Source organism: Odontesthes bonariensis, chromosome 10 (assembly GCF_027942865.1).
Source record: "Odontesthes bonariensis isolate fOdoBon6 chromosome 10, fOdoBon6.hap1, whole genome shotgun sequence".
Taxonomy (NCBI): domain Eukaryota; kingdom Metazoa; phylum Chordata; class Actinopteri; order Atheriniformes; family Atherinopsidae; genus Odontesthes; species Odontesthes bonariensis.
In genome coordinates, this window is record NC_134515.1 from 17,859,029 (window position 1) to 17,927,349 (window position 68,321).

At 40.3% G+C, this 68,321-nt stretch overlaps 4 protein-coding genes across 6 annotated transcripts in view; 2 read left to right on the forward strand and 2 right to left on the reverse strand.

Moving 5' to 3' along the window:
- The first annotated feature begins 8,972 nt into the window (after positions 1-8,972).
- gnat2 (guanine nucleotide binding protein (G protein), alpha transducing activity polypeptide 2) lies at positions 8,973-14,169 on the forward strand. Its single transcript, XM_075476595.1, has 8 exons — positions 8,973-9,078; positions 10,892-10,934; positions 11,203-11,344; positions 11,472-11,629; positions 11,763-11,891; positions 11,980-12,109; positions 12,201-12,354; positions 12,741-14,169. Exons 1-8 carry the CDS (start codon positions 8,973-8,975, stop codon positions 12,929-12,931), a joined length of 1,053 nt encoding a protein of 350 aa, XP_075332710.1. The 3' UTR covers positions 12,932-14,169.
- A 1,871-nt stretch (positions 14,170-16,040) lies between these two features.
- On the reverse strand, positions 16,041-36,660 carry gnai3 (guanine nucleotide binding protein (G protein), alpha inhibiting activity polypeptide 3). The gene is made up of 9 exons (XM_075476593.1): positions 35,825-36,660; positions 27,563-27,605; positions 27,026-27,167; positions 26,781-26,938; positions 25,679-25,807; positions 24,562-24,691; positions 22,286-22,439; positions 21,326-21,535; positions 16,041-17,682 (listed from the first exon to the last, which is right to left on the reverse strand). Exons 1-8 carry the CDS (start codon positions 35,940-35,942, stop codon positions 21,345-21,347), a joined length of 1,065 nt encoding a protein of 354 aa, XP_075332708.1. The 5' UTR covers positions 35,943-36,660; the 3' UTR covers positions 16,041-17,682; positions 21,326-21,344.
- A 1,935-nt stretch (positions 36,661-38,595) lies between these two features.
- On the reverse strand, positions 38,596-44,564 carry gpr61 (G protein-coupled receptor 61). 2 transcript variants are annotated; one of them, XM_075476596.1, is made up of 3 exons: positions 44,164-44,564; positions 43,208-43,351; positions 38,596-42,456 (listed from the first exon to the last, which is right to left on the reverse strand). In XM_075476596.1, exon 3 carries the CDS (start codon positions 42,200-42,202, stop codon positions 40,778-40,780), a length of 1,425 nt encoding a protein of 474 aa, XP_075332711.1. In that variant the 5' UTR covers positions 42,203-42,456; positions 43,208-43,351; positions 44,164-44,564; the 3' UTR covers positions 38,596-40,777. The 2 variants fall into 2 exon arrangements, with proteins under 2 accessions (XP_075332711.1, XP_075332712.1); XM_075476597.1 differs by lacking the exon at positions 43,208-43,351.
- An 18,684-nt stretch (positions 44,565-63,248) lies between these two features.
- amigo1 (adhesion molecule with Ig-like domain 1) overlaps positions 63,249-68,321 on the forward strand; it is a 6,894-nt gene continuing 1,821 nt past the window's right edge. The window contains exons 1-2 of one of the 2 annotated variants that reach the window (XM_075476598.1): positions 63,249-63,744; positions 64,625-68,321. The exon at positions 64,625-68,321 is cut by the window's right edge and continues 1,821 nt beyond it. In XM_075476598.1, coding sequence (XP_075332713.1) covers positions 64,730-66,274 — 1,545 coding nt within the window. In that variant the 5' untranslated portion in view covers positions 63,249-63,744; positions 64,625-64,729 and the 3' untranslated portion in view covers positions 66,275-68,321. Of the gene's footprint in view, positions 63,745-63,809; positions 64,157-64,624 lie in introns of those variants that run through there. The other variant, XM_075476599.1, reaches the window with a different exon arrangement.

Consider the following 68,321-nt stretch of genomic DNA (forward strand, 5'->3'; position numbering starts at 1 on the left):
GTGATATTCATAGAAACTATGAATTTATGGTGTAAATGAAATGGATTAGAATGAAGAAATTTAACAGAGATAACAGTTTTCTTTAGTTTCTAAAATGGATTGATAAATACTTACTTAACTCAGATGACAATCAGACTATGATTTGTGAGTAAAATAAACACAAATCCATGATAATTCCAACAGTTGTACAAACATGCAGTTGTGTTTCACCATCTGTGGTCAAATTTAGAACAGGCATGAAGAGCAGCGAATCCTCCCTTCTCTGACATTATGATGCTGATATTTGCGACTTTGGTTGAAATGCAGGCAAATATCAGATGGACTGCATTGAAATATTAGACATTAATATAATTTACCAGCTGGTAATCCTTTTATTTTCCATGAAAATTTCAACCAAAGGCTTTCCAATAATCCATAACTTGTTTTCCATCCATCCATTTTCTATACCCAGTTAATCCAATTTAGGGTTGCAGGAGGGCTGGAGCTTATCCCAGTTTTCATTGGGTGAGAGGCAGGGTACACCCTGTGATCTGTCAAGGGTGAATATCACAGGGCCACAAAGAGACAAACAACCATGCATGCAATTTAGAGTCACCAATTATCCTGACATGCATATTTTTGGATGGTGGGAGGAAGTCAGAGTACCCAGAGAGAACCCACCCATGCACGGGGAGAACATGCAAACTCCACACAGAAAAGGCCCCAGGTGGGAATTGAACCTGGCACCCTGTTGCTGTGAGGTGATGGTGTTAATCCCCACACAACGTGCCCTATAACTTGCTTTGCTATTTAGAGTTAATTTCCATTTTGCCATGCAGTGAATATGGCAAACATAATATTTTATAAAATGGACACTGCAAGCAGCGTTCATGCTGGTGTTAACATTTATGCTTCACCTAAAACATAGTTATATAGCACATGTTGAGTAAAGACAAATGAAAAAGTCTTTGACTCAATTCAAAGTGTCTTAATAAGAATCTAATTTATCTGATTAATTTTTTTTTTTCACTTCATTAGAAGATTACCAAACTTGTGGTTCCACTACTCCTTTAATTTCAGGTCCAGCTATTCTAAATATGCAATAGAAGCACTCTTGGACCCACATTAGTGATGACTCTTGTGTGAAATGCACAAACATTATAATCTTTTGATGATTATGCTCTCTGTCTCTCATAATCCTGAGAGGCAGCATGATTTGATTCCGTATTGCATAACTGCAGCACCAGATGAGCAAATTCATACAATTCCAGAGAGGCCGTCAGCAAATGAAATAAACCTCTGTCTTGTCTTCAGGGTTTATGATGTTGTGCATATGAAACAGCTCTTTAAATTCAGAACAGAATTTGACTAAGATACATGCTGGAACAATGCAGAACCTTAAATCTGTTTAGCCCAGACATAAGATCCATACCAGTCTACCCACTGGAACAAAATAAACATTTCTTGTTCACAGCTGTTTAATTTTTAATGTTTAAAAGGTCCAACCTTGGCTACAAGACTAAAACCTGATATAAACATTGTACCAGTGTGGAGCCAGCTCCCTCTTGTGGTGTAAGGAGGCATTAGAACTGAGTGAAGCCCTGCACCATATGCAATCTGTGGAGTACAGATAATTAGAATTGTTGAAATAGATACTTACTTCTGCAACATAAAATCCAAACCACTGAATGTTTTTTTTCCATCTTAACTTACAGATTTTTGTCCTTTAAAATCGATTGACATCACTTGAAGCTCTGTAGGTAATTGACATAATAAAAAATAGAAAACAAGGGCTGGAAACATGCTAAATCTCCTGAATGCTGCCCACTAGTCTATTTGTGTCTGTGCAAAACTTTCAAACTCAGATTGAGAAATATTTGCCCAGTTTTTGTGCAGAACTGCTATTGTGGAGTCAAATTTAGCTCTCTTTAAGTCCCTGCACAGATTTTCAATTGGATTAAAGTCAAGGTTCTGACGTGGCCACAGAAGGTTATTGACCTTCTTGTGTATAGGATAAATACTGAGGTGAAACACCTTCATCTGTCTAATAAAAGGCTGCATACTTTTCCATATCAATTTAATCAACCCATGCCTGACTCTAGTGCATGCTGATGAAAAACACCCCACAACATAATTTTACAACCATCATGCAACAACAACAGGGATGATATGCTTTGGATGAAGTTCTGCGTTTTTCTTATGTCTGTTCTCTTGATTCTTTTTTTTCTACCTTTCAGACACGTTTATGTAAAATTGGCCTCTTCTTAGCAGATGGATGTAAAGCCTTTCGTATTAATCCTGACCAGAATGAGGGTTATATTGAGTAAATACATCTATTAATTTCAATGAGTTCATTGTGACAAAGAAGCATTCTTACAGTGTATGATGATTTTATTCTAATGGCATCATAAGCTTCTCAGTGACTTTAGATGAATACAATCTACAGCCGATGCTTCATTTTCATGGAAAGACTGATGTTTAACTCTGTGTCTCAAGTGTAATGGTTATGTCGAGTCTTATGTTTATCAAAATTAAAAGAATGGTCAAAGATTTAAAAAAAGGATTTATTTGTATTTATGTGTGTGTCAGCACCCTCTTCCTTGAGGACATTGTCAGAGCAGATGGATGTGATGTGTGAGAGAACAGACTCAGTGCTCTCATGCAGCCTCTTGATGGAGAGCTGCAGACAGCTAAAGACAGAAAAAAGTGGGTCAGTGTCAGTTTTTTACAGAGATATTAACGTTTGAATGGGAATAAGGTATCTGATGTTTACATGGATAAATTCACAGATCCACTGTCCGAATTTGCGTCTGTTCCAAAGCTGACGTGTCTTAATCCTTCTTCAGCTGCTGGAAAATATGGACTGACCTTGGACACATACTCCAGCAAAGACACATCTATATGCATCATCAGACTTTAACAAACAAACAAAATAGGGAATAGTGATTATAAAACACTCGACATTTCTGAATATCGTAAACCGTGCAAATGTATTACTATAGTACACAATTAAGCTGAATTAAATGCTCTAAGTTATCAGTTGTATATATGTTGTGTTTTTTATCAGTACAATCTGATGACAATCTTTTGGATTTTGTTTAAACTGTAATTCAGAAAGGCGTGTTGCTGTTCACACACAGTTACCACTTACTACTTTAATTAAATAAAAGTTAGGTTGGTGTTGAAAAAGCAGCAAAAAAAAATGTATACATGATGAATACACATGTACATTTGGTTTGCTCATTCAGTCTCGCATCTAAGGCCTGCAACACCTTCCAAAAAGATTTTACCACTTGGAAGTGCTGCCATTCTTTCTCACAACATTTAAAAGACGTTCTGGCATTTAGGATACCAAAGAGTGGAGCGGCTCAGGCGTAATTTGGGCTCATTCTTCTTTTCAAACATGTCTAAAGGTTTGCGGCAGTATGGGGTCATCTTTATTTTGGACGGTCCTGCAGGCAGGCCAGTCCAGGATCCTCCACTTCCTCAGCCATGCCTTTGTAAAGTGTGCAGAATGTGGTTTTGCATTGTCCTTATAAAAAATGCATGGAAGCCCCAGGAAAGGATGTGGTCTTGAAGGCAGCATCTAAAATCTTAATAAACTTTCCTGCATTAATGCTGCCATCACAGAAGTGGAAATGAGCTTTGCCAAGAACACTGATAGAACCTCATATCGTCCCAGAGCCTGACTTTTGAACTTCTTTTTCGTCTTCAGTCTTAAGCACATGGTGTTCACTTCTTCTAATAAAAATCTTAAATACTGATTCATCAGAAATATCCACTGCTGATTTTCCATTCTAGATTCCTCAAAGCCCAAAGAAGTCCATATTACCTTTCGACAAAGTTAATTAAAGGCTTCTTTTCAAAACAGTGAATTTACAAGTGGCATTTGTAAGTCTGTATTTTATTGCTTTGCAAAGATTTACTTTAATAACTCTTTGCCCATTTGATTATGTCAGCTGTTGACGAATGACATTTCTTAATGATGTGACATCTGAGGGGATCAGAGTTCACAGTGTCTGGCTTAGGTTTGCACCCTTGTCCTTTATGCCCTGAAATGACTGAAGATTCATTGGATCTCTTAATGATATTATGGACTGTTGAGGGAGAAATGTGCAAATATCCTCTAATCTTTCTTTGAGCAACATTATTTCTAACACATAGAATAGAATAGAATAGAATAGAATAGAAATTGAATAGAAAAACATATGACATGCATCAAAATATGTGTTGAATTTCTAGCCTGTAATAATATTCACAGTGCAGTAACATTTTCAAGACACAAATAATATAAATTTTAAAGAATATTTATTCAGAAGAAACAGAAACATCATATTTTTATCTAATGCAGACTGGTGCTTAACCACTAAATATCATTTTCATTCAATCCTCTACAGTCCATAACTGCTTGTTAGTTCACAGCGTCCTGTTTAGGTGTTGCTGATGGTTTATGTTTGGCTTTTTTTTTACCCATTTGAGTCTACCCATCTATTTCATTATTTCCACTAACATCTCTTTTGTTGGGGCCATGATGCCAGTCAGCCAGATACAACAGCTCATTCAGTCATTTTTTCCTTTTTTTCTGTGTTTTACAAAGCCAGAATGTTCCACTTTTAAGTGAGTTTTGAGTGATTTTTAAATATTGTTCCATAGAAAGGAATAACTGAATGTACATCCTCCAAGGGTGGGGATTCCATCATCTTTGCCAGGAGTTACAGTATGTGTTATAGAAAACTCTCAGTTTCAGGAGGCTGTTTTTTTTTAATGGTTAAAAGAGTTGATTTTCTCATGCATTTGTGGACTTATTGGAGTTTCTCTGCCATTTTTACTGCTCAAAGACTCCTGTCCGCTACTTTTATACCAAATCACGATCTCAATCACCTGTTGACATCACCTGTTTGAAACAACACCATTATTATCATATGTATATATAGATTTGTTTTTATTTTTTATCTCAGAGCAGCTCTAAGTTGACCTCGTCCCAGCTCATTTGGAATGTGTTAACATAAAATGTGTGAAAACATAATACATATTGGGTTTAGACTATCTGCTATGATATATAAGTCGAAGCAAAGCGAATTCAAGAATCACTGCTTTTTTTAATTAAAAAAAAGAATCTTCTTTTTTTTACGTGGAATTTCCATTTTCCGTGTCATTTTTTCTGATAATGTGGTTGGAGTCCAAGGCACTTATAGTAAGTTTAGTTTGTTTCATAAACTAAATGACTGTAATCAGTCCATTTATCAAAGATAATCCTTGTGAAAATGATCATTCATACTAGCACAGCATTTAGGGTGGTTGTATAACTGGCTTATTTAGTCTCAGTATTAACATGGGCATTGCAGAGTATGTTGTCACAAATGTCACACCTCTATGTGTCATCAGTGGCCTGTGCAACAGTTTCACAAAATGCAGCAGCATTTCACAAAACACAACAACATTTGATAAAAAACAAAAAAAACAACTTGCACTTCAAAAAATGCAATCTTTTACAAAGTGTAACATTTCCAAAAAAAATAGTTTTTCTCAAATGTTTCTGCATTTTTTTGTTTTGCACTTAAGGTAAAGACTAGTCTACAGTCCAACCTTATTGAAATGGTAGTAGAATCAGCATTTTCTGCCTCATTGACTAAACATTGGTAATCCTCTACCCTGAACGGCTCGGAGAAATGAATGAGGTAAAGCTGTATTTTCCTCATCCTTTCTGTAACATGATGTAACACACTGCATCCCTGTCACTCGGGTTTATCTGGGGCTCTGTGAGTAATCTCGTCAACAGATCAGAGATGCAGGGGCTGAGCACAAAGCGGGGCTACACCGACCACAGCCTAATGAGATTGGCTGCCATCACTTGATATGCTACAGTGATTAGCTTGCTTGGAAGTGTTCAGGGAATTAGGTTGCACTAGCTCCCGTACAATTAGTACAACATGAGGTTTGTAGAGTGATGTGACTGCAGTACTCAGTATTTGAGGACACAACTGATTAGGCCTAAGTCAGAACAGACTCAAGAAAAGGCTACTTGTTTTTTCACTGATTGCAGACATAGTATGTCCGACTAATAAGCAAAGTTTCTGATTAAAGTTGGTGTTTTGTGAGCTGTAAGCTTGTAAACTGGATTTTACTTTATGGTCATGCAATGTTTTCACTTTTAGAAACAGAATCAACATATATTACACCTACACTTTTCTTGTTAAAGTGTAACCTCTTGGGACAGTTTTGAATCATTGTTCACGTGTCACACTTATTCTCTCTCAGATGCTCCACTCTGCCAATCCTTTAGCTGCCTGCTTAGCCTATTTGACCCTGACGTCACTAAACTAGATCTCAGGCTGTCTGCCTGGATGAAGAAAAGATCCAAGTTGTGTTCAACCTGTTCCACCGACAATAAACCCATAGAGAAGGCTATTTGTATATGCAAACAGTACGACAAGCTTACAAAAAGCTTATCGGGTATCCAATTTTTCACGCCTGGTTTATTGGGTGATGAAGATACCGGGTGGTGAGTGGTGTTGAGGTGTTGAGGTGTTGACTGTAGCTGTAACGCTGAACAATCACAGCTGATAAACTCTTGAAGCTGAACACAACCAAACACATATGAAATCACCCCATTTGACAGCTGTGTAATGTTTTACCATACCCACTTAAACACATTAAAGATATTCACAAAGAACGGTATCAATCAAACTACATGTCATTCATAGACCAAAACAGGACATCTCAATGGTAACATTCTGGTCACCACTTGACACACAGGCAGTTGGAATTGATATTAACTTCAAAAGTTGAAGGCGTAAAGACTTCCTGGTGAGATGAACATACTGTATGTAAATACTGAGTATTTCAACATTTATACCACTTTATGCACACACATAAGTGCATCGTTGACTAATCTCACGGCGCAAAAAAACATTTCCCCTGAAGACTTAAACTTTTCTTAAACCACCCAGAAAGCCTGATACTTCCATAGACAACATGTGGAACACATACAAATGGAAAATGTGTTATTTCAGTATCTTATCCATTATATCCACTTGTGTTATGAGGAATGTTACATATGCATGTGGAGCTAAACTTCCATTAGATTTTTATTACCAAAGAAGAAAAACTCTAGAACTGCTTTAAAATGTACTTTTGTTGAATATCACTTAGTATGTTCACGAACCCAAAGATTCCTTATTCTTTTCCATCTTAAATGCAATAATGGAAAGAAAAGAAAATTCACAAGCCCAATAATTACTTCACACAAAAGCTTTCTGAAACAGATGCTCTAATTGCTGAATGTGTGAATCAGCATTTCCGCTTTTGAAGAGTTCAGAACTTCCTCGTGATATTTTTAGTTTTATGGTAATATTTTAGTTTTCACGAGTCTGGACTGGTCAGACGCCTCATTTACGCCTCAACGGTTAGCCAGACGACACAACAGTTTCCCGCCTACGTATATCTTAAAAGAGCTCAGAGAAGGTGGCACTGTTTCTGGATGCTGATCAAATATTTTTACCTTTGCATGGCAGAGTTTTAACTTGCCTTTGTGGATGCAGGGACAAACAGCATTCACTGACAAAGGTTTTCAAAGTGTTCCTGACAAATTAAGTGACGTCCACTGTTTTTAGTGCAGTACTTAATGATGTCTTGACAGTCATAGTCATTAATAATTAGTTTTCTGCCTCATCCATTACATGCAGATTCCTTTAAAATCTCTCAATTTTAACATTTTATTTAATATATACTAAGTATTGTTATTGATCATCAAAAACCTTTTACACTGAGCAATGTTATCGTTAAATGGTGTCTTGTAAATGTCTTTTGCAGAGATGTAAACCACTCCTGATTTTATTATTTCTTATATCAAATCGTGTTACTAATCTGTTGCCCGTTAACCTAATTACGAGGAGGTTTTCAACTCAATGTTTTGGTTTTTTTCCAAGCATGTGCAGTTTCACAGTTTAAGTTCTCCAACATGCAGGGCAGGGCCTAATAGTCTTGAAGACAATACCCACTGACCTCTACCCATCAATTCCACAAGGCTGCTCAGAGATCAGCAGCTCCAATCAGATCAGGAACAACATGAGGACTGTCTTACACAACAGCCCCTCCTCAAAATTTCTACTGGCTTGAATATAATTTGATTTCAATTATGTCAGATCCCATTGAAACTTATGAAGATTACGTAATGTGAGACATGCACTGAGCTCATGTTATCACTGAGACCCCACTAAACAGCAAAGTGCAGTGACAGTTGCTTTATTTAGCAGGTACCACATCACCTGGGATTAAAACGTCTTAGCTGTAAGAAGTTTACAAGACCTTAATGCCTCCCTCCTGCTTTGTCCATGTGACTGATGCTGAAGTCAAGAGTTCAGTAAGTAGGAAATTCAGTTCCGACTTCAAGAACACATATTCATCGAATTGGGGACTCTAAAAAATCATGTATAGATCACCCCTGCTCTATAATGACAGGAAATACACAGAAGAACATACTGTCTTTCCTGTGCATGCCCTATAGTTACAGAAGCAGAGGAAATATAGTGTCTTTTAAACACATATCATATACTGTATACTGTTTGTACATATATATCCACACCAAATCACATCAAGACTCAACAACTGCTGATAGCAATGACTTTCACTGCATCCAAGTATGCGAGAGCATTATTTTCTCCTGTCTTTACATCATTCACAACTGCCCTCATTAGACTAAATGGATTGACTAGCCAATCAGGAAGAGGCCCCTCCTAAGTCATGGTTTAAGCACAAGGAATTAAGGGATGGATCTCTGCCGGCAAGAGCTTGTGAATTCATTAGATCCTTGAAGGCACCCCATCTAATCAAAACAGGTTAGAAAAGGCTCATTCCCCTCCTCCTCAGTTCCCTTCCGCTCGGAAATCTCCTTTCGGCACGATTAGTGCTGTTACTGAATTCTCATCAGGTGCTCCCAGATAACCGTCAAAATTTCCATCCTTGAGGATCTTGAGTTTGCGGAGAACGAAATCATGGGTGCAGGAGCCAGTGCTGAGGACAAAAAGTCCAAGGAGCTGGAAAAACAACTCCAGGAAGATGCTGATAAGGAGTCTAAAACTGTAAAGCTATTACTGCTTGGTAAGTGTCTTCGTGGGTTGTCTTGTTGAACCGAGTCTTCTTTCACCTCAGGCTGCAGGTCATAGAAAATGCTCAGATTGACAGATTTTAGTTTAAAAAGACAAAAAAAAAGAGCACAAACTTCTTTTTAACTTTCCTGTAAATCTGACTTAACAAACATTTCTGTAGAGCATGCAGAGAAGATCAGATGTCTTGACATAACAGTCAACAGGTTTGACAACTAGTTGTATTGAGCTTGAAGGTGAAAGGTACTTTGTGTTACATTTCATTACCAAAACGTCATACGTTGAGGTGGTATTAAACTGCTCTGCACATCTGTTCACAAATTACATAGATGTGAGATAACAATATGCTCATCAGATTTGCAGGCTGTGCAGATGATCTGGATAAAATCTGGATAAAACCCTACATTCGTTTATTAGAAGGATAAGCAGGCTATGTAGGATTTTTAGTGAGAGGAAAACATTTCACAGAGACAATTAGGATGTAAAGAATATATCCGAGATGAAGCTCAAAGAAAAGAATTGGTAAGAATTTAGATAATAGATTTACATTAAAGAACAACTTCTGAAACGAAACTTTGGTCCTACATTCTCAATTTTATTGTACAAATCAGAAATAACACAATTTTTTACTTAGTTCAGAGAGAAGAGTTTTTACAGTTCAGACGAGTTATTCAAAACAGGTAAAAGTCACAGTTGTTTGATGGCTGCTGACTTTTCAATTCTAACAGAAGGACGTAGGTTCTTAAAGGATCATTGCCTTTAGTCTAAATGAATCACAGCCTGGCAGTGATATGTAAATCCGATTAGCTAACAGGTTTACTGCAGATCTACTTGAAAAGGTCTTTGTTGACCCTCAGCTCACACATTATGTATAAAAAGGGTTTTGTTAGTGCTAATATTAGAATGATGTTGCTGTTTCATTCATTTGTGAAGAAAATCAAGTAGTTGATGCATAAAAGTTTATAAATAAGTACAAACAAATTCAAAACTGGTAAGAACTATCTCATTAATGAGGTAATGGATTTTTTATTTTAATTACATGATACTATTTTGGCGGTGATGGATTGGTGGCCTGTGAGATTACCTTTCTGCAAGGAGAAGAGCTTGTAGGGTTCTCTACCAATCGCCACAAAGTTCCACATAACGCTGAGAACCAGAACACTTCAGGGAACTTTATAATACACATAATTTTATGGATCAGCTGAGGCTGTGGTTTATTAGAAGATGAAGATGGGCACATTGAAATCAACCGACACACAACTCTAGTTGATCTTGGCTTCAATCTCATATTCTTTCTTCAGCTAAATCTTTATTGATGATATATTAGTGTCTATCTTTGATGTTCAGTGTAATATTCAATTTGTTTTCTGATTTTTTACTGCCCAGTGCATGCAATAGCATGATGTGGTATAATTTAATTTTGCAAATCTTTGCTTGCATGTCTCTTGGATCTTTGACATATGCAAGGGGACAAAAAAAATCTAATGCAATACTCTTGTGTTTAAAGATGTTGGCCAGCCATGCCTTAAGTTAGTCAGTTTAAAGTAAATCAGTATATTGTTATTTGGTACTGAACAGATTCAACTAAACTGACCTAAAAACAAATTAATGAAGGGAGGCATCTCATGAAGTCCAAATGAATCAAGAGAAAACAAAGCATACCCATCCTCATCTTTTAGCCCAGATTGTTCCTTTAAAGCGGCTGCATCATTCGAACACATACTTTGTTTAAAGCCTTAATCTGCTTGTTGGCGTGTCAGACAGAAAAGCTAAGATGTTTCATTACTGACTTTTGTCTTCTCTTCCAGGTGCTGGTGAATCAGGGAAAAGCACGATTGTAAAACAAATGAAGTAAGTATTAAACAGTTAATAAACACTTTTTTTCTTTTTGGAGGGGGTATATTGGTCAGAGTTACATCCACCGACTGCTTTGGAGAAATGTCCACAGGGTGGCACTGTGAGCATTAGATCAACAAGATATACACACTGTAGGAACTCCAAAACTGGGGAAAGAGCTTTCGTTCTATTCTTAATGTCAAAGCCAAAGAGTTGCCAATTTTTTTTTAATTTTTTTTTTTAAATCAAATAACTCTTCCCCCATTCTTCAACTTCCACACAGGATTCTGCATCAAGGTGGTTACACAAAAGAGGAGCAATTGGAGTTCAGAGCAGTCATCTATGGCAACATCCTGCAGTCTGCTCTGGCTATCATTAGAGGCATGGAGATGCTTACCATTGATTTTGCCTCATCCACTGGACAGGTCTCATATTGCACTTAAAAGATGAACACTAGATGTGTTGAGTTCATTCTCACTAACTCTAAACCATATTAGAAATAGTACTATGTAAGCGCTGATGGATCTTTGTTTGGTGTGCATAAAACCACAGGAGGATGCACAGAAGCTGCAGAACTTGTCAGACTCCATTGAGGAAGGCACAATGCCCCCTGAGCTGGCCGACGTCATTCTGAAACTGTGGAAAGATTCTGGTGTGCAGGCTGCCTTTGAGAGAGCTGCTGAATTCCAGCTCAACGACTCTGCTGGCTAGTGAGTCCATATCCGCCACTGGTACTGATACAGTACTGGGTTTACATAAAAAAGCTCACTGAGTATCAATTAATAAAGAGGATTCACATGTGAAGCTTGATTAATAAACTGTTTTTTTTTCTCATATAATCAGCTACCTTTCTGAAATGGACAGAATCTGCAAGCCAGAGTACCTCCCCACCGAGCAGGACGTGCTGCGATCTCGAGTCAAAACAACTGGTATCATTGAAGAACAGTTCTCCTGCAAAGAGTTGTACTTCAGGTGAGCCACAGGTGAAATTATTTACCATTCCAGCACTGTGGCGTACAGACGCTTACCGAGATTCTTCTGTACCTTCTACGGAGAACAGGATGTTTGATGTGGGCGGCCAGAGGTCAGAGAGAAAGAAGTGGATCCATTGTTTTGAGGGTGTGACCTGCATCATCTTCTGCGGAGCTCTCAGTGCATACGACATGGTGCTCGTAGAGGACGACGAAGTGGTGAGTCAGGACAGCTGCTATGTGCTGATGAAGCATGAAAAATACAATGCGGCAGTGAGTGACTCTCAGTGTTCATCTCTGAACTTTTCAGAACCGCATGCACGAGTCCCTCCATCTATTCAACAGTATCTGCAACCACAGATTCTTTGCACTGACTTCCATCGTGCTTTTCCTCAACAAGAAGGATCTCTTCGAAGAGAAGATCAAGAAAGTCCATCTGAGTATTTGCTTCCCAGACTATGATGGTAAGACCCACTGACAGTCCCTTTATGCTTCAGGGTTATATCTGTTGCACGCTGAGCTCTGGAAAGTTTGTTGGAGTGTGAGAATAGAGCAGTAGGTCACTCTGTCGGGCGTACAGTGAGAGTGGATCGCATATTTTGACAACGCAAGGCCAGGCCAAGATTAAATTTCAAATCAGACTTAACCGGTTAATAGCGCAAAGAATACAAATAGAGCGAAAGGTTGATATTTGTTCCTTACCAAAACTATTCAAACAAAATGAAACATTGTGACTTGATGACACAAATAAAGACTCTTGTGGGTATGAGAGAAAACAGGATGAGTATTAGTGTTATTGTAACAGTATTCCAACAATATTTTGTCACGTCTGCTGTTTCTGTTCTCAAAGGGCCCAACACATACGATGACGCCTGCAACTACATCAAGGCACAGTTTGAGGACCTGAACATGAAGAAGGGCCAGAAAGAAATCTATTCCCACATGACCTGTGCCACAGACACAAAGAACGTTGAGATTGTGTTCAACGCCGTGACAGACATCATCATCAAAGAAAACCTTAAAGACTGTGGTCTTTTCTAAACGGCTCCAGAGTGAAGAGAGGTGCGTGGTGACCACACCACATCACTTCCAGGGACTGTGTTGATACAGAGTAATAGGGCCCAGATGAGGCAGACCCCTGCCAATTCAATTTAACTCTCCTACAGCAACTCATTTCTGGCCATCCTGTGTTGCCAAGCAACAACATCTGGCCATAATATGAGCAAATACAAAGTAACGCAGTTTAGACCCTTTGGGACGGTTGAGGATGACAAAAGATAACAAGAAGATTGACGCAATTCTCGCAGAGACTTGTGATAAAAATCAGTTCCTCTAAAACGTGCAGAACAGTTGAACTTTTTTCAATTTTAATTTAGAAATAGACAGAACCCACAAGCGAAGGAGACTTACAAGTAGCACCATGTTTACCCTTAATGACAGTAAGAATAGATTTTACTCATGATTTCTGAATATTTTTTCACTCATGTGTTACCTTCTCCACTTTGCAGAATGTCCTTTCCGACCTTAACCCCTCACATATTGGCATTAACTAAGAAGTGTACTGATGGAGCACAGAAAATCCTCAAACTATTGTGCTTATGCCATCGCCTCCATGCCAACTCCTGGTCCTTGAATGCTCCCATAGCACCTCACCATCTAAAACAGTACATCCCTGCAACATGTCCAGCTGGGTTGAAACAACTATGAAGTCCCCATTACAACATTCTGGACGTAATGCTTTCTACAAGATACAGTATTTGTCTCACACCTACAGCTTTGTACGTATGACGATGCTCCTTCGATCCTCACTGTGTTCTTTTGACTACTGAGTTGTGAGTTACATTTACTATTAAAGTCAAGCTCCGTATAATGACTAAAGCGATCCAGGGAATATATAAATGTTCTGAATAGAGACATTGCAACCTTGTTTTTGTTTTTGAGTACAGTAGTCTCTGTGGTCTTGATACTTAAACTGTGAAAAGTTGCTGAGCAAATATCTCAGATATTCCCAGTGCTTGCAGTATATTCAGATTACAAACCAAATTGTGCATGTATGTAATCTAAATAGTGTTAATGTATTCAATTCACTTAACATTTGAATGTGATGTATAAATTTCACAACATCAAACTAATAGAGAGACTTTGTACATAAGAGTAGTTAACTCATTATATTTTGGAAGATAAATTAAATGGAAATATATGAGAGAGGGAAACACTAGAGGGGTTGATGCTTTATTATGAAAATGGAACGAAAATCTACAGTTTGTTCTTTCTTATGAAATGTAGAGACATGAAATAAAGATGCATTAACTTCACTTGTGTGTCTGTGTCTTTGTTGCAGAATCACACTGTCATCCACTGAACAGTGTATATTGAATTAGGGCAACAGGGCTGTCAACACAGCCTCAGTCTGTTATTTGTTGAGGACAGTGTTGATGTTATACCAGTTCCGTGCTCTATTTGGAGAGGAAATGTGCTGCGTATGGAAGTTCATTACTGAGGGAGCAAAACAAATTAAAAATTTAATTAATCAGAGGGGCTAGATTTACTGCAAGATTGTGCAGGGACAGATTCATGGCACTTCAGGGCAGCTAAGAACAAAACCGGAAGACGACAAGAGGAACTTTGTTGCTACATTTCAGTAAGCAGTATTCCTATTTTAGATATGTTCACATCTTTGGGCAAAACATAACAAAGTTCAATAGGAAATGTCCTGAATGTCCAGCTCTCTAGTTTATTCTATGTACAGTAGATTAACATTGGCTTATAAAGTTTACAACTGAAAAGATGCAGCATTGTCATTAGAGCTTCAATAAGGGCAACTGGGCCACTTCTTGGATCTTGAAGACGTTTCACCTCTCATCCAAAAGGCTTCTTCAGTTCTGAACAAGATGGTGGGGGAGTTTCAGCTTATAAGCAGAGAGGGTCGTTGCAGTCACATGCGTCACTGAACCCCCTGGCCACCGTCAGAGTCATTATCACGTATGAATTGTCTACCTGCCTGAAATAGTGAGTTTTGGTCACAGGAGAAAGAGTGAATGGTTGTCAAACTGCCTGGGGAGGACAGACAAAACTGCATTGGAGGTGCAGGGAAGGTGATACTAGACCACTTCCTCTTTTCAAAGATGTTTTTTCCAGTTGAACATTCCTTGACTCCTCTCTCAAACCATCGGTCTTCTCTGTCCAGAATGTGTACTTTACTGTCACCTTTTCCTTGAGATGTAGGTGCACTGCTGAGTCGTGACCTGAAGAGCTGGCTCTCCTGTGTTGTGCCATGCACTTGTGGAGCTGTTGTTTGATCTCTCCTATATAGGGGTCCGCACACTCCTCACTGCAATGCATTGCATACACAATGCCACTTGTGTTTGAGTGTTTTGTCCTTTGGGTGAACCAGTCTCTGTCTGAGGGTGCTCTTGGGCTTGAAGTACACTGGAATGTCATGTTTGGAGAAGATCCTTCTAAGTGTAATTACAGTATGTTCTTCTTAGTTTCTCTAAAAGTTTGGTCCAGTTGTCTTTCCTGATTTGACAAAGGCCCAGTTTGGGTATCTACAGGTCTGAAGAGCTTTCTTGGAGTGCTGATGTTCCTTTTGTTTTCCCTCAGCCTTAGTAGGTACACTCTCCACCCAGTGGTGTAGAGTTCTGATGATAGCCAGTTTGTGTTCTAGTGAATGGTGTGAGTCGAAAAGCAAGCACTGGTCAGTATGTGTGGGTTTCCTGTAAACTTCAGTGTTAAGACTTCCACCCTCTTCAATGTACACTGCGCAGTCCAAAATCGGCAGCTTGTGGTCTTTTGCATCTTCCCTCGTGAACATGATGTTGCTGAACTGAGTTGATGTGCTGGATCTCCTAGTTTAAAACTGAAGAAGCCTTTCAGATGAGAGGTGAAACATCTTCAAGATCCAAGAAGAAGTCCAGTTGTCCTTATTCAAGCTCTTATGATTACCATGACCTGGATGACTGAGAAACTTCATCAAGATACAGCATTATTTTTGCAGGTAGGCGTGGAAGTGTACTGCTGAGGCCTTCTTGACATAGAATCCCTTTTAAAAGCTTTAGATTCTGATTAAATGGTGAAACCTATAAGGACAAATCTGTGAAATTACATTTTTCCCTTATTATCAACAAAGGCAAGAAAAACAAACTTAATCTGATTTGGCATTTGGCTTCTTCCATAACTTTTAAAAGCACATCAGTAAGCAAGAACATTACAAATTACACACTCTTCTTGAAAATTCACGACTAGTTTTTAACGATCAGCAAATCAAATACAGCTGAGTGATGAAGTTAGAGAACTCTGGGAAAACCAAGTTAAAAGGAATAAAAAATAACACCTTGTTGGCTTCAGTCATCTCATAAAATCTAGCATATCACCAACCAAATTCCAACCATATAAATGTACATTTTGTGTCCGAAGATTGAAAAAAGGTGTCCCCATTTACTATCATGTTGACTTATAGTTTGAATTTATTTTGTGTTCGCACTATTTACAAGCTGTGGTGTGTGTGGAGCAGCTGGAATACATTTGCCCTCCACTCAGGCATACAGAGTTGTCGCTGAAATCTAAAAATACCAATCTGACTGACCTCATTCCCCACACTGTTTAGGTGAATTTGTGCCTGAATAGTTTTTCACGGTGGATGACATCTGATTAGCGATGCCTGTGAAAGAAGCATAGTCAGACAGCTTTGTGCCATCATTCAATAATTTTAGAATAAGCCAATATAATTGCTCTTATTTGAGACAAGCTGTACATGTAAATTCTAAACCTTTAGGAAACAAAGGTACTATGACTTTTCTGTGCAGGAAGCAAACTCTCTAACCCAGACTGTACCTTATTACAGAATATAATCGAGGCAGACTTCCTTAGTATGGCCAGAGAAATGGCCCCTGGCTTTATAAAACTATAACCCCAATTTTTATGTTTTCAAGTCTTGATGTTTCTTTACGATTATCTAGATGACTTCAACTTTACCTTGAGAGAGAACCACATTCTACATAACCCTCTTCTGATTTGATACCGTAAGCCGTACTTAAAATCTAAAATAGAAAAACAGACAAACGATATACCAAGCGCAGTTAAGTCAAAATGTCCTTTCACCGATCGATTTGCAGTGATGTGTCTTTAGAATAAACAGAGTACAGAATACAGTAAGGTCAACTTGGAATTAAAATAACTATGTTGACATTAAGAAATCATCAGACTATCAAACTAATCCTGGACCCAAATAATTACTTTCTGTTCTGTACATTAAATTGCTCACCTTAAACTCTATCAAATACACAGGTTATTGAATTCATACAGCCAAAGATGTGAAAATGATATAACTGACACTAAAAGTTAAAGTAAAACATAACAAATGCAAATAATTATTGAAAAGAATTTGATACACACATACAGCTGAGGCAAGACACCACAAAAGAAAACTGTGAACAGAATTGACATTTTAGCTGTGAAGCAACTGTGAAATGCAGTGATGGATCTTACAGGCAGGTCTGCTTTGGTTTTTCTGCAGATCACAGGGAGACTACAAATGCATGAGAGAAACTGAAGTGACTCCACCTGCCTGTGTGGTGCAAAGTTTTTACAGGAGTCACAGCGATTACTTCAACAGCGCTCCACATCTTAAAATGTGTTGAGAAACCGTAATCACTGTTGCAAATCCCCACATTTTGTGCAGTTGACGTCCTACACGCACCACGATCACATGCTTAGTCTTTAGTAAAACGTACTTTCCAATTTGCTTTCTGTTGAAAACACATCCCAAAAGTCCTGATTCCTCCAAACAAAACCTGTAAGGAAAATGAAAATGAACATAAATATGTATAGCTACAATGTATAATAAACACAATATGTGCAATGATCCTAAAATGTACATTGAAATATACTTCTTTTTTAATAAAATAATGCTGTGAATGTGTGTGTAATGTTAAATAAATGATTGGGTTTAAAAAGGCAAAAAAGGAGAAATGGAGGGACATTACGGGCAAATTTCAAAAACATTTTAAAAGTAACCTTTCCTACTTGGAAATATTTCTTCTTGTAAAATCTAAACAGCAACATTAAGCATGTTAGCATGCTAAAGTTAGCATGTGACAGTACTATGTTCAAGTTCTTTATTTAAAATTATTCATGCTACAGTTATAGAAAAATGTTTAGCATCTTAAATTTTAGCAAGTTTGTGCAACAATATCTTCACTCATTTTTATAATCTTGTTTTGAATTTTAATTAAGCTACATCAAAGCATTAATTCGTTTTTTTTTTTTTGCTTTGTTTTTAAAGATTTGTGTTTACATTAATTGCAATTAATATATGCACAATTGTAATTGCAATTGATCTATTTTTGAACCAGTGAACAATTTGTGTCATCATCAATCTGAAGCTTATTGTCACGCCCAGAGACTCATGTTTTTAGTTTTCATGTTTAGGTTATGTTTCTTTTCAGTCCATGTTTAGTTTTCCCTTCACTTCCCTCACTCAGGCCATTAGTTCATTCCCCTCACCTGTTCATTCCGCACTCAGCTGCACTCACTCCCCAATCACCCTCACTCCCTATTTAGTTTCCTGCCTCCCCTTTCAGTTTTGTCGGATCTTTGTTACTGTTATGTGATGCCACGTTTCCACGCCACATTTTCATCCAAGCTAAGTATTTATTCCATGCCATGTCCTTGTTCTTTTGTTTTGGTTATAGCTTCGTTTTTCTCCGGCTCTGCCGCGTTTTATGTTGATACTTTGTTTTTTGTTAATAAATCACCCCTTTTCTTTGAAAGTCCGCATCCGTGTCCTCCCCTTCTACACCACACCTGACAGAAAGATCCGACCAGAAATGGACGCGGCGGACTACACTGCCTTCTGGGAGCTGGCTGGGGACTTCTGTTGCCTCTCATCGAGCTGCACCTCCTGGGAGAAACTGAACTCTGCCAATGAACTAATTGACTTTTTTGTACGAAAGCAGGTTCTCAGGCACATGTCAGGAGTGACGCACATCTGGGCAGAGGTGAGGGGTGTACAGCGCGCTGCTATGCTGGATATCTTTGGCATGGAGCCACAGAAGGTAGCCGCGCTGTACACACCCTCCCTCACCACTCCAGCATCCCAGGCCCCAGCCCCAGCCGTTCCCGAGCTGGCCCCAGCCGTTCCCGAGCTGGCCCCAGCCGTTCCCGAGCTGGCCCCAGCCGTTCCCGAGCTGGCCCCAGCCGTTCCCGAGCTGGCCCCAGCCGTTCCCGAGCTGGCCCCAGCCGTTCCCGAGCTGGCCCCAGCCGTTCCCGAGCTGGCCCCAGCTATAGAGGCCTCCGGGCCTGACTCCGAACTCGACCAAGAGGCCGCAGGGCCTGACCAAGAGGCCGCAGGGCCTGACCAAGAGGCCGCAGGGCCTGACCAAGAGGCCGCAGGGCCTGACCAAGAGGCCTTAGGGCCTGACCAAGGGGCTTTAGGGCCTGACCATGACCACGAGGCCACAGGGCCTGACCACGAGGCTTTAGAGCCTGACCACGAGGCTTTAGAGCCTGACCACGAGGCTGTAGAGCCTGACCACGAGGCTTTAGAGCCTGACCAAGACCAAGAGGCCACAGGGCCTGACCACGAGGCTTTAGAGCCTGACCACGAGGCTTTAGAGCCTGACCACGACCACGAGGCCACAGGGCCTGACCACGAGGCCGCAGGGCCTGACCACGAGGCCGCAGGGCCTGACCACGAGGCCGCAGGGCCTGACCAAGAGACCTCCGGGCCTGACCATAAGGCGGCAGAGCCCGACATGGACTCACTAGTTCGAGCCCCTCCCTCCCACCCCCAGACTTTGGGGATGTCTGGGATCCATCCCTTAAAGGGGGGGCTCCCCCCCCGTCGGAGGTCCGTCCGACCGGGGGACGGTCTCCACCTCCTGCTGCCACGCCACGGGATGTCTGGCCGCCCGCCAGACCACCGCCTCCTGCTGCCACGCCACGGGATGTCTGGCCGCCCGCCAGACCACCGCTTCCTGCTGCCACGCCACGGGATGTCTGGCCGCCCGCCAGACCACCGCTTCCTGCTGCCACGCCACGGGATGTCTGGCCGCCCGCCAGACCACCGCTTCCTGCTGCCACGCCACGGGATGTCTGGCCGCCCGCCGGACCACCGCTTCCTGCTGCCACGTCATCGGGGGTCCGGGCGTCCGCCGGATCACCGCCTGCTGCCACGCCGACGGAAGTCTGGGCGTCCGCCAGACCACCGCCGTCTCCTGCCGCCACGCCGACGGAAGTCTGGGCGTCCGCCAGACCACCGCCGTCTCCTGCCGCCACGCCGACGGAAGTCTGGGCGTCCGCCAGACCACCGCCGTCTCCTGCCGCCACGCCGACGGAAGTCTGGGCGTCCGCCAGACCACTGCCTCCTGCTGCCCGAAGCCGGTACCACGCCCGTCTCTGGTTCCCCGACCGGCTTCGAGCCCCTCCCTCCCACCCTTGGACTTTTTTGGGGTGTCTGGGATCCACCCCTTGAGGGGGGGGCTCTGTCACGCCCAGAGACTCATGTTTTTAGTTTTCATGTTTAGGTTATGTTTCTTTTCAGTCCATGTTTAGTTTTCCCTTCACTTCCCTCACTCAGGCCATTAGTTCATTCCCCTCACCTGTTCATTCCGCACTCAGCTGCACTCACTCCCCAATCACCCTCACTCCCTATTTAGTTTCCTGCCTCCCCTTTCAGTTTTGTCGGATCTTTGTTACTGTTATGTGATGCCACGTTTCCACGCCACATTTTCATCCAAGCTAAGTATTTATTCCATGCCATGTCCTTGTTCTTTTGTTTTGGTTATAGCTTCGTTTTTCTCCGGCTCTGCCGCGTTTTATGTTGATACTTTGTTTTTTGTTAATAAATCACCCCTTTTCTTTGAAAGTCCGCATCCGTGTCCTCCCCTTCTACACCACACCTGACACTTATTGCTATCTGGGCATGTTTGTGAAATTATATGAAAATCAACAATGAACATATTGACTAAACTTAAAAAGCAGTCAAACATTAAGATATAAGGACAATGGTGGGTTATATTGGCAGATGCTAAAAGAGTTGTTGTTTTACAATACAATGACCTTAGTACACCAGAAAAAAGGCTGAAAATGAAATAGGTAATTGGAAATGCTTCTTATCATTTTTTGTGCAAGGAATATGGCTGAATCTAGAGGTCGGGAATTGCTGGGTTTATCACCTTTTACTGCAAATGATTATGCAACCTTTTTTGTATTTTTTCACACTATTTATTAAAGGTATTTCACACAATGTTATTGCATAGTATTAAAGCATAATCACAATCAATATCGACAGTCCTGAAAGTGATTCAAACTGTCATTAGAACACATTCATGTGGGGAGATGCAGCTCTCTAACATTTGAAACTGCTGGGTTTGGCTGTGTTCCAACATCTCTTTAGTGTTGTAAAGGAGTACAGCTAAAAGTCAGTGGGCTGACCTGGAAGGTGGCTGGAGCTTTAGTACAGTCCAATCTCCCTAAGATTGATCTTAATGATGACGTCGGTGACAGCATCAAACACAAACTGCACATTCTTGGTGTCTGTGGCACATGTGAAGTGGCTGTAGATCTCCTTGGTGTCCTTTTTTTTATTTAAGTCCTCAAACTGGCACTGAATATACGCTGCTGCCTCTTCATATGAGTTCCCACCTACAGTAAAAAAAAGAAAGTTGGAAAAAAAGATAAATAATCTGTGGAAATAGATCTGTGGCCAGTTAAAGCTTTTTTCCCCCCACTGTAACAAACTGAAGTCCTCCAGTGTTGATCTTTGTTGATGCAGGTTTGTGTTTCCATTGCTGTTGGATCTTTGGTGCGTCCAGCTATTTTTTTCATTTCACATGCAAACAGAAACAGTGCAAAAAACTGCTGATATTTCACGGTTGGTTTTCCAATGGGGATACATTTAAATTCAGTGTGTGACAATTTTATAGGTACACATTAATTGATGGTCCCTAATAAAACCCACTAACAAAATTCAGACATGTGTATTTCAAAGCTATCAATAGATGTAACAGTCAAAATTCATAATGCAAATTTAGCAGGATGTTTTACCCAAATTGTCAAGACAAATATATTAATCATTTAGCTTTGTGTGTTGATGTTATGTTAGGTTGCTTGTGGTTTACTATGCAGATAATGTATAAACAGGTCTAATAAATCTATATATGATGAAATCGTTAAAGACAAAAAACACAAGACTTTTATCTTGCTGGTAAAATTGCAAACAATGACAAATCATTTGTAAATGCTGAGACGCAAAAATTTCCTGGTAGTAGACGTTTAAATGCAATAAAAAAATTCATTAACATGAAATATCATAACCCTCAGAGAGTGATTACACAAAGGCTGAGAGTTCCAGATGAGATCTTCAACAAACTGCTAATACACAATTTGTCTCACCAGAGTATTCAGGGTAGCAGATAGTGAGCGGGCTCCTGCTGATCTTCTCTTCAAACAAGTCCTTCTTGTTGAGGAAGAGGATGATGGACGTGAGTGTGAACCACTTATTGTTGCAGATGGAGTCGAACAGCTTCATGCTCTCGTGCATCCGGTTCTGAGGAAAACAGCAGTTTTGAACTTGTCCCAAAAGAGACCTTTCTTACAGAAGACTTTTTGACGTGTCACATACTGCATTACATTTAGCTACTTTGCTTTGGCATGGCTTCAAAACCCCACAGCCACAGAGCTGATTGGTGCCAGCTGGTGTCAAGCCTCTCAATTTGAATATACTGTAGTTCAGAAAGTGACACATGCTGGTCATGCTGAGCTGGAACAAAGGCTCTACATAAACATACATAAAAATAAAAAAACATGTGTAAACATGTGCATTGTAAGAAGACAGAGTGAGTAAAATCACATATAGAGCTTGTAGTGGCTGAACCCGGATGTCTCTGGCACTGTAAAATCTCGTGGTCACAGTACTTTGGCTTACAGACACATGAATAGAGCAAAGCCATCATTAATATGGTTAATAATGATTCGCCTGCTATGACATGTCAAAACATCCTATATCAACTATATGTCATACAGAGTGACACTGGTGGGAAAAGTAGTCAGTGATTTGCAGCCACAAGAACAATAACTCATGGACGCAAGTAAACAACGCGTGGGAATGGCGTGGTTTATTATTACTGCGTGACCTTGACTTTTAATGTGAGATCAAACTGCTTGAGGAAACTGTGAGATAACTGTTTATACTCCAATAAACACAGTACAGTATTATATAATGTTACACATTTGGGTCACAACGACTGCAAGGAAATGGCAGCGTTGGCACACTAACAGGTTAGAGTTGTTTTGTCAGCAAGAGTGGAAGCAACACAAGATGAGTCAGGTGGTTTCAGCATTGGGCCTGATCAGTGTATGTTTTAGATAGAGTTTATATAAAAGATGGAGAAGCGTGGTTGTAAAAAGAAGTGTGACTATACATTATTCTGTGAGAAAATGACTTCTTGCTGAATTTATTTCCCCAGTAGATATTTCTGTAATGAATTTAGCATTTAAACTGCTAGTTGCAAGACTTCTTCATGACAGGATGATTTTTCAAAAATCATGGTCCCATTTCATGTGAAACAGAAGAATAAAAAGGGCATACTTTAAGGTGGGTCTACCTTGTGGTTGACATGTTGTTTATCCTATGAGCATGCGCAGTTTCCAAACCTCTCATGCAGATGTACCCCTCACTTGTAATGCCCAGCTTAGAAAAATAATATGTTTATAGCAACTTGTTTAGGTTTTTACAAACCAATGGCTGACACCATTTTGGCTTCTTCCATATTTTGTGTTTAGTCTGTGTTCTGTGTCAGTTGCTAGGGTTATTGCTTTAAAATCTATGGTCAAATAGGATGACATATAACAAAGAAACAATAACTAACTAACGATATAAATGACTAAAATCTTGCATCATTGTGAGTTTTACCCTAACCCTCCACCTGCATTCTTGTAGATTTAGTAATAAAAAAAAGTCAAGCAGACCATTTGTCATCCCTTCTTTGGTTTTTGGGTTTGGACTGAACATAGTCACCGTTGTGTCACCCACTGGTTTGTGGACTACCATTTAGGCTGTCACCATCTTGAATTTTTTACAATCTAAATTGATGTGCAAGGGATAGATCTGACTCCGAGAACTCAAGGACAGTGAGCATATTAACTGGGTAGTGTCCGCAAAATCCATCCATCATTCAAAGTCTCCCTTTCTGTGTTTATGGATAAATGTATGCCTTTATGAAAATTACATTTTTATAGTAGGGCCTGAATTGTTTTGAGTATTTTGCTTTATTAGGCAACAGTACTGAGTTCAGGGAAAATATAAGCTTTGTTTTGCTTGTACTTTTGTTCTTTGGCTGAATCTATCTGAAGAATTGAATTGCCAGACCCAGCACCAAAATTAAGTGAGAGTTAAAAGTGTGATCACATATCATTTACTAACTACCACACCGTGCTAAACCACCAGAGTTTAAAAGTTATTGTGATTAATCACCTGATTAAAACAACATAGAATGAATTCAGATATCTTCATGCTTTGTGGTAATAGCTGTCCAGAGCTTACCCAATTCTGTCTGCAAACAATGAATTTCAATTAGGTTTCCACATTCATAAACATCATCAACTCTTGGCTTTTAATTCCAGGATTACTAATTCATGGCCACTCTGACCACAGTGTATCCATCACTTACCATCTCCTCGTCCTCAGCCAAGACAAGGTCATAGTCACTGAGCGCCACACAGAAAATGATTGCAGTAACTCCCTCAAAACAATGGATCCACTTCTTTCTCTCTGAGCGCTGACCTCCAACATCAAACATCCTGAGGACACACAGAATCAGTGACTGCACGTAATGAATGAGTCTAGTCATAGCTGCTTAATGTAATTTTAATATCTGTGATTTCCATGAATTTTAAATTCTGGGAAAGAGCACAACACACATACACATAAACACACACACACACACACACACACACACACACACACACACACGCACACAGACACGAGGCATGGTGGTGATCTCACTTTGTAATCTCCTGTTTGTATGTGCTGCCTCTGCCTCCACCTGAGGCCCTCGGAGGCAAACTGAATCTATGCTAAGCTGACACAGAAATGAAATGAAAGAACTCTGTGTGCTGCTACACCAATTCAGAGATCACACATTTCTATGTACTGAGTGTCTTATTGGTCTACAAAGTCAGGAGAGAGAAGCTATTATGGTTAATGTTTCAACAATGTTTATAAGTACAGAAGCTAGAGAAAACCATATAAAGAAAAAGTGAAGCAATGTAATTACAAAAGTGTGTCAGACGGAATTCCATCAGTGTTTATAAAAGACTTGTGCATGTGCAGTCTGTCAAAGCAACATCATCTGAGAATCATCTGAGCACCTGAAACCAAGCTGTAAGGGCCAGAAACATTCTAAAATGATTCTATATGAGGAGAATGTTTTGATAATATATTAATATTATATATATATATTATATCATATATAACGATCACAGGAAAAATGTGCAGACAAGTTGGAGAATACTCAACTTGGAAAACAACTGAAAGCAATATACTTTCAGGTGGGACTGCATCTGATTATAGTTAATAGAACTGAGGTCTTTTGTAGCTACTACATCAGAGTAAGATCTAAAAAGGACCCTGCCGGATCTTTTGAGTGATGTTGTATCTTAACACCAAAGCATGCAATAAACCAGCTCAGTCTCCAACTGCCTGTGAAGCCTAACAAGCTGGTTCTATGGCACCAGCAGCCCATCCGAGGCTGCGTTCAGTCATGAGCAGATGCAACTGTTACTAACTTGAAGTAGAGATCTTTGAATGTGAAGTGAGTTTCCACGATCCCAGTGGTCTTCACACGTGTACGCAACACGTCCTGCTGAGTTGGGATGTAATTCATCTCACAGATCCTGTCCAAGTCGTTCAGGTAGCTGAGGGACAGAAAAATGGCGAATGACACATTTCCACATGTTGACAACCCACATTTGATCATCTTCAGCACAGTTGGTTTCCAAAAATGTTCTTGTGTTTTCTCCCTCTTTTAACATCATGAGGTTAAATGAAGTTATTTGGGAGCTTTTAAAACTTCACAGTGTATGGTGCAGCAGGAACATGTCTGTCAGATTTTGATGTCTGGTCATGTGGAAGACTCGCTCTGCACGAACACATCTGAGGACGCCACAGAACGATACTAAATATGGGCTCATATTTTTACGGATGATAAACATTGGCTCCTCGTGGGTTGAGTAAAAACAGACGAACTCCACTGGTTCCTCTTGTCGCACAGTGTGGACAAAGCGCACAGAAAGTCATGACAACTCGGCTGTTTTCACAACAAAGAACATGTCCTTCACACTAAATGACTTTTTCTCTCAGGACGAGTTTGGTATGTAGAGAAACAGAGTAAAGGTTTCATCCATGTGCGATCGGTACAATGAGATAGCACTATATTTAGTCCAAACCGCTTTGTTTAGATTTGTTTCCTGAACTATACCAGACCCTTTCATTCTGTGGTTAAATATCATATCAGTCAAAGACCATTTTGTCAAAATTGAAACAATATAAATGGCTGTAAGCAGACATTGTTTGTCAGAAGTCAGTTTCTCCTTCATTTCACTGCTGTCTAAGGAATGCATTCAGCTGCTGAACAAGCCGACACAGGACCAAGAAGGACAAGACATATCATGCCTTCCTTTGCATTCCAGTGAAAATGTTACAGACATGAGTCAAGTCAAAGTTCTAACTAAGTTCCTCTTAGTCAACGTTATCACCTTTCATTTGTTGAGGATGACAAGATTATGCCAACATCATGCCATCAGATAAACTGTATTAGTTACATGTAAATATGCTCATAATCCTGTAGCTGAACATTGTTTCAAGGGTGTTGTTTTGTGAAGTCCTCACTATGCGGCAGAGTCGTTGAGCTGATACTCTCGTGATCGATCGAAGCATGACTGAACTCCACTGTCGTTCCACAACCTCCGAATCACACCGGTCAGCTCTGCAGATATCACTCCTTCCTCCGCTGTGCTTGCCAGGGCAAACAGCTGGCGGGCTTCATCCTGGTAACAAAATCAATAATTGCTGACATTGCAACATTGTTCTCCTGGTGATTCATATCACAAATAAGGAAGTAGCTGTTAGCTTACCGCCCGCGCAGCATTCCCAAAGTCTATCTTCAGCTGGCCCATTGCTCTGATGATGGCCATGATGGACTGGATGGTGTTGCTGTACACCACCACTTTGTACTGTTTGCACTCCTCTTCCGAGTAGCCATCTTCGTGTATGATTCTGAAATAGACATCAGATCCGAATAAGCTTTTCCAGTTAACAAAAATACATAAGAGCGTGAACAACTGCTTTGACAAATATGGGACAAATGGCACATTAGGACATCTTCATGCAGCACTGTCATAAGCGCTGGAATTTTAGCTTCAGTAAGCATACAACATGCCTCTATTCAGGTCCTCCTAGGCTACAACTGGCCTCTGTGGCAGAGCAAAATGAGGCTCCTACTCTGCTCCAGCAGCATTCCCACAAATATGAGCTCAGCAGGCTGGCAGTTAAAGGAGGGAGAGGGCCTGTCTTTCATCAGTGAAACACAAAAATAGCACAAAGGTTTCTTACAGGAAGCCTAATATATCATGAGCACTGTTATCCAGACTGTGATAAATGTTGCAACTTACTTCATCTGCTTTACTATTGTGCTTTTCCCAGATTCCCCAGCACCTGGAAAAAGAAAAACATTGGTAATGTGAGTCAACTATCCCAGGAATCAACACACCACCTGAAAATGGCTGGAATTATTCAGATGTCATTTAAACACGCATCAAACAGGGCACAGTGTGTGTGTCTAAATTCCCAACAAAATGCTGCCTCGTGATGCATTTCAGCAGAAAACATTTACATGGAGACCGAGGGGGTATATACAGTTATTTGCGCTGCACTGATCAGCAATCTGATATACCAGTTAGCGGTTTGGTCGTATGAGTACATTCAATCTTCTTTGGCCATAGAAAATAACAGCAGTGTCATGTGGATAAATCATTTGCAACAAACTGGCTGTAAAATATATGCAGGATTTAACCTTAAGATGTGTAGGATCAAAATAAAATGTTGTGGGAACTGACATCAGATCAGTTGCAGCTTTCACAATATTCAGAATGTTTGACAGATGATTAACTGATGAGTTGAACCAGTGATGTCATAGCCTTGCAAAGCCAACATTACAACAAGTGATATTGTAATAATGATGAGTAGGAACATAAGCAACCGTTAAAGCATTTCTATGACAATCAGCCAAACAGGAAGCAGCAGACATGCTTCTGGCTGTTACAGTGTTTTTCCACTGGAGAGACAATCCCAGATATCGTGCTGTTCTGGGCGTCACAGAGCAGAGAGACCATAAAAACACCACATTTCACTCAAAGAGCCTGCCAGCAATTTGAAGCTCCCTAATAACAAACACAAACCTGTTCCCCACTGTGCAGGATAATAAAGGCGGCTCCTTTTCTTTTCAGATTTTGAACACTTTTCCACAAAATCTGAACAGCAACAAGCAGTGGAGTTAGTCAACAGAGAACATTTAATGTTAATACCTCCAAATACTGAGATTCCCATGGAGATCTCATGATACTTCAACTAACTGCCCTTATGCATGGTTTTGTTAATCATTAGGATTCACAGACAAAGACTTCTGAAAAGTGCAAATTGTGTTTGCTGGAATGATGCAATCATATTTGATTTTCATAAAAGTGTCTCATTATCTTTGTGTAACTGTATAAGTGAGATGTATCAAAAGCAGAGAAAAGCAGAGTCAGGGGCTGTGTGAAGCTGCTGGAATATCTTCTGACAATTGTTTAATTTAAAGCTTCAACCCTACATAAAGGAACGGCACGAACTGTGTATTGTATACTCAATATGTTATCAATTCATCTTTATTGCTTACCGACAGGATAATTATGCCAAAAAAAGTCTTTTTGCTTCTTATTTTTCGTCTACATTGCATGGCTTACATTTCAAAGTGGCAAAGGCCTTAAACTGAAATGAGATTCTTTTTGGAAGGGGGTTTGACATTTAAGGAAATGTTCTTATTCAGCTCCTTTCCACACATATGGTTCATATCTGTCTACTCAATAGGAAGCTGGAGCCAAGAGCTGGTGAGATTATATGAAAACCAAAATGAGCAGGATCCAGAGGTAAAACCAAAACCCCACCAGCCAACACCTTTAAACCTCACATATCAACATGATACGTTTTCTCAATTAAAAAAACGAAAGAAAACTAGACAAATAGTAACTCTGCAGAAAAAAACACAGGCATGTCATTTGTCCATCAATATTTCTTAAAGAGTAAATTAATCAAACAAGAAATTAACACTTGATGTAGGCTGTGGTGTAGTGCATAGTATACACACAGCTAAACAGAGTGTACTTTTATTCAAGCCATCACTGAATACATCCACATCTAAATCCCCTCTGATGTGCATCACACTCAGCTTTACCCAAATTATGTTGCTTACAGAAGTTAAAAAAATAGATGTTAAAAGTAACAATTTGCATTACTGGTGGGTTTTTGGGACAACAGCTAATTTCCAAGGTGCACCTACACCTCTGGATCTGGGTAAAGTTCTTTCTTTAGACATTAGACATTAGACATTAGACTTTAGACATTTTCAAATGAGCTATGTCTCTCTGTTTTCTGTCGAGTGGCTCAAGGTTTTCTCTAAGAAATTTGGTGTAATGTCATCACACACACACACACACAGACACACACAAAATGCTGTTTAAATTAAACTACATTTTTTCAAAAAACACTAATTTTACAGACACTTTTTCATGGTTTGGCCTGTTACAGTCACACATAATTGTGTGATGGGAATCATTTGAACTAACTGTGATAATTTGCATCAGCTTTTTCTTTTTTTCTTTCTCTTTTCAGGGATATAGTAACAGACAGCAAAAGATATTGGTTTGGCACTCCAACCTGGGCCTTTCGTCCTCTGTACATGAAGCACCACGCAAATTAGTTGAGTTATCCAAAATAAACACAAACAAAACAGGTTCCATTTTGCATATACGGTAGAACATGAAAAGTGGAAGCTGTTGTTACACAGGGAAATTTCTATTCACCTGTATAAAGGCAGAAGAAACTAACTGTCATGATCTGTGTCTTTTGGGTTTTTTCTTGTCTCGGTTCTATCACTTCGTCACTTTTTTCCTCAGTTCCCTCCTGCCTGCTCATTAACTCCTCAGTCTCACCTGTGTTCATTAATCCTCAGATGCACTTGTTAAAATTGGCTTTGTTCTTAAACATTAGGAATGAAATAAGTCTCAGTACTTTTCCATGATGACCTAAAGTGATCCAGGAGTAGAAAGACAAAACAATTGGGAAAGCAAGGGCAGATTCACACACACACATTGTTTTGGGCTGATCCAGAGAATATGACGAAGCATGTTGAACCTACTCATGTCCAATCATACTCGGTCGAATGTGAGTCCAACCTATGCAATAAGTACAGATGATAACCGGAAATCATGGCCAGTCTGACAGACTTCCTGCGGGAGCTCTGTTCCACTGAGCCCAGCGCTGATATGCTTTGATGTTTGACTACCAATAAACACTTCATTTTCACTTGAATTACTTCGGTCCGTTCTTGAGCCTCCTACTAAAAGAACCGAATCTAACACACTCATTCACCAATCACAGTATTTAGTCTCCTTGTAGTTTCACAGCATTTGTCAGATCCTCTCTTCTCCTCAGGTTGTCCTTCCGCGTAAACGTTGCTGCTTGGTTTTGTTTTCCCAGTTCATTCCTGTTCCTAGTCGTTTTTGTCAGTTCCTGGGTTCTGTTTTTTTTTTTTGTTTTCTTTTGCCACGCCTTTTGTTTAAAATAAATAGTTTTCTTTTCATTTTACCTCCTGGCTACCAATCTGTGTCTGCGCCTGGGTCCTCCTTCCTCACCACCTCCGACACGTGACACGAACAGAGATGTCGAATAAACATTTCTACCTCCGCATCATTTCCCTCCTTTTTCCTTCTTTATTTTGAGGTCATTAACTTCTAAAATTAAACACCATTACAGTGGTCACAAATTAACATTAATGCTATGGATTGAGTTGCAGGTTGATTTTAAGTCTCAGATATAGATAGAAACATGAATTAAAATCTATTTCAGAGCTTTCACTTTATTTTGTTGTACATGCTTGGCATTAGGTTAACTAACACTGAAAGCTAACAAGTGGCCATGTGAAGTCACTGAAGTCAAATGAAATGAGCTCACGTTGCTCCAAATCTGAAAGGGAGAGGCAAGCATCAGTTCTTACTGGGTTCAAGAGGCAATGAAATCTTGTGTATACATTCAACACTAGATGTCAAAGTCAGAAAACTACTGAGAAGTTATTTCCATAAACATCTGGGCTGAGTTTAAACTGGCAGTAGAGCTGTATTTGGCTTAATGCAACCACCACAATCATCAGAAACCACAGAATAAATAAGACTTAAGGCCCTGGAATTTAAAATATGGATGCTTGCTTCTTCTTCTTTTTTTTTTTTTTTTTCAGAGCAACAAGGAACAAGTCATGATGGTAACATATTTCGAATAAGGAAATATTGTCTTTACATTGTTTGTCATGAAAAATGAGGCAAAACGCACCCACACTGCCATTCTTTAGCAGCTGCATTTTGCTGAGGAGGATTAGTGTTGAGTATAGTATTCAGACGGCCGGCCAACAAGAATTAAATCTGTGAATTCTTTGGTTAAGCTGACAGCAGCAAAAGAGATTTAAGCTTGTCACACAGACAGAGAGGAGAGAACAAATTGTGTTGATCCCTCTCCTCAGTTCCGTCAGCCACCAGTTCTCTCATTCACAGCATCTCTTGGCTGGTTCCCAAACCGTGGCCTCCTGCCAGTTCACAAACCAACTTTACACAGGCAGTCATAGTTGTCCAAACCCATGCAAGAGTCAGACTCCAAACCAAGCCTCATTTAACAAGAATCTTAAATGCAGATTTTATTTTTTTTTTACGAATCTCTGTTTGTGGTCAAACAGGAGACCATTTTCATTGGAAGAGTGCACTAGCTCTAAAACTCTGTGGCTTTGAATAAAGAGCTGCAGCTGAGCTCCTCTTTGTTTTTCCCCTATAACTCTCCTGTTCCAGCACAGACAGGGAGTGACTGCCTGGAAAAATCCCTGTGGTCAGTATCAGAGAATAAATATTTCCATACAATGATATTTTACCCTCCATTGTAGTGTTGCAGGACCTAACGTATTCTAGTTCAGGAAGATGATGCTAGGATTCTTATGTTTCCAAAAGCCATGCATGCGTGACCTCACGTGAAATCTTAAAAGCCCAAACTGGCTTGTCTGACACACACAAATTAATCTAAAATCTATACAGGATAAAGCGGAGACAGTTGAACAAAAGTCACCCCACAGTTGCGGGTACTAACTCGGAAATGCTAGGAAGTAGATTTACACGTATAGTTTTGTTCTGCATCACTTCTAGATCAGTGTACAAGAACAATTGCAGCAAACAGCCAGGCAGCTCATGAGAAAGCTGCCTTTCATTGTGAGAACCATGCCTCTATCAGGAATGTGATCGAGAACACAAATAACAGAGAAAAAAGCAGGAAAACAAAAGCATGGAAATCAGTTTTGATTAACAACAAAGACTGCTCATATCCTGGAGTTCCTGCTGGTGGGGAAAAAAATTATGTTAGGTGAGATTTCTGTGGAAGAGCGGTGTGCAAAAACGTTCCTTGAGGGGCCTATATGCAACTCTTAATACTCATGTTCCAGAAACAGATCAGATAGAATCTTCAGAATTGATTACCTCTCTAATTCAGCTTCTCAGTGATCATAGCTGGTGAAGTCATCTGCTCTTTTTACAGACCATGACTGGCTCATTAGACTGGAGCTAACACATTCCAGTGCTTAGGGAAGGATTTTCATCACAATTAAAAACAAGTTCTGCTGCAACGTCCTCGTGACATCCCGCTGTATGAATTAATCTATTGTTACACATCCTTACGAGAAATCACGTATTAAATTTCATACATGGCACTTTCGTGGACTTTGTCATCATGTTTCAAGCCAGCTCTCATCAGATTATTTGAAAAAAAAGTTGAAGGGACAAGAAAGGAAAAACTTACAGAAGGAGCTGAGTATGCTGGTGTTTCTGATGAGTTGGGTCACATTATTTCACACTGATGAACTGAGTCAACTCTCATTTTTTAAAGACTTTGAAAGATTCCCACAGCACAAGATGTCAGCGCATTTTCATCATGCCATTCCTTTTATAGACTGGGAAGTCTTTCATAACATTTCATTTCAAAAGAACACTTCAATCAAAAAGCTGGACATCAATGTATTACAACACTGCACGAGTGCAATCAGTCCACATGGTAAACATGTAGTTCACACTGTACAGTGCAAAATATTTTGAAGTTGAAACTTCTTTTTCATGCAGAAGCCGTTCTAACGGACACTTCAACTGTTTCAATCTTTTTAAACTTATTTTCTAACACTTTAATGTTTTCCAATAAACTCATCAATTAAACTATTCATAAAGCAGCATTAGCTAAAGCTATTTTATGCAGCTATTTGAGTTTAAAAATACAACTGAATTCACTCTCACCACAGCGACATGATCTGATGTTGAAGGCGTGGCTGCATACTTTCATCGATAAAATGCATTTCACTTTACGTGGTGAATTGACGCAATTCTTTTGATTGCCTCAGAATGGAAAAACAAATTAATAAACCAACTCTGGCACCAGTACATTAGGCAGTTGCTCGGGCTTGATCTCACTTCCTGCTTTGCAGCTTCCCCACTGTAACATACAATAGCATCCAACATGGCAGTGATGAACAATCAGAAGTCTATCTGTGATATGTTAGGCTTGCTCTAAAGATTCTTCACAGTGCCCACCAAAATCTAAAAGAAATGCAAAAGAACCTCTCAAAAGCAACCGATTGTTTTTTCTACGCTGCACTTCTATCGATAAATGCCGAAGAAGAAGAAGAGTCTGTTGGTATAAATTGCTTCTTCTAAGTTAACAAAAACTGTTATTTTCATTTGGTTCAGGACTAATGAAAACAATGTTGTGAATATTACATTGCATGTCTGCCAGCAAACATTTCATTAATAATTTTTGCCAAAAAAAAAAAGATCTAGAGTCTGTGCAACTTTGTGAAAGTCTGAACCTTTAAGTTACCCTCTCATGGGTGTTTGTGGCAAAAAGCTCATACTGAATGCTGCTGGAAAGAACTGAATCCCCCTGGTACATCCATGCAGTCCAAACCCACACTGGAAGTACTTTTAGATAAGTGTCAACATAAAAGCAGGCAGTGCCGCTATACACAAAAAAAATCATTCTGATGTCTGGACACTCAGTGCTGATATAGTCTGACATCTTCCCAGTTTATTACAACTGATTACAACTCTTTGCGTGTTTAGTAAAAGTACATTAAACAAGAAATCTCCCTCAGCAGCCAACCACTTACAAGCCAAATAAAATGTGATAAAATGACAACTGAGCAGGATAAATAATACTTTGTGGAGCTGTAATTGTTAGTCTAATAATACATTAGTCATTCAAATGAAAATATACTGACAAAGAGTTAATGATATTCATTGTTAAGTTGTTCTTCCAATTCTGAGCATCACAGCTGTGAGTCTTGGAAGCTTTGTGCGTGCCTTATGTGATGGCAAACTCAGCGGAAGATTTAAATGATAGAGAATAAGAACTGACATCCGAAGGACTGAATGACCAATCAAGACAGAGATCAGATAAGCCAGTAATAATTAAAAAAATATGATGTTGTAAGTTTAAGACTCATCTAGATGGTTTGTTGCCAAGTGGAAGTCATAGAAGAGGCACTTGTCCACACTGGAAACTAGAGTAAGAAAATTGACAATAAACACCGCAGTGGACATCCACAAGAGGAAAATGAAGAGAGCTCTTCATCAGGAATTACTTTAATCTTTGGGAATATCTGGGAAGACCTCGGTCAGCCACTTGAGTTTGTTGCAAGCTCATGTCGGTACCAGCTGGTGAATCACAACATTTGAATCTCAACCTAAAGTGCATTAAGTCCTTTCTAAAACTGGAAAACATCACCTCAAGTGAGCTTATAATTTATTAGTGCGTTGGTGGAAGTTTTTTTAATTTTCGATTTTTACCATTTCCATTTACCTTTGGTTATTCACATCTTAAAAATGCTAAACATACCAAAACACAACAGAGGGTGAGGACTGTCGTCTATGAAAAAAAGTTGCTTGGTCTAAAATAAAGAGTCTACACTAATGAAATAAATATTATATCGCACTGGTACCAAAAGCTTGTCAAAATGCTACATAGCTCTTATAACCCTGTGTGCCATTGACAACGAGGGTTTTCTAAGTGTCACAGAAACCTTTGACGTTTTCAAATCACTACAGAACAAATGAGAGTGAACATGTATTTTTTCTAAAAACCGTCTGCCATAGTTTCAAAATAAACACTGGTGCAATAAGCTCAAATACAGATAAAAGCGTTTTCTACTGATGTCTTAAAGCTGGGGTCCTTGAACACTGATGACCCAGCTGACCGGGGTCAGCATTCACATGCAGCTGAAGGACTGCATTAAACAGACCTGCGGTGGTTACAACGTGCTTATTGACAAGTGACAACACATCCTCTCTTGAGCTTTCTTCTTTCCAAATACTTCAACATTGATAGAAAAAAACCCGACTTGCAGTCAGCCCTCTCCCCAACATCTGTTCTATTTCTGATAGTTCTGTCAGGAAAACGATGAGCCCCAGCTGCTTTACACCAACAGAGAGAGGAGGGGGAGGAGTGTTGGAGTCCCGTAAACTAAAGAACATGAGACTGCAGTGAAAGAGTGAAAATCAGGAGTACAGCTAACTAATCTGCATTAAAAAGCCATAAGATATCATTCATACCGAGCAGAAGCAGTTTCACCTCCTTGGAGGACTTATCTCTGTCATCTCGCAGGTTTTTGTCAATCATTTTACTCCTTTCTACCGCAGCTTTGTCCTCAGCGCTGATAGTGCAGCCCATTTTTGCTCTCAATCAACTTCTGAAATTTGTCGGATAGGTGTTACAGCTGCTCATCAGTTGAAGGGAAACGCAGTCCAGCAGCTCCTGGGTCGGTGTGGGCTGAAGTTTCCCAGCCAGAGAGAAGCGCAGAGGGGGGAAAGGCGTTGGCACTGAAAGCTCTATCCAACTAAACCCACAGGCTGAGCTGCCGAGCGCGCACAGCTTCAGTTCATCCACTCCAGGCTGTCCAAATGATTCAGTGTACGACTTCAAACAGAAGTCCCCCAATATAGGCTATATATATATATTTATATATATATCTTTTCTTTTCTTTTTACACTTTTATATCCAAATGTGTCTGTAGTCTAAATGCGCGTCATATCATGAATCTAAAAACAAAAATAGTATCCTTTCTGTAAGAAAGCAAAGTAACAAGTTCAGCATTTATAGAGTAAATCATCAATAAAAGTCACTGGATCTTTTTTCCCCATAAAAGTGATTGCTCCTGCGCAGTGGCGCCTCCATCCAGCGGATCCAGCTGCAAAGCAAGAAAACGGCTCTGAAAAAGGGAGGGACTGCCGGGAAATGTAGTTGCTTCTGAACAACCAGCTATGTGCTCCCTCCCCGATAAAGCCTCAGTGTTGCCCAGAGTCGTCGATATTCTCCTCTCCAACCGATTAACCCACATTTAATTAAGTTTAAACGCTGAAGACACTTGTGCACCTTTAGTAGTTTCTCGTTGAAAAGCAGGAGTCTGTTGTGGTGTGAGAGCGCCCTCAAAGGACTCACAGCTGAACTGCAGCTAGTGATATGAAATACGTAGAATTCGTCCACTCTGCATGAGGGAAAATGCAGACGTCTGCAGTCAAGAAGTGCCGCAGTTTTACATAAATATAACACCTAAACTTCTTTCTGGATGGCTGTGATTGAAAACATCGCACATATTGGACTTAGTTGCAACTGCAAGGTGGCGAATCGCTTCAAAGTAACATGAAGAAAAAAGTATTTTTTATTAAAACAGTTTCATGTGATATTCCAGATCATTACACCTAACGCCAGACTGTAAACCCCTCTGGAGAAGAGGTGAACTTGGGTCCAGTATTTTAATTAGTCTTCCCAATCAATAATAAATCACTTTAGCAATCAATTAAATGACAACCCGACAACTATTTTCTTTTCTTTTCTTAATGTATCAGCATTCTTTAGTAAATTTTCTTGAAATTACCCAAGAAATTCCTCTCCAGAAAACAAAGCTAACAATCATCTCGACACAGCTCTGTAGGTTCAATAGTTTTCAGCAAAACTGTCTTTTCAGTTCCGAAAAAAATCCATTAGACTGATTGCACCATATGACCATATGATGAAAACTGGACTCTGAATAGTTTGCTGATATTCATGTAAGCATAAACAGTAAGGACTAACACCCCCCCCCCCCCCCCCCCCCAAAAGGGGGGGGGGGGGTCCTGAGATACTGTGTATTAGTTCAAAATTATGAAATTTCTCACCTGAATATCTGGACAGTGAATGTCAATGGCTGTATGTGTCTGGTTGGTCCACAGATTTTTGGTATTGAAATGCAGCACTTATGTTTAACTCTATAACTTTTTCCAGAGCAGCTTCAGTCTCCTCCTCCTTATCCCGCCAAATAAACTCAACACTCTCATTTTTGCAGGTTACCAAGGCAACAGCTGATTTCAGGAAGTCAGGGTTTGGACATAAGTGACAAATTCGTCTGATTGAGTTTATCTCTGATCCATCACTGCCGCCATCCTCCAAACTGTTTGCTGTTTATGTCCTTGTGCACGATAGCAGCTTTTTGTTTGAGTGTTTTTGTTTTCTATCCAAACTCATTCACCGATTGAGTACGCTGTGAACCCAGTGACCCTCTGGAGTGACGCGATGGTGGCGCCTGTCCTTGAGCACTGTGACTGAATGTGTTGTTGCCTGTCACAAAGGTCAGGCTGATTGAAGTGTTGCTGCGCACTGCAAGAGGCGTCCTACTCTGCTCAACATGAAAGCCATGAGTCACTGTGTCCAATGGGGAGCAGCACAGGAGAGCGTATGAAAATTTGGATGATCAGAAAATCCAGGAGGATGGTGAAAAACAAAAACATCTCTATTTCCCAGAAATATTGACTCGAGAAAATATAAAGAGGATCTCTTTCTGGTGAAATGAACAATCCATTTCTTTGCTCCGCTATCTTGACTTATGTTTTCACATTTCTTTTTTTTTACCCCGTCAAATTATAAGTATTATATCCAAAAATCAGGAGTGGATAATGGCTTAGTTTTTTTTTTCCTCAGAAGTAACACACCCAGTGATAAGAAAGTTTGAGTAAAATTGTTGAATCATGCCAATAAAAGCTTGGCTTAGTCGACTTAGTGTTTCAGCATTCCACTTTCCTGAAAATGTCACTTCTCTTTCATCCTGATCTTAGTGCTTCAGTTCACCTCTGTGACGCTGCAGCCCCTGCTTGCACTACACACCCACACACACACACACACATGCGCGCACATGCGTGCACACACCTACACACACGAACACCCAGAAGCACAGAGCAGGAGGAGGCAACTGGAGGGCAGGAGAGAAAAGACAGGATTGTTGGCTGCTCATGTGATTTGTAGGATTATTGATCTGAACATATTTATAGCAGCAACGACCACAACACTCGAGTTAAAATTCTTGCTGTGTCTTTAATGGTTTCAGCTGATGGGAAATATACAGGGGAATCTTGACCAAGAGAAAAGAAAGAATCCTAACAGTCTTTCCAGCTTTGGTACAAAAAGACATACAGAAAGGAAAACCACCATGCTGGTGACTCACAATGAACAAAACTAGAAATAAATGTTAAAAAGGTACATGAGTATTCCTGAAAGCTAGGATTATAATCCACCTTTAACCTTCAGAACAGGTTATTTCTCCATCTTTGTAATCGACAGATGGTGGGAGAAACAGAGCTTAAAGTATTTCACGAGGTTGGTCAGGGCAGTTTTGCTGCTGTCTGGGGAGATTAAACCCTTGTTCGTGGGCGCTGGTGTGATAAATCAAGGCGATTTTTGTCATTTTATAGCACAAATTTGTGTAATCATTTTAGTTGATAAATTAATTCAAACATGCACATGATACAGAGGACTATGTTTGCTTCTTGCTCAGTGTTAACTGTTGCTTTTGACACCAACTAGATTCTTGCCACATGTTATTGCAAAATAAACATTTTTAAACAGTATGGAAGGACAGTGCTGCCTGAAAAGCAGTGTGCAACAAAGTGATACAGCAAGAAAATTAAGAACGTTATGTATACCCCTGACAAAGGGACCTTTTTGTTGTTCTGACTCCCAGCATGCTCTGAACCCTCCCTGTATGCCTTGTGTTGAAGGTCTTGTGATCATGCCAACCGTCCCATATGAGGCAGTCCAAAATAGATGAAGGCAGCAGGAAGGAGCAAGTATAAAAAGAGACCCAAAAAAGTGTTTTTCTTTCGGAGGTTTGTGCCTTTTTTTCGTCATCTTTGGAACATTTGTCACTGCTCGTGTGACTTGTGCAAAGTGTTTGTATTCCACCTGAGATCAGAGAAAGCGCTTCCAGTGTCTTATACTTGTTGGTAAAAGAGGCCAAAGGCAAAGCTTTCCATGTGTTAGCATTGTCACACCTGTGTGCTGTGTGTAGCCACAACAAGCCTGGTTGTTTATTGCACAAACACAAGAGCACTCACACTGCTCCAGTGTTTACCTGTAAACAGACATCACAGGGTAATGGGGACTGGTTGTCCGAAATATTTCACGGTGAGCTTTATTCCAAAGGCTATTAACGTGCTGCAGCCACAGTTTTTAAAAGCCTAAAAACCCTGAACACCGCCACCGTCAAACAAACTAAACCAGCCACAATGTTTGTCTTTGAGCTGAAATCACGAGTCTCCCATTTTGGTGAGGAGGTGATAATCACAAGACTAAGAACAGATAAACATGATAATAACATTCTGGAAAATGGTTAAAAATACTCTGTCAGCCTGTTTATTATAAATACCAGCCACAGCAGCAGCTGTGAAACAATCCTGTTCAACAGAGTAGATATTCCAATCTGAAAGACTTTTTTTCTTTGAATATTCTGAATATTCTCTCCTTTATCGTGAACAACATTTTTAGATGTAGTCCACATCTAAAATCAAAGAAAAGGAGTTTTACATGTGCTGTTTCAGTGCAGAATGTATTTGTTTAGATTATTAGATGGTTACTTGTATTAGTGATAAAACTACACAGAGCTTTCTGTATCACTGAGTCATTTGGAGTAGATTGTCAAGAGGCTTTTTCAACTTTGAAAACACAAACATAAGTGAACTTGAATTAAACTTAAGCAACAACTGGGAGGACTAAAATGCAACTGGAAGTACTTTATGTTTGGTGTAATAGAAATTATATTCTGGCAAAGCTTTGATCATTTTGATGATTTGAAGCTTGTGTTGGATTATGAATGGAAAATCAAATATTCAATATTCAAATCCTCCTGAAGTTAAACTTTTGCAAAGCTTCAGAGCCTCATGAAGCTTGTAACTTCACTCAAACTGTGACCAACACATCAAGGGTTTAGTTTCTGTCTGCTGGCATAACACAGAGCACAACAGCCTTACACAGTATGGCTCCTCAAATATGTCATGCTGCAATAAGATGATGCAAATGTATCTTTCATTGAAAAGCTACATCATTTCAATTCTTCAAAGAAGATACCATGTTTTGCAGTTTAATGGACTTTTTATCTTAAAAGCATCTTGCAGCATGAACAAGGAACACTAGAAAATAAGAACAAAACTAAACATATTTATTGGATTATTAGATGGCATGATAGACAGTACATGAGGCAGCTACAGCTCTGGTACAGTTTTGCAGCAGTTCTCTGATACACAAAGCTCATTGTTCAGCTGCTGCTGCTGCTGCTGCTGCTGCTGTATGAACTCTGCGGTTTCCTCAAGGATCTGCCCTGGGATGTGGAAGTCAGCTGGCGTGTTCTGCTCAACAGCTGATTCCTGAAGGTCCTCAGTCTCTGGTTCTTCAGGGCTAGCTCTGCTGTGAGAGTTGCAGGGCTCCAGATTGCATCCAGTGCCCTGGAGGAACTGCAAAAAGTTCTCCTCAATAGAGGCCTCACGGCTGGGCAGCTGCTCTGCTTCACTTGGTCCAGTCCTCTTGAAAAGGCAAGCCAGGTTGCGGCTCAGCTCCTCACGAATCTGCCGGTTCAAGCAGCCGTAGAAGAAGGGGTTGGAGGTGAAGCAGAAATACCCAATCCATGTGACCACATCCTCCAGCTGGGCCAGTGAGGCAGGAGGGGTAGACATTACAGCCGAGTAGAGATGGAAGGAGAAATATGGCAGCCAGCAGCAGAGGAACTGACCTCCCACTGCCACTAGAACCATTGCGGCCTTCCCACCGCTGAAGGTCCTTTGAGGGGTTGCACGGGCACCAGTTCCTCCAAGACTGGCTGCCATGGTGGAATGGCTGCTGACAGACTCAGACCTTTGACGGGGTGCGTCCATCCAAGTGGGGTGGGGGCCGTGATGCATGGCTGCAACACGGGCCACCTTGAACATATTGCAGTAGACCACCAGAATGATCAGCATGGGGCACAGAAAATAGATGATTGTGAAGAGGGTCATGAAAAGCAGGCGTGTGGTCCTTCCTCCTGTCCAGTGGAGGGAGCAGTGTCTCTGACCAGGAATGAGGATGTCAGGAGACCCCAGAGTCGGGGTTCCCTGGAGCAGCCATCCTAGCAGGGGCAGTATTGACATGACAACAGCTTTTATCCAGATTCCCACCAGTACCATCACCACCACCCCCACTGTCATCTTAACCTCGTGACGCATGGGGTGGACAATGTAGTAGTAGCGCTCCACATTAATGGCACAAATGGTGAGGATGGCAGCACTCACTAGACACACACTCAAGGAGAGGTAGCTTCGACACAATGCTTCATCCACCAGGATCCGGTCTGACACCATCCCCAGAGGCATCACCAACAGCGCTGCCAGCAGATCCACTAAACAGAGGTGGAACACGAAGGCAAACTTACGTAGTTGTGGCGTTTTAGTGATGACAACCATCACAGCCAAGTTCCCCACCACTGCTAGAACGTCCATGATGAGCATGGCACACAGTGCCAAGGACTGATTCAGATCTATCCCATATTGGGCGCTTGTGATGGGTGCAGTCCCGTTAGAGATATTCGGCAGCAGTGAGGCTGGAAATGTGGATAGAGATGTGTTCCAGGTGGGGCTTGGTGTGATGGATTGCTCCATGAGAGGATGGGATAAAGAGGAGAGAGTTCGCTGAATTTCACGGGCCCATCACCCATCCTCCCCTGTCGTAGGGAGTCACTGAGAAGCTCAGGTGGTGGTCTCTGCCATGGTGGCTGGAAGCGTATAGGCCCTGACTCCCATGGATTTTAGCCTGGAGTTCTGCAGATGATCACACAAGCTTTCATCCACTTGAAGATCAGCTTATACTGAAGGTGTCCTTCTCTCTCCAATAAACTACACTCAGCTAGAGGGACCTGAAATAGAAGAGATGTTAATGTCTAGTCAGGCATTACAGAATAGTGTATTTTATTTTGAGTCAAAGAATTACAAAAACTACTGCTGTTTTTCACTAGACCAAAAGGTGTTAATATTCACGATCATGTTAAAGTTTCAATAACCTCGGATTGAATGTCTTGAACCTGTAAAGATGCTCTTTTCGATATTCAGATCACAAGCAATTCAAAATTCTTTGCTGTAGCAAAATAGTGAAGATGGTTTTAAATGCATTCTTGTGTAAAGCTATGACCCTTTAGTGTCTTTTTGAAATAATCAAGACTTGTTTCCAGCCAGGGTCATAATTTACCATATATCTGACATCTGCATCCTCAGATGTGTGTTTTTAGGGCAGCCAGCACCCCAGGGAGAAGCTAAAAGCACAGACTGGACCATATGTCCCCATTAAGTGAGTGAACAAGAAAATGTGGATGAGCAAATAAACTGCAAAACTCAGCATTTCAGAGCTCCCTGCTGTCTTAAGTGATGCTGTGAAAGATCGATGGATGTGTTTCATATTAGGACAATCCTGACATGGCTCCCTAACATTGTATTACTTTTGTAGACAGGGCGTCTTTACAGTTATCATAACAAACTGTGAAAAAAAACTCCTTCTGTATATGAAGCGGTATTTAATGGTATTAAATGTATGTATATGGTGGTGGAACACCCTCAGCAGTGAATATCAATGTGTGCCAGTTGAGTAGGCAGTGTTTGCTGTCATAACCTCACCTGGATGCAACCCCACACACTGTTAAAGCTGAGGAATGAGCACCAAAGCCTTGGTACATTTCCATATGCTGCACACCTGCAGGTGCAAGTTTTCCATTCCACAAGTGTGACAGACTTCGTCCCTGCAAGGCGCCTCTTCTTTTCCTGCCCACATATTGGCATATCGGGCACAATAATCAATGGATAGATGCAAGGGAAGGTTAGAAAGGTAACCTTTGCTTAATAGGTCAAATTGTTAAAATCACCTTCAACCCACAAACAACTATGATGCAGAAACAACTGTTGAGCAGCCTTCTGGGAACTGTTACTCTAATCAACACTAATTGTTTTAAGGGAAACAAATTATCACCACATCGCCCCAAAGAGAAGCGGTTTAGACTCTCAAAGGGCCTTTTATTCAGCTAAAATCCCTCTAAAAAGCAGAGCCATTTTAAGCTGGTTCATTCTATCAAGTCTGAACCACACAAACAAAACTATTTATTGAGGGAAGGAAAGAGGGATTCAGCTCAGTGTCCTGGATAATGTAATCAAATCGGCGACAGCAGTGCAATTTAAGTTCAAGTCTGTTGTACAAGCCACAAAAAATTCATACAAAGCTACAGTAGAAGGTTGTGCGGAATCTTGGACTGCTGACTTGGAGCCATATGACCCTATCATATGCACATGACACTCTGTTTGCTGTGAGGAGAAAACTAGCCTGTTGTTCAAGTGTGCCTCTCATTACAAAGCAGTTTAACTGCCCTGCAGCAACACGCAAGCCACAAGTAGGATTTTGCATGTGAAGGGAGGCATCTATCACCAGATATTTTGTTCTTTACATGAAAACACACAAAATCGGACAAAATACTCTGCCTCATGAGTCACATTCTCCACCTCTTCCCACCTTCCCACCCACACACTCTGTTAATGTGGCAGGTATGGCTGGAAATGAAAGTGATGATAAGTCAGTGACATACCTCAGTCTGGAGAGGGCTGCTTCCTCCTGTGCAGGTTCACAGTCTGCTGAGGCACAGCCGACCTGTTTCGCTTTCTCAACCACACACACAGCAAACACTGATACACACCACGTCACAGGGAGGGAGGGAGACAGGGAGAAGGAGGGGGGAGGAGGAGAGTCCTGTGTCTCCTCCTCACCTGGCCCCTTTCATCTCGTCATCATGCTGACCACCCGCCTCTCTCTTTCCCTTCAAACACAGCACACACCTCCGTCCTCTCAGCTCTCCCCTTGCCAGGTTTTCAATCCACGCTGGGAAGTCAGAAATTGAACAGAAAATTAAAGGAGGAGAGGGGCCCTGTTTCACAGCCAGTGATGCACAAATAGGTGGACACAGACCGTCCTCCACCTTACACACTTTCATAGACAGGCTCCCTCACTCTGCCAGAGCAACTGCAGAGCCGTGCAGAGCAGGCAGGCAGCGGGTGGGCAGGCATTACCCAGCCTCCCCTGCTCTCCACTGGGTCTTAGTGCCTTGCTACCTCCGCTGTCCTCATGGAAGGATGGCTTTGCTTTTCAGCCCTACAAGAGATCTTACTGCAGGCCACATAAGGTCCCACTAAGAGACACAGTAGTGCCAAAAACAATCACTTGTACCCTCAGGATCAGTATTTCTCTGATTCTGGTTAAGATCTCTCCTGATGCTCAGTTCAGCAAAAGCCTTCTCACGAGGATGGATTATTGATTTGTAGAGAAGTAAGGAATCCCAGGGGTTAATATTAATGAGCTGAGATTAAGATTTACAGGAGCCTGGCTTACAAAATATACATATAACACTCACAGAGCTTTTTCAGGACTTTACTTGAGAAACAAGAAATGTTGTCAGAAGAGAGGAAAAACACTAAATGTGTACTGTACTGAACCATTTTAAATCAATAACAAGAAAAAAAAAATACTACAGCTTTCACATACATCACAAAATAAATGTTCTTACTGAGTGCATGTTGGTGCTTCTTTAAATAAAATAAAAACAAAAACAGAAACCACTATGGTTAACTAACTACTGGCTAAATCCAAGATATACACTTCTAATAAGACAAGAGATGTGAGAATTTGGATGGAAATCCTTTGCAACACAGAAAATGTCTTATGTGATAAGAAATAGATAATAGGTAATAATAGATATGTACATTTTTCTTTACATATCTATTACATCATCTTGTTTAAACTTTAAACTATGGAAAAGGGTCTGTTATAGAAAAACGAGACACAAAGAGAAACCTTTTGATGTATGGAGGATGCTGTTGTATACGTCAGATCTACTCCTTTCATGTTTCTGTATTTTACTCCGCAGTATTTCACATGGATGGATTTTCCTGAGACATCTTTCCTGAAACAACCACGCACTGTGGTTTTCTTGACTGATTCATTCATCACTGGACGTGAAGCTCCATAAACCCTGATTAGTTCATGAGTCATTGCTTCTTTTTACTGATAAATCAATTGCTAATCTGAACACATGTTCATTTATCAATCCAATTACTGTGTTACTGTTTATATCACAGTGGATGCTTGACATGGCTCTGCTTTGTCTCGCAACCTGATGGCGCCTTTTGTTGGCAGGTACACTGTGATGATCAGGCTGCTGCTGCTGAGAGGCTCAGCTTGCTCATATGATCTTTTGGAGAAGGAAAATAATCAGATAATTATTTTTCCTCAAACTGTGTCTCAGCATTAGAAATGGGACAGGGACAATAAGTGATGAATATAAATAATAGGTTTGATGTATAATGGCTTCAAGATGTGATGATAGCAACACCAGTGAGACATTTTCAAGGGGCAAAGTGATTATAAAGGAGTCTTTGTGTTTGTTAATGTGTGCGTATGTCCTGTGACCACGCTCTTGACTGAGGTGTTGAATCATGACAGAAATAGCAGATACTTGCTCATGCCAGCAGCACCAATCACAAGGGAGGAAAATACAATGGTTTCCATGGTAACCCAGACTTTAGCTTCCCCTTATGACCCCCTCTACCTCCCGTCCACTACCGGCATCAACCTCAGGGCACAATCTACACTTCTCACTGCATGCATCACCAACCATTTGGAGTTGTGTCACTGTGCTTGCAACCATGTTGGGTTGGTGATTATTCTCTGATTCCTTTCTCCCCGTTTAACAAAACACAGGTGGGATGATTCATGCTCAATTACTGCTACTGACCTAATGTGCCTTTTCCTTTGTGATCTCAGATGTCAACAGTAGGGGGAGCTCTCACATTTAACAAGTAACTATCACCTGAAATTCCAGAAAAATGTCTTTCTGATCGTTCACATTAAAACTGCTCATGGAACTGAAGCTTTTTTGTTGTTGTTGTTGCTATCATTCAAGTACAGATGCGGTAGGCAAATTATTTTATCAATAGTCCAGGTAAATTCTTTTGGTTTGAAAACATACCTAATGCAAAAGGGTTAGGTCAGATTTGGATGCATTTCTCTATCTTTCAGTGCATTTATGTTCAGTGATTTGACGTTCAGTGCTGACAAGCCCTTTGCGCACACACTTACGTCAAAGCCCCAGGGATGACTTGTTCTGTAAAAATCCTTTTGCATTACTTCATACTGAGCTGAATTGTTTCAAACAAGGTATAGTGCCCCCATGAGTGACATAAAAGGGTGCAGGGCAACACTGGAGTGTGCACAATATTTTTAAGTGAATTAGAGAAAACTATTGATAATTCGAGAATTTGTTCATGTTAAAATACATATTTCAAATCACTTTATGTGTAGCTTTGGTAATGATTGCTGAAGTTTTATCCTTCTACAGAACCTCAACAGTAGCATCCATTTCAGGTCACATATGAGTGATTACCCCCCACTGTACAAGGGAGGGTGCACACATTCATCTGAACTAATAAAACCATGAGTTCATGAGTTGTGAATTCATGATGTTTTACTGCTAATCACAAATCGTGCCAAATTTTATTGCAAATTAGGCTCCATGGACAATCACTGTTTTTTAAGCCCTGTTAAATGTCTCTCAGGTTTTTTTTTAATCTACAAAGATGAAGGGAAGACTGTGAACAAATATCGATCTCCTCGCATAACTCCTTCATTTGTGCATTAGAGTTGTCGTGCATGTACATCATAACAAATCTTTTCCTGCCAGTTTTTAAACATTCATTCCTCTGTGCTCAGGACAGGAAAAAGTGCCTGATCATTTCATATTGTGGCACATTTCATTCAAAGAGTATGTTTTACTTCAAGGTATTTTAAGGAATTGTAACAATGAAATGTACTCGTTTTTTTTAACTAACAAAATTCCTGGATACCATTTTAGATAGCTTGCTGGGAGTCCTGGGACAACCTGTATGCAGATAATTATCTATCCTGTGACCGTAACTGGTTAGAGCGGTTTCATTTACTAGATTCATGCACTGGATTCCAAATAGACACAATTAGCACTATCTGTTGGCTCCATGTTGGCACTGACATCGCGCACACACTGAGTCACTGATGAGTGCTGATGTCTTGGGCTGCTGTCTGCCTGTGGATGAATAATACCACTGAAAAGCAAAAAAAAAAAAAAAAAAAAAAAAGGAGCCAAGAATGTGCGCATAATGCTTCCACTTGCAGGCATTCAGGTTTCAGGTTTTTTTTTTTATCACTGAGGTTAGTATTTTTTCCTCATTCAGTTTGTTCACATTTGTTGTCATTCAAGTTAAATGTTTATTCTTGTTGCCTAATTACTTACTCGAACAATATAAGAAACCAAGCAAAGTCACCAGATGTTCAGTGCATCTCTTATTACAAGAGCATAAGGCCTTTAATCCATAGAATAGTTTTAATTTTTTTCCAAGTGGCTGCTAGTAATGTGATGTTATTTGACTGATTCATCTGCTAATGTGTCATCATATGGATTAATTACAAATGTACATGAAACAGAAATTTACATTCTTACATCAACTCTCAAAAGTCAAATTCTTCACTCTGAAATACTTTTGGACTCTGACTCTCTAGAGATGACTGTGTTCAGGAAAGGGAACATTTGGCTATTTACAGCACCTAGAAGGTGGTGCACTGAGGTGAGATGTCTTTGACTGAGTCACAAATGGCCTGCAGAAGCTTTCCTGCTTATAGACTCAACCTCTACCAGTTATAAAGATACACAACTCAAAACTACAAAATAGGACCAGGTAGAATACAGAGGAGGACACTGTGAAATAAATGTACAACATACTGAAGTTATAATGTAGCTGAAAGCCAGAGCTTTAGGAGCAACACAAACCTACTCTTTATACATGTCAGAACTGTATCAGACCTATGACAAATGATAAATAAACTAAATCGCCTGTAAGATTTTTGTGGGTCATCAATAGGCTTAAGGTTTTTAGGTTAACTCAGTATCTCTGGAACACCTGCAGAGAAGGTCCTTAAAAAATTCACTTGGACTCAGTGATGAACTGATTAAAAGCTGGTCAAGTTAAGTTTTTATTTTTGTTTGTTTTGCTCAGTAAAGTTACTCATTAATACAGGAGACTTACAGCATAACAAGAGCAACATTTCTTTTATGATTCCTCATAGGGCAAATTGAAAATTACCTCAAGGGGCTTTAAAGTCTATACAGCAAACAACATCTTTCACTAAGACCCTTGACTCAGATGAGGAGCAACTAATCAATGGGCAGAATGGAAATATGGATGTAATCTATAGCTCGAGTGGTTTACAGATGTATACAACCACAAGGAAGCTTCTCAGTCTTTGTACTAATCTAAGCATGCTGACCGTTGGCTGCAGCCTAATTTAGGTTATAGGCATTAGTGTAAAAAAAAATCCATCTTCAGAATATTCAAGATAATATGCAAATATGTTTAATTAAAAACTATTAATGTAATACCAAATTCTGGTGCATTACATTCTTCTCTCTCTTAGACTGAAGCAACTTAAGAATAAAAATTTAAATCACAGGCTGAACCTTACGGTAACAAATCATTGTGACAGGACATCATTTATGTAGGGCACTGTGTATAAATCACAATGCTCACCAAAGACACACACACCCACAGTAGTTTTCACAGAAACCAATCAGTGCAGTCTGCTGGTTGAATTATGGCTGCAGTGTATCAATAGGAACCAGGGCCACAGCCATCACATCTTTCTCCTTCATTCATCACTAGACTCTGCTGCCAGGAAGACATGTTTGCAATTGATTCCAGAACCTCTTTCACCAGTCTGCTAACACCAGGCAGCATGAACTCAGCTAAATTACATATAACAAGACCAGTGTCCGCGTATATGAGCACTCAACAGTATTTTCTCTTGTCAGTTACATGATGTAACTTACATCTGTAACTGACATGTGGCCCTGTGATGGACTGGCATTGGGTGTACCCTGCCTCTCGCCCGATGACCGCTGGGATAGTGCTCCAGCCCCACCGCGACCCTACATTGGATTAAGCGGATATTGAAAATAGATGGATGGATGGATAAGCTGTCTAACAAATCATTATATTATTTGCACAAAAACAGTACACCTCACAGCGCAGGTATGTGTCTGGTTATAAGGATCCAAATGCAGGCAGCAGGCCAGTAAAGAAACATGAAGTGGCAGTGAACAGTCAGCACGGTCACATGCAGAACTGAGTCGAGCTACGGTTAGAGTGGACGGTTAGTGGACAGTTAATCTAACACTGTCCATGTGGCTGTATACATGCACAGGAAGCCAATCAGGTTAATGACTCATGTATGTCTGAAGTAGCAAAGCTTTGAACTGTGTGGAACAAAAAAAGAATGGTGATTTTGTCAAATGCAGTTACAATATCAGGATTTCATTAGAGCAGAGATCCAGTCTGAAAAATGCTTTGAGCGACCACGAGTTGACATGTTGTCTTAATGGGCTTATTTTCAATGCCAATTTCTGATGCCTTGGGATAGTTTTATTTATATCTAACTAGACTGTATTAATATACACTTACACTTGCAAAAAAAAAAGCAAACTCAGCTGATTTCAGTTGGACAAACATGTTTTCATGCCTTTTAGAAGTCTGGTTTCATCAGACTTATACAATAATTGCTTTTCTTTTGGGGTCATGTAAACATACTGAGTGAAAAGCAAGGAGTATACTGTAAATACCAGACAAGGTGATAATGTGAGTTAAAGTAGGTGAGCTAATTAGAAATAAGGAGCTGGGGAGACGATCAGCAAGCAGAGAAGAAGGCAACTGGGGAATTCATGTGGAGGAAACTGTGGAAACAACCGCCTAAGTACTTTTTGCTTAACCCTGTAGAAAAAAGCAATAGGGTTTAGAAAAAAAAAAGGTAGGAGAAATTCTTAAAGGCTTTAAGTGGGAAGCGGCAACCGCACTCCAATAATAATCTAACCACACTTACACTAAGCTGTGATTTGGGTCTGCTGCACTGAAACTACAGATGCCCAAATAATGTGCTTAATAATGATAATAATGTACTTTGTTGTGTCTTTTTCTCAAGTCGTTTCACTGAGGATATGTCATATTTATCATAAGATCTAAAATTTAACTTCATTATCAATGTTGGTAATTCAAAAAAATGGTAAAAAACATAAATAATGACGATAATTTAAAAAATCCAGAAAAGTTAAATATGTTGTCACAGGCTACTCACCTCACTCTCACCCTCCTGATATTGAGATCGAATTACATGAGTTTCAGTTAGTGTTTCCTGCCTCACATTCTCTCCTTCCCATCATTCTCAAGTTATTATGATGCCAGCCTCAAGCGGCCATTCAAGAAACTTGGTCAACGCCAAAGGATGTTGATTTGCTTAAAATCTTGTCGTTCTTGGATTTCTTCGGGGAAAAAAGAAAAAACAGGGTTGTATTCAGTTATGTTTCTAGTAGACTAATTGGGTTTTTGCAGAACGTCTATGAAACTGATTTGAACTTGAATGAAATTATACTTCCCTTCTCAGTAACCGCTTTTTTTGAAGAAGAAGAAAATACAATGTTGTGAATGATGAGACTAATAACATGCTACAATTGAATTTTTAATGGTTATATCATTCCATGTACGCATGTTAACTGGTTAGTTTTATACAGGGCTCACAAGCCATGTGTTTTAATACCACAAATGGCTATGTGCACAACACTGCACAATCCATTCTCTCTGCTTTGACAGCTGGTGAAAGAGTATTACTAACTGTGCAAATGAATATTAGGTGACAGAAATTGTCATAAAATCCATATTTATGAGAACATTAAAAATGCCAGAGGTCTGCAAAAAAGTGAAACCCTGACATGCAAACTTGTCATAGATTAGTACATTTCTCTCAGTGGTTTGGGACACAATATGCTGGTGATGGTCTGTCAGAACATAAAATCTTCCACGACTGACTGCAGTCAGAAACAGTGCAGTGCGTGCACCGTCTCTTTATCCTCCACCCTTATTTCAGTATTATCTCTCTACTGCAGTCTCTCATGTCTTCTGCCCTAATTAGAGCCACAGCAAGCAGAGTCCTGCAGGCGAGATGGGGAGGCGGAGGAGGGAGATGAGGTTGTGAAATCCAAACAGATGCTGCATGGTTAATAATGCAAGCCAGCTGTCAGCATTTAGAAGGATGACAAAGTGAAAATCAGCCAGGCAGCTGTCAGTTTGGTCGCTCACTAACAAACATGTGGTCCAACAGCAGCTGAAACACATTCAGGACTCTTTTAGAGAGTATTTTTTATATTTACTTGCCAACTTATACTAGAACAAAGCTTAAGTTTGACTTTTTAGATGACAAAAATTATACTACTCATAACCTGTCCGAGAAACAAAGAATAGACCAGCTTAATTACGGTTTCAAAATAGGATGAGGAAGAAGTCTGCAGATAGTCAGCAAACTTCCTATTTTTTACATAGTGTTTGTTGTAATTTAACAACACCGATAAGTGAGTTTAGAGGTGGTGTTCCACTGATTTGCGTGACAGAGCTAGACACATGTTTCACAATATTTTCAGTCTTTCAGTGCTATAAATCAGGGAACTGCTTACTTACAGAGAAAAATCTGTTTAGCAAATTTTGAAATGACTTGTTTTTCCTTCTCACACAGCTCTGTGACAGTAGAAATCCCAGTGTATTAAACGCAGTTTCCCACAAACTGTCTGCACTCAACTGGGAGCAGACAATTGAGATTGAGAAGCAGCAGTTAGAGAGGGCCTTATAAATCCCTTAAAGCTCACAAGGCTGTTACCAGAGCAGAAGATGATTACACACTGACGCTGGCCCAATTTACACAACTAATGTCCTTCTTGTGATGGTTTGGGTTGCAATGTGTAAGAAGTCCCTCGACAAACATTAACATGACACAAATGTCAGGCACCAAATCTAATGCCATGGGGGGCTGGAGGAGCTTTTCGAATGAGTAATCCAGTGAATTTCAAGGCTAAAGAAATCCGAATTTAATCACTAGAACAAAACAAAAAAACACAGGCAAGGATGAAAGACTGTTTTAAAAACTGATACTTTTGTGTGGAAATGCACCAAACGACCTCATGTAAACTGAAAGGTGAGCACAATATTATTAAAAACCATTGTTATGACTTTAATGTCTGTTTCAGATGCAACAGGAAGGTACAAAATATCTACTTGACAATTCCTGCATGACACCAAATATGACACTGAACAGCTGATGGTGCTGTTGAAAAAACTTACAGCAGTCAGTTTGACAGAGACACAAATAAATAGATAAATGATAATGTTGCTCAATGTTACTTATTGATAATGTGTTGACCATGTGAGCTTGAAAGTTGGCTTTTTCATATTCAAAACTTGTTTCTGCTGCTCCCAAGTGGACAAAAAGTCATTTTAATGTTAGCTTAGTAGCATTCTAATGTAAAGCTGACTGAAGAGAAGCTAAAGGCTTTTTAAATGACTTCAGTTGTCCAGAGCATGTGGAACTGAGAAAATACATTTACAATTTTTGCATTCACAGTTCTTTAAAATGACCACAACAAGAAATAAGAGCAGAACACACAGAATCAGTGACACTTTTTACTTAGTGCAGCTTTTCAGGATAATTTCAACACCTGCTTACAATCACTTACAAGCCTACTCTTTCTTGATGAAGGACCATATGGCTGCAATTACATGGAATCAAATGGTATGAGCACGCAAAATTGTGAGTTTTTCATGAACTTTATAGCTCACCGGCCAGCTTGCTGGATTAAATGTTCAGTTTTTTTAGGCGTCGAGCCAACCGTTTTTCCTTCCCTGAAGTTCAGTGCTCACTAGCCTCTATTCCATCTTCACACACTGTAAACAAAGAAGTGTGTGATCGTATTCTGAATTTCTCTTGTAAGCTATAGATTAAACAGAAGTATGTGATTTTTGATTTCTTTGCTTTGATACTGGAAAATCAAAATACTGTGAAAAGAAAAGAAAAGCACTACGTAAGCAGGACTTTTTAAGCATTTTGATATACAAAAATAATAAAATTATGTTTGGATTCTGTTTAGTTGCTTTAGATTCATGATGCTGGTATTGTTCAGGTAGGTTCACTTTCACATTGTTGTGGCAAAATTGTGCCCATACTGGAGCTTGATCTTTTTTTTAATATCATTGTCTCTAGATGTGCTGCATGGTGGTGTAGTGGTTAGCACTGTCACCTCACAGCAAGAAGGTTTCAGGTTCAAATGTCAACTGTGGCATTCTTGTGTGGAGTTTGCATGTTCATTCAAGTACTTCATAGTCTAAAGATGTGCATTAGGATAACTGGTGATTCTACATTGCATTGTTGATTGGATCATTTGCCAGTGTGTTGGCCCCTGGGATGGACTATCGATCTGTCCAGGGTGTTAGTGCCTCTTACCCAATGGCAGCTCGGATAGGATCCAGCCCCCAGCCATGAATTAGATGTATTTGGTTTAGAAAATGGATAGATGGATTATCACAAGTTAATTTTCTCATGATATCAAAAGCCATTCTGTAGTCTTAATGGGTTCATTATGTCATAATCTCAAGGTAACAGGGTTTGTTTTCTCGAGATAACGAGTTAATGTATTTATGTTAAATTTATGTCACCTCACACAGTGGAACGGCCCTGAAAGGCAACTTCTGGGTTAAGTGTAGTGTAGCGATACCACTTTCTGTGCTCAAGGTTTACTGAACTCAGAGTTGAGAGAGCCTTGACTTCTCCTCAACTGCCATGACAGCGATAATGAACGATAAATGTTTTAAGTGTTTTAAAACAGAGACCACTCATTTCTGAGCTCACAATAATCACATTGTTATTTCAAGAAACCAAAGCTGGTTGTCTTGAGATAAATCAGCTTATTATCGTGTGAAAACAAGCTTTGTTTTCTCGAGATAATAGAATAATCAACTCTTGGTTCTAAATTAGTAATGATTGCGGTCAAGGCCTCTGTATTCAACAGCCCCCAAGATTATTGCTATCGGTAACACCTCTGTCAAAATGTAACCCTTTCAGTGTAAACCTCAATTTGGTAAATTTTCTATGTAGAAATCATTTCTGTCTTTTAAAACTAAATTGTAGACAGCTGGAGCAGTGCTGCAATGCCTTAGTGAGCTTGTTCCCCTCTGATGTTCGTTTACAAGCTGACTGAGTCTTGACCAGAAGGTTGGCAAAAGGCAGAGCTCCTGAGCTGAACCCACAGCTGAATAATAGATCAGTCCTGCAGCATCAAAGTAACTGACTCATTCACTTCCTTATCATATACTGCAATGGGCTTTAGCAGTAGTTATATAATAACTATAAAGTCCAGTTGCAGTTTAACATGGGTCTGCTGTCTGTTTGTCTGAGTTTGCAGCTGAATTGGATTTTTGGGCTGACGTACCACTAGTGCATGCTGGGATTGAAAAAAACACAAACAAATGCTGGCAGGATAGAGCGAAAAGTGAGGATTGATTAAAAAAGGGGAAAGCCTAAAACCTGTTTATAAAATCCTCTTACTCAATGCCGGGTTGTCATGCATGAAGCATTTGTCTTATGCAATCAGGGCAGTCAAATTTATGTTTTGACTGATGCCAGAGTTCAGAGGAAACGAGAGAGAGTGATGCTCAAGGGAGACCTCAGTGGAGCTCATTCCAGTATTTGACAATCACACAGCGAGTGACGGGAAAGAAGGAGGAGGTGGCTGAATGCTTAGACAATGATATTTCATTTTAGAAGCTACAGATAGATTGTTGTGCCCATAAACTGTGGAGGTGCTCTATCAATTACACTGACGCATAAGTGCTGATATACACATGCAAGTAAAAATGGAGCGTTGCCTCCCATCAGCTGGCCATGTCTTCAGCTCTGCTGACAAGAAAGCCTTGCATGTGTGCTCCATTATTCACCGCCCCCAGCTGAATAAATAAAGGCACACAGTTAACACCCCTGATCTAATGATGCAACAGGACACTTGTCCTCAGAGCCAAAGGACATTCTGTCCAACTCTCTCTCGTTCTCCCTCCCTTCGCTCTCCTTTCCTCAAGGATCTCTGCTTTCAGCCTGGCATCTCTCCGCACACCCTCCCTTTTCCTTCGTGACCTACCAAACACCCACCGCCAAGCAAACTATGATCCATCCACTTAATCTATGTTTGAGTGGACATTTCATTTTATGTAAAGGTGCGTCAGATTCATGCGAGCAGGCACCTTAATCTTATCTATGTTATGACTCCAGAATTATTGCCACTCAGCCACTCAGCCACTCAATAGCACTCCCTTCCTGTATCAAATAGCATTGAGCCCTTCATCAAGTCATGTTTCCGTATTTAGTCTGATGAGGTTTTAGAAAGAAGCCCATTTCCAATTCCAAAGCTTAAAGCTTCTGTGATCCATTTGGTTACAGCAGAATTCAAACTAATTGCGCTAACTAAAACTAATTGCATTGTGCTTCATTTGACTGATATTTGCTCTGCATCTTCTTTTTTAAAATGGTTAAACATCTCAACATGGAACCATGATTTCTCATTATAAAAGAATCACTTTTATAATGACTATTCAGTCTCATTGCAGCGCTGCACTCCAACACGCTGATGCGAATTTCTGTGTCCCCTGGAACTCAATCATTGCTGTTTGACTGGATAGCTGTAGTGAAGACCTCTTCACCCAGGCTCTTTTTGCCACTATTGGCCACAAACACAGGCGCTGCAAAGTGAAAAGTGAGGGTAAAAAAAAAAAGCCACGGGCTCTGCAAACAAGCCTTGCAGATCAGCACTTTAACTGGCCCACTCTTGCTTGATGGGCTTTTAGCAAAGATAACAAGAGGGACTCTGGCTCTCAGTCATTTGCGATGGATGGGACATTTTCTCTGGCAAGTAAGTAGGCTGTGTGTTAACTGCTGCTTCACCTGCTGTACATCCCGTACCGGACAGGCTCTGATGGCATGAAGTTACAAGAAACATTGAGTCAAAAACTGAACAAGAGGAATAAAACTGTTGCGCATGTTAAAGCATACCCAGTACAGGTAAATACAGATACACTGCAGGCTAACACTGCTACTATAATTGGCAGATATTCTATATTCTATTTGAATTCTTATTCCAAACACAAGAAGTCAAACATTTTCAAACAGTTGAGTCATTGACTATTTAGACTCTTTTCCTGTCTTGTCCTGGGACCCTCATCTTATTGTGCATTGCGCACATAGTGCAAGGACATGGCTGTCATCGCAAACACAAAGGATTATCTTTGTTTTTACATATACTCCATTAGTTGAGAATCATCTGTCTCCACTGGGCACAGCCACGATGCATCTACTACTTTATCTTTGCCCCGAGAAAGGGATTAACGGGTATTAAAAACACAGTATGGTAAATGCCTCGTTCTGCAGTATCTATCTCTATTAATTGTCTCTGAACATCATTGACACAAGACTTAATCTTTTGTTTTGCCTGTCTTTTACGGTGCCATTATTTGCAGATTTAATGTTTTCCAGTTGCAGCTTAAAATAGCTCTGTAATTAACACCTGTCAGTAACACCTGACATAAATAATTATGGACAGATACTACAGTAAAGCTTGTAGCTGCAATAGTGACGACTTTCATTTAAACAACGAGTTTCCTGCCTCCTGATTACATGTATTGTTGGAGCTCACAGGGCCTCAGTGTAGGCTGACACCTGCAGCCCCTTCCTCTGTGATTTAGAGTCATGGTCTCTGCCATCAACGCACAACTGGCTCAAACACGGCCTGTTGCTAAGCAATGGAAGAACAAGACATGCCAAGATTACAGACAGTTTGCTTTTATGGAAGCATGTTCCATCCATGTGGGCTTCTTCTCAAGGATATGATTGACCTTGTGTCGTCCCTTCACTTCTGATCAAACACAAAATTGAGTTGTGTTGCCATGGAAACCGAGAGCCTGCCAGACAGCTAAACAAAGATTACAGCAATTTTTCTTTCTCTTTGCTCTCTCCTTTGAGACTATCCCTGCATCTACTTGTTTCAATTTTTTTTTTCTCAAGCCAGAGGGAAATGATACAGCATGAGGGCAACCCGACCTCTGAGGAGATAAACACCTCACTTAGCTACAGTTGCTTGCGTCACACACACCGCTCTTGGACTGATTTATTTAGAACGTTATTTAAAATATTGTTGGTACAAGCAGCCCTTCTGTTTCCTTTCATGAACAATGCCAGATGGAAATAAATGGGAATATATCAATTAAAGCACTTCAGCTCAGTAAAACTTTCAAGAGAAAAAATTATCCAGAAATTTGTCAGAAGTCCTTTCAAATTGTAGCAAACATCCTCACACAAATGTGTTTACAAACCGCTCAGTAGTCAACAGTTCAGTTACTACTTTAAAACTGCTTTAATCAATGTTTTCATACTCATTATTAGTCAAGGTTACTCAACTCCCTCATCTCTGTTGAGCTTCATAATGAGTTTTAGCTGATTGTGAATCTGTTTGTCCAACATCTTACTCTTTTAGTCTACTCTTATGGTGCCATTTTCAGTTGCATTGAGGAGCTTTTTTTCGATAAAGAATCCCTAAAAATATACCGTACACTGCCCACACATCCATTAAGCAACCAACTGGAACAACAGTCTGCATAAAAGTTGGGACACTGGGTCAACCCCTCCCCACCTTTTCTTATAAAACACTCTCTGGATTGTTCTTTTCATACCCAAACATGTTACTGATCTGTTGCCAACAAATCTGATTCAGTGACACATATTCTCCAAGTGTTTTTTTTTTCTTTGTAGCATTACACAACTGCTCCAGTGTTTGGTGGACTGGGTCCTGACTTTTTTTGTTATTGTTGTGTGTTTAATTAAAAAGTAGCATATGGTTTGTTTTCTTTTAAAAGTCTTTCTCATTTTACGCTGATTTGCAAAGCATCACAATTGACTTTCATTCACGTTTAACACAGCATCCCGACTTTTTGTTGAGTTGGCTGCATCCATAGTGGGGCATTATACAACAGAGGAGCCAAATGTTTCCCAGAGAAGTGGATCTCTGGGTACTAATTAAAAAGGAACTAAAAAAGAGGGAACTGGGCTGCATCAAATGGACATAAATACAAATTCAGATCTAGTATAATTTTGCCCTGTGTCTAAACTGAATAAGTCATGGCTGGCAATGTGTGCCAAGATAAATGTTGAGCTGAAAGCTACATGAAATATGTAACCGTTCGCCACCATTTTTCCTCAAAGAAATCTGATACCATAGATTTAAAAACCACCACAGACTAAACTAGTACAGACTGAAAGCAAAATGCTATATTTTGTGTCATGCTGTAGAAACAGCTACAGATGTAATGTTTGCAGTAAGCATGGCGTCTCACTGTATTGAATTTGATGTTGGTGACAGGAGGGTGCGTTTGGCAAGTCACCAGATCAGCCAGGTGGAGCGCAGCAAAAGAGTGGTGTATGTAAACATAATTTTATGGCGTTATCAGGTTTCCAAATGTGCACTGATCATCCACACAGTATGTAGACTGAAATGACAGGCTTTGAACCTGCTGTCACTTGTAATGTACTATGATAAATTTGGTATATGTGGTGTGTGAATGTGATACAGAAATAAGCACTGTGTTCCCTGTAAAATTGTATAGACCAACACATGCTATAGCAGTGAGTGAGTTGTACTGTAAAAGTGCTTTGAGTGGTCATCTGGACCAAAAAAGCGCTATATAAGTACAGTCCATTAATCATTACCATTTACCATACATATATTAGTTAAAATTACAGCAAAATTCACATGAAAAAATGGCCTCTAAGATGCTGGCTAAAAGAGTCACCGAACAATGCTGCCATATTTGAAGGATTAGTAAGTATGGAGCTCTGCTGTTCTGTCTCAGTTTTGCCTGTTAGATAATTAATACATACGAATGAATTGTGGTGTAAAAAGAACCTCTACTGACCAATGTTTTTCTGTCAGTCCCTAAGCTTGTAAAGAGGCCCTGATTCTTTATAAGTTTTGGAGATGCTAAGACATCGATTTGCCCCAGACACCACATCTGAGCAGGTATGTGCGAGAAAAAGAGAAGACAAGGCCACTCCAAATTTGCCACAGAGCCAAACCAGTCAATGAAAGGCAGCAGGCAGTTGCCAGGCAACACTATCCCTATCACTGCAGGAAGTGGAGTCGAACAGAACATTAATCACTTTCAGCTCCATCTCACCAGAGTCACAGTAATACAAGGCTCCGGTCAGACGAAGGATTCACAGTATCTTCAGTCACACTGGTTTGTGCCTTCATTTCCAGCAATCATTGCAAAGTGCAATGAAAAAGCAAGAACAGAGAGTTTTCATACAGTACCACATTTTGTCTGTTAGAATAACACATCAGTGAGTGTACAGTCTAAACACTGTTTGCTTTTACCTGGAAACAAGTTAGACCTGCTTCAGAGGATTCACTTTACATGGGGAATTAATTTGGCACAGTCCACCATTGTCTGCTTCAAATCTGTTTGTTTCAACTGCCAAAGCACATATCATCATCTCTCCAGCTCAAGCAGAGTTTCTACAGTGTGCCAGCCCTGTCTGTTTTGCACAGGTGGGATGCAGCATTGCTCCGAGACAGAAAAGAAAAGGTTGAACCTGATGTCAACAAAACAAAATTAAGGTGACATTTAAAGGACAGCAAGTGATTAAAGGTTAGAATAGAATAGAATAGAATAGAATAGAATAGAATAGAATAGAATAGAATAGAATAGAAAAATACTTTATTCATCTCCCAGTGGGGGAAATTCAAAAAGCTTTGCATGTGCTTTCTCTTCCATGGATGATTTGAACTGACATATTTATCATTATGTAATGACAGACCTTTAGTTTTTTTTCTGTTTACAGAAAACAGGGTGTGTAACATGAGCACACAAGAGAAAAAGGAGCCAAGGATGCCATTTAGAGTAACCTAAACTCCTGGGTCCAACTTTGAGATTGATATCAATTACAGAGGTGCTACAGAGCTGATCATCTGGTGTATCAACTTTAAAAACAGAATATGTTACGGCATAATCAGAGTATAATTCATGACATTAAAATGATCCGTTGTCCTTTATTGCTATCACCTTGATTTATTGTAGGATATTTTGTGGCAATCTGAGTAGGAGGCTAGCAGCTTACTGGCAACGCACCGGCCCTCACAGCTTTGGCAAAGCTAAGACTCACTGCTGCAGATCTGTGAATTCAGGAAAACCTCCAGAGAAGATCTCAAAAAGCACTTTGTGGGTGGATTCACACAAAAAAATGACAAGGTTTCCCCCTGCTCAGTCAGCACAGACCTAACCAAATACATAAACAAAGTGTGCACAATGAGTAAGAATAGCCTGAGCTGTGTGGGAATCATTGTAAAGCCAGTCAGCTTGGTAGGCCGTCTGCCCTGGTAAGGCTCTCATCCACACAATAATCCCCTGCTGTTCATATTAAAAACTGTAAATTTTTGGGTTGATTAACAACTAGATGCAGTCAAGAAATATTTCAGCTTTACATCTCTTCAGGTTTAAAGGCCCTCTAAATTACAACTGAGCTGCCAGTGACCAGAGTTGAAACACCTGGTAACACCTTCCATTAATCTAAATCACCAATTAGATTCCAGATAAAGTGACAACAAATGTATTATATAGGTTAAGAAAACATATTGCTATGATTTTTTTTTTTTTATGGTCCATTCTATGAGAACCTGCATGTGGTGACTAAATAAAAATAGTGGCAGTGCTCTAACCAGATTTCCACTGTTAACTCAGCTGTCATATGGGAAGCAATGATGGAAGTAAGAGGGAAAAATGTTGGATAGCTTTGCATCACGTCCAACCACATGATAGTGAAATATGCGTTTTATTTTACCCGACAGGAACATCAAACCAATCAAGCGCTGAGCTCTGTTTTGTGCCAGAAAACTGTAAGAGATACAGGGAAATCTCTTTAATCGTAGAGCTTGAGAACCAGAGGGGAAGCGGAGGATTGGGAAATAATTACAATGACGAGCATTTGGATTTGTTGTGGTCTCATACACAATACAAATACTGGAGTCAATGTAAATCAAAATCAAATCAAATCAAATTTATTTATATAGCACATTTCATGTACAAACAATTCAAAGTGCTTTACATAAAATAAAAGCATTGCAGCAGGTAGTGTAAGAAGCATTAAAAATACATAAATGAATATAAAGAGAAACAAATAAAATAATTTAAACGAATTTAAAAACAAGCAACAGTCTAGATAAGTTAAAAGATAGCGTGCAGATTTCGTGCATAGACACATGAGAACAGAAATTTCTTTAACCTGGATTTAAAAATGTCTACATTTGGTGAAAGTTTAATCTCCACTAGCAGTTTGTTCCACTTATTTGCAGCATAACAGCTAAATGCTGCTTCTCCATGTTTAGTCTGGACTCTGGACTGGACCAGCTGACCTGAGTCCTTGGATCTAAGAGCTCTGCTGGGTTTATATTCTCTGAACATATCACAGATGTATTTTGGGCCTAAACCGTTCTGGGATTTGTAAACCATCAGCAGGCTTTTAAAATCTATTCTGTGACTGACTGGAAGCCAGTGTAAAGATTTCAAAACTGGTGTGATGTGTTCAGATCTCTTAGTCCGGGTTAAAACTCTAGCAGCAGCGTTCTGGATGAGCTGCAGATGTTTAATGCTCTTTTTGGGAAGTCCAGTTAAAAGAGCGTTACAGTAATCGAGTCTACTGGAGATGAATGCATGGATGAGTTTCTCCTGGTCTTTTTGGGAGAGGAAACCTTTAATTCTGTTGATGTTTCTGAGATGGTAAAAAGCTGCCTTGGTGACAGCTTTGATGTGGCTGCTGAAAGTCAGATCTGAGTCTAAAAAACACTCTGAGGTTACGAACTTGACCCTGGGGTACTCCACAAGTCAAGGCCACTCTCTCAGATTCATAGCTGCCAATTGTAACAAAATAACTCCAGCCTTCTAAGTAGGATCTGAACCAGTTAAGGACCGCTCCAGAAAGTCCAACCCAGTTTTCCAGTCTGTGCAACAGGATTCTGTGATCTACAGTATCAAACGCAACGCTGAGGTCCAACAGAACCAGGACTGAGACATTACCAGAATCAGTATTCAACCTAATGTCGTTTAACACTTTGACCAGAGCTGTTTCAGTGCTGTGATGACGTCTGAAGCCTGATTGAAAGTTATCAAGACTTCCATTTTCATTCAGAAAGTCGTTGAGCTGGTTAAATACAACTTTCTCAATAATCTAAAGAGAGATTAGAGACAGGTCTGTAGTTGTTCATCATAGAGGTGTCTAGAGTTCTCTTCTTCCTGAGTGGCTTAATGGCAGCTGTCTTTAGTGACTTGGGAAAAATGCCTGATGCCAGTTAGCTGTTAACTATTTGTAGGAGATCACTTTCTACTGAGGTAAAAACGGTTTTTAAAAAGTCGGATGGTATGAAGATTTGGTTTCGCTTGTGGCAATTATGGAGTTGAAGGAAGAGAAGGAAGGATGTCCAGAGGCTATTAGGCTTTGTCTTACTGTTAGACGCCCATGGTACTTATCTCATTATCAATATTACAAATTGTTCTGCTTTAAGATATGAAATGGAGTTGTCCATTTCCTCTAGTGGGGTTTCCGTGCGTCTTTGGCGCGGTCACTTTCGGTAAATAGCGCTTTCTGAGTCTGAGCGCACAACTGCTGCCAAAACACGTCAGCCACTGCAGCCGCAGCAGCACTGTGCGGAGAAAGCAGCAGCAGGCCTGCGTGGAGCCGCAGGAAGCTTGTCTTTAACAGACTGCTCAATCTTAATGATCCCCATGGCTGCTGATGAGACACGATATGAGCCGGACCTGCCCAAAATGCGCCAATAATGTGCAGAAGCCGGAGGCTTGCTCGTGCGCAATTTGTTCCTTTGAAATCAAAGACAGCTGGTTAAAACACTATCGCTCATCGACGATTGTCTGCTAAATGAACGGGTGTTTTCTGCCCTTTACGTAATCTTTTTCTTTTTTTTTTTGCGTAATTTTTCACCGGGTATTGGATGCCTCGTGGACCAGGATTATTTTGGCGAGGAGATCTCAGTGGTCTCCCTCCTCCCTGCATCGGTTGTTATCCTCAACAGCAGGCACGTAAATTCAGTCAGACAAGGGTATGTATACAGTCGCGCTGTAAACAAACGAGGACCTGTTTTAAGGAAATCGGCGTCGTTGTTGCATCCCGGTTGCAGGCAAGTGTTTTCCTCTCCATCTTTTCCTCTCATATTTGCATGTTGTGCTCATTTATTTTCCAACCAAATGGTGCAAGGCAACGCTTGCACAGCTCAGGACAAGGGCTTTAGAGAACATGACACGATGTAAATATTTGCATGATTTTGCGTCTGAAGGCAACCCTTTATTTGTTCTTTGCTTGAATGTGTGCAACTGTATTTGTCTGTGTGTCAGGGAGATTAAGAGATGGCGAGGAAGAAACGGGGAAATAGGCTGAGGAAGAGAATCAATACCATGTCTTCGAGGAGTGTGAATGCACATGGGTTAGCTTGAGTCGAATGCAGTTATTGTAAAGAAGACGCGCAACGCAGCAGGGGAAAGTTTGTGCTGTATGCACGTGAGAAAGACACGAGAAGAGGAGGAAAGACACATGTAAGAACATATACACAGGCACTTTAGGGGCCTGACTTCAAGTAGTTTCCTTTTGGGTGACTTGTAGGTCATATTGAAAGTAATATCCTCCACTGATGAAAATGTACTTATTTTTTGTGGCAAAAATTAATAACCTAACTGAGAATGGGCATGTTTTATGGCTGTTTCTAAAAAAAAAAATTCATAATAAGCATCAGAAACCAGCAGATTTCACATCCACATCGTCTGGTGTTGTAAGATATGTTATTCAATAAGAGGAAAATAGCGAGTTCAAGTGTTTTGATTTGTTGTGTGATGATTTCTATAACGTTTTGATTTTCAAATACATTTTGTAAATGAAAGATTTTTCTTTGTAGTATAGTAAATTGAATATGTATCCTCTACCGCTTCAGTGTTGTACCTTTGTGTTTATAAAACCAATCCATCTGAAAAACACCCCCCCTCCCCATCTTTTTTGTTCTTTTTCAGCCTTCTATCAGCAGTGTGCCCAGGAATCCTTCAGCAGCTCTTCCATGCTTTTTTCTAAAAATGGGATCATAGTCACCCTCCCTGGGATTCGGAACAACTGCTAGGATGTTGCTGCCTTCCACCAGAAGAGGTGACAGCCTGTTGGAAAAATTACCTCACCGGAGGAGGTGTCAGAGATGGGCTCCGTTCCTCACCCTCTGCGTGGCTCTCCTCTGGCTTCCAGAGGCAGCAGGATCTGCACTGAACTTAGACGTGCATAAGACGTGCATCTGCGCCTCAAACATAGTGAGCTGCTCAAAGATGAATCTAACCACCGTCCCCATTCATCTGCCCCACTACACTGCTGTGCTGGATCTCAGCTACAATGAGATAGTGCGGCTCCGATCCGAGTGGACACCAGTCAAGCTTCCAAATCTCCATAACCTCCTGCTCAGCCACAATAATCTCCATTTCCTCTCTTCAGAGGCATTCATAAATGTGAAGCACCTGCGCTACCTGGACCTGTCCTCCAACAAATTGCAGCAGCTGGATGAGTTCATCTTTGAGCCTTTGGTCAACCTGGAGGTTCTCTTGCTGTACAATAATCAAATCTCCCAGATTGACCGCTCAGCCTTTACTAGCATGATCAACCTTCAGAAGCTATACCTTAGCCAGAACCAAATCTCCCGCTTCCCTGTGGAGCTAGTCAGGGAAAAGTCCCGCCTGGAGAAGCTCAGCCTTCTGGATGTGTCGTCCAACAAGATCAAGGTGTTGCCCATTGAAGAGCTAAAGGTGCTGCCCGCCTGGATTAAAAATGGCCTCTACTTCCACAATAACCCTCTGCTGTGTCACTGTGATCTCTACACACTTCTTGCCCACTGGTACATTCGAAAGTTCAACTCTGCCCTGGACTTTAAGAACGACTACACATGCATTCTGCCTGGCCCGCAAAAAACCAAAGTTGGGGCTTTTGATCTCAGTGGTGAAAGCATGAACTGCAGCACATTCAAGGAGGCGGATGAGGAGGCTTTTCTGGAGCAAACACTCATCCTTAGCTGCGACACCAAACACAGGGACATGTCAAAGATCTGGACGATGCCTGGTAATGTGTTGGTGACACCTGGAAGCAATCAGACAGCAAAAGTCTTGCCAGGTGGCCGCCTGCAGATAAGTCCGGTGAGGTCTGATGACTCTGGGACTTACACATGCTTTGCTATGAGCGAAACCTTCAATGAAACTATCTATGTGGTGCTCAAGGTTCACAACTTTACCATGCATGGGGTCGGGGAGACTTTGAACACAGCTTACACTACCTTGATAGGCTGCCTGGCCAGTGTGGTGCTGGTGCTTATGTACCTTTACCTGACGCCATGCCGCTGTTTCTGCTGCCCTAACAAGGGTAAGAATAGAGGTGAAGACAGCATCCACTCCTCAATGCTCAGCGTCACTCCGACCCATGACGACCAGGCACTCAAGGCTGAGCTGAACAGACATGTGGCGTTCATAGACTCAAAGGACCTGCAGGGCCAGAATGGCAAGCTGAACCCCAATGGGGATGAGGACGATGATGATTTGGATGCAGAGGCCGGTTCTCTTATGAAGGGCAAGAGGAAGAAATCAGTAGCAGAGTCCATTAGCTCCGTCTTCTCAGACACTCCCATGGTGGTTTGAGATAACACTGGTAGAGATGATGGATGCCGTATGACTGGATGTATATGGTACAACATGAGCCACGTGTTTAGTTAATGTAAACTGTGACTGTGACCTTGTGGGAGAAAACAATGGAGGGATCTTCATCTGTGGTTGTGAGCAAGTTGGAAAACAAGGATCTCAAACGGAGTTCAAAAGAAACTGTCTTGTTGTCAGAAAGGACAATAAGTAGGACTTTTCCAGCATTTTAATCTGTAGCAATTACTATTCATACTGTGAAAGAATGGCAGAGTAAATGGACAGTGGAAACGTAGAGTCTTATGGGAGAAGATGATACATAGTTGATATCAGCACTCAGGAAGGGATATGTTGAATTAAAAAAGTGTGGTAATTGATTAAATAAACTGATTGACAATACATTTTAAAAAAAGATAATAGCTCACATTTAGAATAAATTAAAACCATGTGTGGATCATAATTATATTTATCATGAATGATTAGAATAGATTCCATCTTATTTAACACTACAGCATAGATATATTTGCCCATCCCCTACTATCACAGGGATAGAGGATGACATTGTTATGCTATGAATAGGAGTGACATTCACCTTGAGTTACTATAGTGAAACAGCATGTCAAAAAAACACATTATATGAGATCCTAGCCTAGATAAATATAATTGCGGTAAAAGAAAATATGGATTCCTCAGATGCTAAATGTATAAAGAGGGCAATACAGGTCATTTTCATCCCACCTCAGATCCGATAGTTAGTTGATATACACTCTTAGTCATATTCAGTCTTACAGGACAGGGCTGTTTCTTACTTTGCCATGTTAAGGGATCAAGTTACATTGATGTATGTTACAAAATTGCCAACCAACTTACAGTGTAAATTAATAATGTAACAGAATAGCTGCCTTTTAGTTTTTGTACATCTACAGTGAAAACCCAAACAAAACTTTTGCACATATAAACACATGGAACGCCTTCAACAGATACACATTAGGTGCAGGGAAGTATTTCGTTTTGAATAATTATCAACATATTGTCTCAAATCTGTATACAGAAAAGTACCACAGTCCTGACAAGAATGATTAGGCTTCTGGTTGTTGTCTGTTGTTTACTTAACTTACTGTTAAGTTTGTCTCTTTGCCAAGTTACAGCATCAGTTTCCATCTGTCACAACACTAGGGTGTTACATACCAAGCCAATGCTGAAAGCTCATAATTTATTCTGTATGGAAAATGTGCAGCATGAACAAAATATCATAAATATGTCATAGGTTCAAGTATGCGATCTTGCTCAGTGGATAGTGCCCAGTGTTACACATAAGCTGTAGCTCTTCTGCCCTTTGCTACCAAGGGAATAATATATGTTGTGTCAGCAGGAAAACAGTAGGCCCTCAGTAAGAGTAAAACCCTAATAGTTTCTCCTTGAAATCAATCTCATGAATAATACTGATGAGGCTGTACATTACCGGCACAAAAGAGCTACGTTTAGCGTTTGTAGCTGCTGACGGGAAATTTCCAATAACACAGGGGACCCGAGATCTTTGAAAAAAGATCCCTTTGTGTCATCATTCATTATTAAATCTGCTGTAAAATTAACTTAACATGCAAGACACCTGGTACTTTATGCACATTTTATAAACTTTAAAACAAGAGACTGGTCCTTGGCACTACAAGTAGGGATTTGATTAAACTTTACTGTACACATGTCTCAGCATAACAATGGTAGCCTCTTGTAAAATGCTGATTGCATCTTTTGATGGGAAGAAGCTCCCCTTTGCTTTCCATGTCTTTGTCACCGAGCTTGAGACAATCAATGTGTTATCGTGAGTCACAGTAGCACAAAGGCATTCTCTCTGGCTCCTCATATACTGACAGCGTCAATTCAGCCCAGATGTGTTTGCTTTGTTTGCGTACCTTAGTCATTATGAATCTGCCCTTTCTTAAGTTCAAAAGCAATCATTTAGCCTGGCAATGCAATGCCCTTTAAGTAGTCAACTGAGTCATGGTTCAAAAGTTCTTCATAATCTCAGAACTGATCACCCTTTCGAGTTTCT

Excerpts from the sequence above, each read along its gene's own strand:
- gnat2 (XM_075476595.1), top strand. The coding sequence starts at position 8,973 with ATGGGTGCAGGAGCCAGTGCTGAGGACAAAAAGTCCAAGGAGCTGGAA. Across the intron at positions 11,345-11,471 it reads TTGCCTCATCCACTGGACAG|GAGGATGCACAGAAGCTGCA; the intron begins GTCTCATATTGC and ends ATAAAACCACAG. Across the intron at positions 11,892-11,979 it reads TGCAAAGAGTTGTACTTCAG|GATGTTTGATGTGGGCGGCC; the intron begins GTGAGCCACAGG and ends TACGGAGAACAG.
- gnai3 (XM_075476593.1), bottom strand. The coding sequence starts at position 35,942 with ATGGGCTGCACTATCAGCGCTGAGGACAAAGCTGCGGTAGAAAGGAGT. Across the intron at positions 25,808-26,780 it reads CTCAACGACTCTGCCGCATA|CTACCTGAACGACTTGGACA; the intron begins GTGAGGACTTCA and ends TCTGTCCCTCAG. Across the intron at positions 21,536-22,285 it reads CTGCTACCCTGAATACTCTG|GTGGGAACTCATATGAAGAG; the intron begins GTGAGACAAATT and ends TTTTTACTGTAG.
- gpr61 (XM_075476597.1), bottom strand. The coding sequence starts at position 42,202 with ATGGAGCAATCCATCACACCAAGCCCCACCTGGAACACATCTCTATCC.